The sequence below is a fragment of the Phytophthora infestans genome, genomic scaffold, assembly GCF_000142945.1.
Source record: "Phytophthora infestans T30-4 supercont1.40 genomic scaffold, whole genome shotgun sequence".
NCBI classification, from domain to species: domain Eukaryota; phylum Oomycota; class Peronosporomycetes; order Peronosporales; family Peronosporaceae; genus Phytophthora; species Phytophthora infestans.
Window position 1 is genome coordinate 272,610 of NW_003303719.1, and position 64,756 is coordinate 337,365.

The window sequence follows — 64,756 nt, forward strand, 5'->3', positions numbered from 1 at the left end:
AGTGACAAGCTTAAGGTGAGTTTTAAACTGAATGTATTTATAGGTAGGCTAAGCTTGAGTTAAAATAAACAAACTTTAAGTCACCTTAGGTAAAGGTATGGTATCAGTCTATTGGCCTCTGGCAAACGTGATACCATGTACCAGGTTTTCCGAAGTGTACTGTGTCAGACTTCATGTAACCAGGGGTATAGTTGGGGTTACGTACCCGCTAAATCCTCTCCCACTTAGGTTCGGTTTACTAACCAATCAGAACGAGGAAGTGTACGTCACAAACTCTCATTTTTAAAGTCGAAATACATCGACTTGAACATGGCGGAGGCTCACTTCCCCGTTAGAACGTCGAGCAGCACTTGAGCGCTCTTCTTCTCGGTATCCACTTCGACCTTTAGCATACTGCGAAGAGCGGTGCGAAAGCTCGCTCCTAGGCCGCTACCAGAAAGGCGCAAGCCAAGAGCACTAAGCCTCGCGGCAAGGCTCTGCACTCCAAAGTCTAGTATGCTGGCCTCGAGGCGGTCGATTTATTCGGTGACGTGGCTGCGAGCAAGAGCACAAGCAAACGCCGCAGTCCATACCCTTCGGTCATTCCAGACAGCCGACCGAGCCCGAGGTACGTTGAACGTGGGCTCGTTCACGCAGTGAGGACGAGGCCGAGTCCGGGAGCACTCACAACGGTCCTGTAGGCTTTGTGGGAGGTAACACTCCAGTGTCCAGCAAGCACGACGACAACAGCGCGCACTTGCTTGCTAGTGATCACGGTGATCACAGGCCCAGGAAGTCTATGCGCTCTGAGAGTCCTGTCGTCAGGGCTTAGGGCTCGTTGAAAGCTGGTGACGAAGAGGAAGAGAAACCTCTCAAACTCCCTTCCACTCGCCGAGGGTCTTGCGCATGTTAAGGCTGCCAAGGTCACAGCCGAGTATGCCAAGCTCTCGAAGATGCGCACGGCTTCGAAGTCTCAACTCCGTGATGAGATGGAGACTAGCTACTTTTATCGGAGCTTCTCCGGTTCCTCGGATTTAGAGAACCAAGAGGAGGAGGAGGGTGCCATCTATAAGTCCCGGGAGATCACCAACGATCTCGACCAGCCGTAGAAGGACTTCCAAGCTACCTAGATCATGCGTGGGGTCCGGTGGTGACATCTGTCAGCAAGGGATCTTCCATCAACCCAAGAGGTTATTGACCTCCCGAGGAGAGCTCTGGGGTTGACCTCTTTCTGGGGACTCTCGACGTTCCTCGTGGACGTATCGGTTGCCACATGTCAAAGGGCGTTTACGAACGTGTCATGATCCAGAAGAAGCTGTTGTTCGTAGGCAACTTGGAGGCGACCCGTTGCATACTTCTCGTGCCGCACCGAATCACACTTACGGACTTTACGACTTGTCGTAAGAAGCCCGAGAATTGGGGTGGTCTCTACCCTCTTTGGGCTGCCCCTCGGTTCTTTACGATAACTGTCCCAGCTGAGCTTGTTTTAGGACATGTTCTGGACGTGGGTCGAATGTCTCAAGTACTCACCCTCGGAGTTACGGGATCTCCATATAGATCAGCTGCTGTCCCGAATCCTGGACCAGCGTGATCGTCGTGTCCGGTTCGTCCACTTGGTCAGCAAGCGCATGCAGCCAAGGGTCCTTCTGAAACGCGCGAGTTTTAGAGCTCACGATGAGCGCGGGTATGAAGTATTTTCAACGTCCGTACCTCGCTCGCACAAGACGCCTCGGGCTACTTACGAAGCTGCCGTCGCTCCTGCTCCCAGATTATGACAGCCTTCGAGTAGTCAATCAGGAGCCGTTCGATCGGCTACAACGAGCTCTCGGCGTGGGCATAACCTCTCCACTTCACGACAATCTGGCGTGTTATGAGAAGCCGCTCCACGTGGTAGTGGACTTCTCCGCTCCGGTCAAGCAGGGGCGGAGCTGTTCTCGTACGAGAACAAGCACTAGGCGCCTCCAGAGCGCTACCCTCGTCTGATTGCTCTGCCTGTGGGTCCGACGCAGGACCCGGATGATGACCGCCTCCGTCGTGATTGAGATTGCACTTGGCCTTGGGACTGACAGTGATGCTGCCGCCCAGGCTGGGAATCAAGAAGGGCTCGAGCCTGCATCAGCGGGGCCCCCTTCATCCGATCTTGATGAGGCCTTTTGCATGATCCGACGTGTTGAGGCTCTGCTGCAACGTCCGAAGCCGACTTTGGCGCACTCCCAGCCGTGCGCGTATGCTGTGTATCCGACGTACCCTCCGTATGGCTCTGGTGTCCGTTCGTACGGGGCCCCACCGGCGTACGAATCGACCGCTCTGGGTCTGCGAGTCGGCAACCCCAGCGGGTATCGCTTAAGACGTCCAACGTAGAACGTCGGGTGCGTCGTCATTGACTTAAACAGATCGATGGTCTACGACGCACCATACCAAGCCAGGACTGCGAGCGGTCCAACGAAGCGGTGCTTGAGCTTGTTGCTGCGGACAGAGATGACAGTGTCTAGCGGTAGGTTCCGCGTGTCAAATAACACTAATTCACCTATCTTAAACATAGTTAAGGTTCTTCTTTCATGTTTGTCAGAGTACTCCTTCTGTCTGTTCTGAGCCCCTGCCATGGCATCGTGGACCCAGAAGATCTGTCTCAGCTTGGTATCCGCAAAGGACCCCACTTGTTTCAGCAGCGAACCAGGTTTTACATTTGAGACCTGGGACGAAAGAGCTTTCCGAGCCCCCCCCCACCCCCCCCCCCCACCCACCCACCCCACCCACTTAGAATAGAGAAGGAAGCGTCTCCTTGAAGAGTGAGAGGCACTCTGGGGTGACGGAAGCCATTCAAGTAGAGCGGCGGAAACCCTGTGGACACGTGCACCGCGTTGTTGAGCGCAAAATCAACAGCTGGAAGATGCGTCGACCACGTGCGTGGGGCTCCCGCTCACACACTGCATAGAGTGGCCTCGAGCACTCAATTGACGCCCTCCATCTGGCCGTCCGTCTGCGGATGGTCCGCAGTAGACATCTGCAAACGAGTTCAGAGTTAAAGGAACAGTGTCTTCCAGAGCACAGCCGAGAAGTGCGGGTCTCGATCCGAGACAATCGTCTCCGGGATACCGTGAGAGCAGAACACGCCATCGATGAACAATCTCGCGATCTGTTCACCTGTGGTGGTAACGGGCACTGGAGCAAGATGTACCATCTCGCTCAGCCGACGAATGAACACCAAATTCTGGGTCTTGCCGTGTCCGTCGGCGGGAAGCCCAATCATGAAGTCAAGACTCATCGACTTTCAACCGTCAGCCGGTGCGGGCAGGCTCTATAACGGTGCCGAAGCTAGCCCTTCGGGTTAAGCTCACAAACATGTTTCGCATGTCTTTACATACCGGGCGACACACTTGTACGTGTAAGTCCCCCAGAAGGCCTCCAAAACCGACAGGGAGGTCTTCTGGTCCACCAATTATACCCTTTTTACTTTATTCAAGTGAACGAAAGGCGCCTCACTTTGTGTCTTTCACGGATAGCTTCTACGTGGCTAACAATTGAAAAAGAGCGGTGAACAGAAACTCAAATTGTTTTACTGAGTTAAGTATAGTATTGGAAAGTATTAATAACGTATAATAGCGAATATAGCTTCCCTAGCGAATAAAATGCCCTCTTGATGTACATGTAATTGAGCGCTCTCTCTGGTAGCGTTTTATATAAATAGAAAGCCATTGAATACAACGTGTCGTCTTAGACATTCTATATTTTCTTTAGAATCCTTTGATTATTGAAGTCGAAAAGTACCCTAGAATTCTAAAATTTCTTGGAATCAGTTCAGCCAGTAGCACGCTAGCATTTAACTACGAGCATTCTCAATGTTTCTATCTTGCCGCCACAACGCAAGAGATTCGAGATAAGTTTAAATCAGCGTGCTCGACTGGATAGAGATTGAAGGTGGTGGCCAGGGATTAGTAGTAGCGTAAAAAAACCGGTAGTAGTATTACCGGGACTATTGGGTCTCCACGAAAGGATAAATATTAGAAATAGTAGCGCTTCTACAAAGTGGTAGTAGTAGTAGTAGTAGTCATATTAGTATACTATTTTGACTACTTCTATTTTTGACTTACGATTCGTTCGACTTGCGAGCGTCCAGCTTCATCTTCATGATTTCACCCCTATTGTTCCCCAGTAGTAGCTGCCTTTCCGCTCGCCTGCTATCCGTCTTTGGCCTCAGAGGTCCCATAACTATCCCTCCAGTGGAAAACACCCTCTCTTGGAGCGCTGAAGACGAGATTATGCCAAGATATATACGTGCCAGTAGCGCAATAGAGGGGAACTGAGCTTCACTTTCATCTCGAAATCACTTTAGCACATCTACATGTTTGTAGAGGCCCAACAGAGCGTAGTGCATCCCGCTCTGTGTGTCAATCGACATGTCCTTCGACAAGTCCTCAATCTTGATCTTGGGGCTCTGGCGTTGGGTGACCTCGAGTCACTCTGAATGAGATCCCAGATATCGTCTGTAGTGCCCGCTTTCCTCGCGTGCTTAACGGTAAGTGGCACGCCAAGATCTGACATCGGAGGTGCAGGCAGCGGTACCGGTGTGGCCGTGAAAAGACTGTCGGCAGCTTCTGAAGACGGAGCTGCCTTCTTCTTCCCAGCCTTGGTCTGCGTAGACAGAGGTGTCTTCTTCTTCGATGCCTTTACGGCAGGGCTTGGAGCAGTTCTCTGCCGCTTTACTACGCTATCGTCATCCTTGACCCCAGACAGATCTGGAGATGGGGTAAAGTCCGAGTCGGTACCCTCCCAAAAATATTTCAATCCACCAGACGTGGCTGTTCGTTTTCCAGTGGCGGAAGCTGGTGGGCTGACCTCTAAATATACGACACGCACACAAGAAGGACTGCAAAACCTAGACACCACTTTAAATTAATATACGCCCGGTTAGAATCAGACAAGCTGGCTGGAATACCTTTCATTTAGTGCCGAATCGCTGCCTTAGTAGACGCCAATAGCACACATGTGATGGATAAGCCTTCCACACACAGTACACGGGTCCTTTTTACGGCCATCGTCTTCTCTCTCTACAAAGCACGCCATAGTTGTCTCCTGAGATGTTACCTCGATGAACTGGCGATCTTCCTGTCTGTTCGCAAATGGTGAGCGTCTCGCGCTGCAGAACGAGAGCCACTCAGTCAAAAATTGTCAAATGAGGGGTGGCTTTGCTGGTTCAGGGTTCTGGTGAAAATAGTTCTTTAAGAGTACTATAGTACTGGGATTTGAGAGTGATACTAATACCAAAAATGAAAACATTAGGATTTCATAAGACTAATATGTAAATAGTAGCAGTAGTAGTATTACTCCAGAATCATATTTTTGTTCTACTACCAATCTCTGGTGGTTATCCGGGATAACTTTTATCCCATCACGTGCCGAAAAGCACTTTCGTCAGTTGGGTTGGTGTATAAGCGCATCATGCATCCGGCAATGGTGGTGGGAATTCGCGCCGAAGCTTTCATCTTGCTGTCGCATCATCAATAAACCAGGTGTCTTAACCACCTGAGTTGTCAGTGCTTACCAAAAACTACAACGCCATCGAATACAGCGCTGTAATTCACAAAGACCGCGCTCTATATTCATAGTAGACGGCGTATTATTCTGCACTATACGTTACTTGCTTGAAGTTTTTACGTTGCTCATTTTTTCGTGCACCATATTGCATCTTTCATGCAACATAGGAATCAAATCACTGGTGATGCATTATTTGGGTCAGCAGCTTCACATGTCAGTCCATCACTTCCATCCCGCCCACGATGGCTTGGCTGGAAATTGCGAAAGACCTGAACGCCGGCACCATCGGCGGCGTGGCGGGGATCATCGCTGGCCATCCCTTAGACACCGTCAAGGTGCAGCTCCAGACCAGCAGCGGGGCGAGCACCGGCGTGTTGCGCAGTCTCCGTCGTGTCATCAGCTCAGACGGCGCTGCTGGCCTGTACCGCGGTCTGCTGTCCCCCATCCTGTCCAACGCACCCATCAACGCCGCCATCTTCGGAGTCCAGGGACACGCTGTGCGTATGATGCAGACAAAAGAGAACGCTGTGCTATCCAATACCCAGCACTTTATAGCGGGGAGCGCCGCTGGACTCGTCCAGGTGGTGTTCGCGGCGCCATCGGAGCACGTTAAAATCCAGCTACAGACAGGAGCAATGGGCCAGGAGCACAGCTCGTTGAACGCTGCTAAGATCATGTACAGGAGATACGGGATGAAGACGTTGTTTAAGGGATGGGAGGCCTGTTTGCTGAGAGATGCTCCGTCCTTCGGAGTCTACTTTTGCTGCTACGAAGCGACTAAACGCGCGCTGACGGGAGGCAAAACGGAGAATGAGACGGACTGGAAACTCATGACGGCGGGGGGCGTTGCTGGGATGGTCTCGTGGGCGATGTGTATGCCGTTCGACGTGGTCAAGAGCTGCATACAAGGGCAGAAGTTGGGAGGGAAGCAGCTGTCCATGATAGAGATCGCAAGGTCGGGGGTCAAGCAGGAAGGGCCTGGATTCTTTTTTAAAGGGTTTGGAGCGACCATGGTTCGCGCGTTTCCAGTTTGTGGAGTGACGTTCCTTGTTTACGAAAAGACAATTTTGTTAATGTCTTGAGAGGGATGAGTTAGGGGTCGACTGTTTTGCGAGGAGCCTTCTTAAACGGAGCTGTGGCCAGACCGGTGGCTGAGTGTCTTCGGTGGTGGAGCTGAGCTTCTCTAGAGTTGTCCTAGGTCGACGCAGGGTCGCTGGGTCTGACACTTGAAGACGCGAATCAAATGTAAAAAAAAGAAGGTGTACGCCATTGAGCTAGCCCCACATAATACGTGGAATTCCGTCAATCAAAATGTTCATTCGGACCCTTTTATCTGAATTGTTGTCCATTATATTGTGAAAGGTCTAAACCAACCTGTAAAATGAGACGGCGTCAAACAAAATGATGCTTACGAACCATTTAGAGTTGCCGGTATCGATTACTTAACCGAAACTGTGGCATCTATTGTAAACTACCATCGAAAAAGAAATATCCGTACCCTTATTCAATTGCTTTTAACAAGGGCTTTTAAATAACACCTGAATCTCTTAAGTTAAAAAATATTGAGCTCACAACACTCCTAAATGAATCGTCATTTCGAGGGCCCATACTGGAGATAATATTTTTGAGCGACCACAACTTCTTCAATTTTAAACATTCTGTAGCTTATAAGGGCTCAAGGGATAGAGGCTTTCGTTTAGAGTGCCTAAATCGCGATTCGTACTTAGGTTCGTAAGCATCATTTTGTTTGACGCCGTCTCAAACTTTGATGGCGTACAGACCGAATAAAACACTCGCCTCCATAGTCCAATTCAATGTTGGGAGTTGAAGAGACTTATCTGGATTTTGATTCCATATCTTGTGTTTGTGAAGGCAATGGACTGCATATCATCGCCAGGCAAATGTCGGACACCCCTGCTAATACACAAATCATTGGATCTCTTCAAGAACTTTTGGATATTTGGACCCCGCCTATTATCCAAATGTGTGTCATCCTGGCAAATGTGAAATTGACTTAATGTGGAGACAGCAAGATGTGGTTATATTTGCAGAATACCTAAAAGTGACAGCAACTCGCAGTAGGGTAACATTTTATCCGGATATAATGGCGGTAGTCACTCGGACTATGGCGTCAACATTTTCGGTATGCATTGATGGTGGCCACGATGATGATTTAGCTGAAGCGAGTATGTTGGAATCGCTTCAATCCACAACCAACGCTGGGGTTTCGCTAAGCTCACTGTTTTGTGGCCGCTCGCTGTGCAAAGTTTTGTGGGGGAAATGCCGCCCGGTTGTCTACAGAGCGAAGTTCAGCGAGATAGAGCTATCGTGCCGTTCAGTGTTCAATCGCTTGTTTAGCGCGACTTGTTCGGCGATAGCGGAGGTGTCGTTGGGAATACGTTTAAATACGATTTCAATGCCGTTGACGAGCCCGAAGCGGTGGCTGTGGATGGTGTATGCGCTCTGTTGTGGGGGGGGGTCTGGCGTTTTTACTTCAAGACTGAGCTTGGGCCGATATCGTCCTGACAGCAGCCGATATACACGTCATTCAGATGGTATTGGAGACTCGTTACCCAAAAATTGATACGAGCACACACGTTCAGTACGGATTTGTCGTTATCCTTGAAGGGACTTCGATGAGACCTGGCGGTGGTGATGAGAGCTCTACCCTTATCGCATCGAGCTCATATCGCTGTCGAGCTTGCTGCAATCCTTCAGCCAGCGGCTTTGTGGATGTAATTGCTCCTGGGTATGGACTTTGCAAGACACGACTGAGAGGCCCCATTCAATTTATCCCAGATCCACGGAGGGCGAAATTTGAGCCGACGGCAGTTTAATCTTGCAATTTAATGCAATCGAGAGCATTGGGCCGGTGATGACTCTACTACCGCTGCTGTTTAGTGATTTGAGTCAGAGGTCGGAAAATAAAATATGTTATTATATTTTCGTTTTCAAGCTTTGTACTGTACAAGTACAGTAGTGTATACATTGCAATACAGGACTACAGACAACGACGGTGAAACTCAACCCCCCACAAAAACTCGACCCCCCCTTACAGTGCAACTTTAAGCTCAAGTAACAATGTTATTTGTAATTTTAGCCAATAATATACTTTTAAATATATTGCTGGACAGCACGCCATGCTGGCGCCGTTTAAACAATCACGCTATTGCTGTTTCTGCGAAGTGATGGACGAACGTCGTCGGCAGAACAGCTACACCGTCAAGCAGAGACGGGAAGCACTCGAGCGGGTGGCTCTTGAGGGATGTAAGCCTACCGCTCGGGCGCTTAATATTCTATTAGGTACGTTGAAGGGCTGGAGAAAGAAGGCAAAGCTGCTGTTTGAGTTTAAGGGACCTCAAACTAGCAGAACGACAAAAGGACAAGGCGTAAAGACTAAAATCACATTTGAGCACGAATTGGTCACCTTCATGAAAGGTAAATTTGTTTTGTTAATATTATTTGAGACGGCGCGAAACGAAAAGACGCTTACAAACCTAAGTACGAATCGCGTCTTAGGCACACCATTCGAAAGAGGAGGATCTCCTCTTTCAAATGATGCCTTCAGACTTCTAAACGGTTTGGAGCTCGAGTCCACCAAAAAAGTTGCCTCCCAGAAAGACGAACATAAGAATTTGTTTCTTACTCTTCTTGTGTAGTTTACGTATACGCATCGTTTGAGCCTATTCCCGCGTCCTAATTCGACTTCCTTCTGCTTCAAATGAAGGTCTTTACCAGTTGGGGCCCAAATTTGAGGGTATATTTTTATGTGTTCTGGGTACTTACAGCCTGTTTTAAAAACAAATGGGTACGGGCTAGAAGGATCATATCATTTTGCTGCTAACATTTAGTGCCTTTGTGGGCCTACGTTTCTTTCCTGGCACGCTTGCGTGTTTGTTTGCAGGTTTTAGGCTGGGATGTGCTGTCCGTAGTTACATCCATGCAAGCCTTTCTGGTACTCTAACCTATATAAAAGTTCATAGTAAATCAGAATGATCTTAGAATCCTTGGTGAAGCAGAATGATTCTTGTGTACAAACCTCATAGCTTTAGCTGCGGCGGTGTGAACACCAAGCTCTTCGCTGAGTTCTGCAGTGACCTGAGAGCGCATACGTACGTACAATATAGAACAGAAGTCGCACACGTTGCTGCGAAGAGATCGGATTCGAATGAGGGCACAATGTTTCTGTAAAAGCTGTCGGAAAGTTGATGGTCGAGGTTCCCTCACCTCCAAGTCGTTCTCCACCACGTAGAAACCAGCTCACCAACCAACGGATGTCTATCGTAGCGGCGATAATGTTGAGCTGACCCGGTGTGTGTTGACGGAGAAAGCACCTCTCTTTATCTGTCGGTAGCGCGTGATTGTTGCCGTGGAAATCCCATACACGGCGCACCATGAATCCCGACACACACGCCCTATTAGTGGTAAATAAAAGGAGAAGACTTGCCGTTCACCACTCCCACGACGACGTACTGCGTTGTCTGTCTTCATCAACATCGCCAGCGAGGTCAGGATGCTCTGCTTCTTTTCATGCGTAGTCATTTGCTTCAAAGAGCACAGAAAGTTTTCAAGATCAGCTGCTTTGCCTTGAAGGCACTTCTCCGTGTAATGATCTTGCTGAATCAAACTCGTAACGTGCTCAGAAGTTGGTCATCAGACCAAAAGATCCTACCCTTCACTGAGAAGTCCTCAACAGACTCTACGTCGGAATGATCCTGTAAGGCGTCCTTTAAGGCATCTTCAACGTCTTCAGCACTCGAAACGCCACGTGATTCGCCTGATATTGGCTCCCACACACTGTCATCTGATCCTTCACCGCCGGTTGCGTCCGGGTCAGGTAGAAGAGAGCCCAGTAGATTCCTGTCATAATGCCGAAGCGCAGTGTTTGCCCTGGTACTGGCGTCGCTGGCCACAACCGAAGTGCTGGAAGAGTTTGTGCTGGTGTTCATCGTGCTCGTTCTAAAATATACACCACCAAAAAATGGGTTCGTTTAGAAAAACGCCTCTACTGAAAATTCGTTTAATTACGTTTTTGAGTGGTCAATCTTTAAAGCCGTTTATCTCATTAACTCTAAATGGCTCGTAAGGATCAGTTTGTTTCGCGCCGTCTCATTTATTGCAGATTCTAACGTGTATATATAGTATTTGTGTACTGGAGGCATGATCGAGTATATGAAGATGGAGCAGGGGGCTTGGCTGGAGCAGTATTTAGCCGATAAATCATCTCCTGAGCGCGCATTGAGCGCGTTGGTGCGTATGTGCCAGCGGTTTGCAGCTCGGTAAGCATCTCGTTTTCCAATATGTTGGTTTAATCAAACGTTTTAGCAATTTATCCTATTTTATTTGTGTTTTTAATCAATATTTATTGCTTACATATTTTTCTTAATGTTATAGCCATGGTTTCTCGGTTCAGAAACCGCAATTTACTAAAAAGGATGGAGATGCACTACAAGAAATCCATTTGAACTTTGCCATAGAGTTTTGGAAACAGCATTCTCACTTCCAGCAATCCGCCATATACAATGTCGACGAGACAGCAATATATTTTGACACCCCACCCCACAAGATTTGGGCCCTCAAAGACCGTCGTGGCTCCGCTAAAGTGAAGCACACGCAGAAAAACTCTGGTAGACTCACTGCAGTTCTCACCATTAGAGCGGATGGTAAGTTTTGTTTAATGATTTAATGATTTTATCATGTTTAAACTAACTTATTTATCTTTTAGGGAAAAAACTACCAATACTGTTTATACTACGAGGAATGCCGGGCGGGACTGTGGAGACGGATGAACTTCCGACGTATCCTGCAGGCCACGTGTACATCGTCCAAGAAAATGGCTGGATGGACGCCACAGTGTGGCAAACGTACGTTTTGAACTTGCTAAAGTACGAGATTGATGCCCCGTCAATCCTCTTGCTGGACAATTTTGACTCGCATATTTCCGAAGCCGGTCAGAGCGTTGTGGTGGAAGAGACCTCTGCAATTGTGGTCCCCGTGCCTGCTAACAGCACCTCTGTGAGTCAGGCCCTTGACGTGGGCGTTATGGGGCCACTCAATAAAAAGTTGACAGCTGATTGGTTACGAGAGAAGGTGGCAGCTACAAGAACCGCGAAGGAAAAGCGTCTGGCTGCCGTAACACGCACAATTAGAGCGTGGGAAAACATATCTACGGAATGTGTTATTAAAAGCTTTGAAAAAGCAATCCCAAAACACCCTGTCGTGATGGTGTAGAGCAAAATAAAACATGTGTTTGCTTTTTTACGGTGTTTGTTTAAATTGTTTTTTCTACTTTTAATAAACTGTTGGGTCGGTTTAATTTTGACTAATCGCAGGTGATACCATGGAAGGGGGCGAGTTTTTTTGTCTTGTTGGCCTTTCTAAAAATGACTTGAAAATGCATGTCTACGGGGGGTTGAGTTTCACCGTCGTTGTCTGTAAACCAATAATATGGCATTTTGACGAATTATTGCAATAAATTATTAGCCCCACTTTGATTATTCTTAAAGCGTGTAGGTCATTAAGTATTGCAGAACATCTTACATGTTTATAAAGTATTATAAGGAAGAAGGAGCAAGAACTTCAGCAGAATCCCTCACATCCTAAGCTGCTCCAGCGATCGGCACGGTCATTGTATTTTTTTTTACAGGACGATAGTCGACTGTCATTCGGAAATCACCTGGTGACTTGGGTTTTGCCACAGGCACCGCCGCACACGCCCTTTTGGTTGTTTTGTCGAATAAAACCCATCAGCTCAAACGGCCTCGTGTATTCCTGAAGGAAGGTGCGTTGTGCTTTGGTATACCGACGTGAACGCTCTCTAAAAGGTATAGCTCCGTTCACCAACTGAATTCGCAGTGGTTCAATGTCGGTAGTGAGATCAGCACCCAGGTCAATCTGGAAAATACCCTCATACTCCAGCACGGATCGCGAAGGAAAGAGAGATAGTCGGGGTCAAAACCATTATTCCCAGCATATCTTCCAATTTACTGCGAACTTCCAAACAGAAAGCTCGAGATCTGCATGTTCATCGTCTTCAAATGGGCAAACATCTTCACTAAGTGCATCTCCAGCCAGCCCACCAAGTTGCTGGATTACATCAATTCCGAGTGAGACGAGCGTGCCGTTCTCAAGAAGAAAATTGGTATCTTCACCCTCCATAACCAAGCAGGTCACATTGGGGAGCTTCACAGTACTTGCTGCCGTTTGTAGCACGACATACACCGTAACAGAGTCAAAACAGATAACTGTAGAGCCTCCAGCAGCGATAGCCTCAATTGGAGAGGGTAGAACACGCCTTGCCACACCGCTACCAAGTGAAACTAGCTCGTCGATCACTGCACGAGGGATAACAGTTGAGTCGGATCCTGAGTCAGCACGATACGGCAAGACCACGAGCGCATTGATCATCAATGTTCCAGGTTGAGGCAAAGTCCTAACCAGCTTGACTCGTGACCAATCCTTATTTCCTTCATCTTGTCGACAGGATGTCTCCTGTCTTCAACGTCGCTGTCGGACAGTCACGAAGCCAATGAGAGCCTTGACAGACCCAGCATCCGGTCTTAGGTGGCTTTGACTCCTTTCTCTGAGGCTGAGACCCGGTGTGGTGTAGCGAGATCAGCAAAATCTGCGGGATTGCTGGATCCAACTTACCAACTGCGCCCAGACACCGACTAACGGAGGGGATCCTCCGATGATCCGTGTTCTGTTTAGCTTTCCTCACCGAGTGTACCCGCGGGATCTTGCTCTCTCGGTAACTTCCGAAGAGTTCAAGTGGTGAAGCTTGAGTGTCTTGGCGAGACGTGGGGATGGGGTGGAGCAGCAGTGGAAAACCTTCACTCTGCGTCCGTAGATAGTTTCGAATCCTAAGCGATTATTCGAGCTTATGGATCCAGGGCCTAGATCGTGGATCTGGCCGTAGGGTTGCCTTGCGGGTGTGTCCCTTGCCTTTGCGTTTCCTTTACGTCGTACTTGCCGCCTCCTGTGACGGGATCTTGAGAGTTGAGACCTTCTAGGGTGTAACCGACCAAGTAGTAAATTCGGTTAACCTGTCGGATCTGCACGTGTATAGGAAAAACTCACTAGGTCGTAGGATCTGGACAATGTTATCCAGTTATCACTACCAACACTAGATTCGCAATTCCCAACCTTCTCCTAGCTCGGACGGCCAATGTAGTTCCGATTCTTGAGGGCAGGAAGGCACTTGCGTGTTACTGTGCAAATTGAAGACTGTATTGATTTTTAAGCCTATACCTGCCTGGATTTCTACCTTCTATGTCTTTTACTTGTTAAATTCCTTACCAGGCTCGGCTGCATGTCCTTTCTTTCCTTGAACCATCATATCAGCTGTATTATCCTCATATCCACCGGATCCATGGCGTAATCAATATGGTCATCCTACTATAGTACACTCATCCGAATCCAGGTTGCTTGGATCCGCTTCACGGTAAGTGTACACTCGTCATGGATCTGAGCTCTCCAATCATCCAGCATCATCTTGCAACCGTCTGTGATCTCCATTGTCCCACGAAAATTCGAGATCCACTGTATCCATCATTCCTGTATCCTGGATCCAGGTCCCTCTATGCGGGATCCTCACCTCCTTGGATCCGAACTCGGAAGTATAGGATCCGGGACACCTCGCGGTGGATCTTGACTTCTCGTTAGTCGTGGATACGAGATCCACCTTCAGACCACACCTACCATCTTTCCTTCATAGGATCCACACTCGATCCACCCGTATATAGTATATCCCATATCCATCTAAGTGAGTTTAGGTAAGGGTGGATCCGAGATAAGTCTTGGTGGATCTTGCCTTCCCGTACATCACTCATACCAGATCCATCGTCGTTTCATACGGGATGCTGCTCGTCATGGCTAATCCACCTCAGGCAACTTGCATAGCGCCGGACGATCCGAATCCTCTCTAATCACTTGAAATTGTCACTGATTCGGGATAGTGACCCCGCGTTAGGTCCATTCTCTTATTTCTGAGAAAGCACCTCACCACACCGGTATTATTCGTTGGTGAACTCCGCTGAGCTCCATATCTACGGGCTTCCACAGCAGTATGCTGTTCTCCACTACCGGTTTTAGTCTTCGCTTCGTGATGTCTAGACCTTCGGTGAGGTGCAGATTTCGTTTTTGCTCTATCGACAGCAAGTGATACTTGTGCTGAGCCAATGCCTTCTCCTTAATGATATTGAAGAGCATGACATCGTTTTGTCTTTGCCTCTCTGCACTCATACTTACAATGTCGCTTGACATCATCACGTACCATACGAGGCTCGAGATTATCGATCAAGATGGTGCATCGTAGCTTCATGCGATCAGCAAACCCCTCTGCATCGGGGTCTCCGACACCGAGTATTTTCCCTAAACCATGGTTTTCAATAATAGAGGAGAAATCACGGTAGTACCGTAGCACATGAGCATGGATATCATCTTCTGCCAAGGTGATCTTTAACTTCTTCTCGAACAACTCGTCCAAGTCAGGGGTCTGCTCGCTCTTTATGGTGCCAATACGCTGCTTAATCAGCATGAGAAGCTCATCACTACCAACGTTATCCACAGCCTTCCGTAACTCATAGAGACATACGACCTTCAGCAGCTTTCGGTCGATTGAGGACCTCACTGGTTTCATCACGGTCTCGCTCGAAACAGCGCTGTCGAATAGTTTCTTCATACTGGTCGCGTGCTTGGTTCCATTTGACCAATGCATCATGACTCCAGTCGTTCAACCATGTTTCCTTGATGAGCTCGAACACCGGTTGGCTAACAGACTTCATCACTGCGTCACCATCAGCTTCGTACTGATGTGACTTGGTTACCATGCTGCGGTCCCTTAGGACTAAAGTATACTTTGTGGTAGTTTCCGCTTTGCGTTGCTGAAATGCTGATGCTTGTTGGTTGCAAATTTAGAAGTGATCTTCCTTGCGACTAACTCCTGCTCCTGCGCTCTACTCGGCTGCTCCTACTCCTATCGAGGCCACAGGTTTCACCCTGGGCACAGCCTTGAGAGTCGAGCACCAGGGTTGCAGTAAAACCGCAGCTTCACGTTGATATACGACGCTATAGTTTGGTATGGCTTGGTTCAGGGTAGCCCCCTTGCCGTTGAGGAAAGACTCTTTGCTGTGCCACACACTACAAAGGCCACTTGAAGCGCATTTATCAGGAAAATAGTTACTGTAGACCATGTGTACATCCGGACACCCCAAAATTATATACAAACAAAAAACCGTGTCAGAAAAAGAGGATTTTTTTCTCGTATACAAAGTGCAAATCTTTCTGCTTGGTTCATTACTGCTCTTGCCCGTCAAGAAAATGCTGAACGACATCATCTGCGTCGCTGACGGTCTCTTCAACCGCGTGAAGACGCTTTAACTGTTGAATTACGATATTCTGAGGGACGTCAGCCGCTGGCTCAGCCATTTGACGCTTAAATCCACTTCTGATAACCTGTGTACCTAACTCACGCCACGCTGTCGTAGCCCAATGAATAGCATCGTTTCTAGACGGAGGTGAGAGCACAAACTTAGCGCTAGACTCGCTTGACGAATACGTACGCAGTTGCTGCGCAATGTAATCCACCCAACGCTTTCTCAAACGCTGCTTGAGTGGTCGAAACCAAGAGATATCTGCCGGTTGACACACAGATGTCAAGCCTGGTGGCACCTTCACTAAGTGAATGTTCAAAATTTCAGCGTGCTGTGCTGCTTCCTTTGTCCAGTGTGCTGAGAAATCGTCCCAAAGCAGGAGAACTGGAGATGCCTCGTCTCTATCGGCAAAATGGTAGTCTAAAAATGCGATAGACAAATCCGAATTCCACCAAGCGGAACTGTTACCATAGATTTGAACTTGAAGATCAGTCTGGATACTCTTCATTTGGCGCCATAATGTATCACCGAAACCGTGTTGAGCTACATAGTTGTAGGCAGCTCTCTCGGGGATTTTCGATGGGTCTGTTTTAACAACGTAGAATGGATCATATTGCTTACCTGTTGAGTCTGCCAGAAACATTCCTGTTAAACGGTCCTTGTCCTTTTCTCCGCAGCGAACCCATACGGTTTTTGCCCCCTTTTTATTGATCGTCTGTTTGGGCAGATATTCAAAACAGATCCCACTTTGGTCTGCATTGTATATCTTGTCAACTCCAAGTTCCAACTTGGTTCGTTCAACTTCACACCAAAATGCTCGTGCAGCTTCTTCCATGGCTTCTGGTGATTTCTGTCCTTGGCGAGTTTTAGCACGTAGAGATAATCATGCCGCGACAAAAAAGCTTGCTGCCAGCACCAGCTACCCTCAAATACGCCCTCAGGAATACCTTCAGTGTGTGCGATATCTACAGCCTGAAGCTGCAACATCAACCGGGATATCGGTACGCCCTCATCACGTAGAGTATTAACCCACTCGACTAGGCCTTCTTCCGCTATCGCCGATAGAGTCGTTGCAGTGCCCTTCTTTCTGTCAGCTTTGAGGTGCGCTGTAGCCGAGGAAGATGCCTTGGACTCTATTTTCTCTCTATCCTTGATCCAGTCGTAAATTCTCTTCCTCTTCGACTCTCGTTTGGGCTTGGTGAGATGGCTATAGAACTTATTTAGAGTAGCAGGCATGCCGTGATCTCGAACGTAGTTTATTATGTCGAGCTTTTTACTAAAACTTTCACAGTCACGTGTATGACCATTGTCACGGCGTCCACTGCTGCCAGGTGCTCGCTTCCGCCCTCGTGCCATGCTGGAAAAACTCGCTGTGAGTGCCCGACAAGACGCTTTTCTGTGCTAAAATCGTACTATCCGTTACGATGGGTTGGGTAAAAATAAGTCTGTCCGGTTGAACAAATGCACTTCAGTGTGATGAATACATTGCTGTGATTGGTCAGAGGGTGTGTCCGGATGAACAAAACGTCCGGATGTACACATGGTCTACAGTAGAAAAATCAAATTCGAAAAATGATGGATTACCGTATTTAAGTACTTATAATCTCAAGAAAAACAGCCAATCGCGTGTCTTATCCCTATGATTCGCTGAAAATCGGTCCAATTGAACGCCACCCATCGGTTGGCTGAAGCGCTTTTCGCCTTGCAGGACAATTGCTCAATAGCTAGACAGCAGAGTACCATGTCCTTTCGGGGTGGACGCGGAGGCGCTCGTGGAGGACGCGGTGGACGTGAAGGTGGCCGAGGTGGTGGCCGTGGCGGTGGTCGTGGCGGTGGTCGTGGCGGCTTCCGCGAGCCCGAGGGACCTCCAGCTTTTGTTGTTGGTGAGTCGCACCCTTGAAAAAAAAATGCCCAGAGACGTTTGACTAACTTTGATTGATCAACTACAGAGCTGGGCTCCTTCATGCACGCTTGCGAGAACGAGATGGTGTACAAGAGCACGAACGACAAAGTGCCTTACTTCAACGCCGGTGCCTTCCTGGAGAACAAGACGCGCATCGGTAAGGTGGACGAGATCCTCGGCTCCATCAACGAGGTCATGTTCACGGTCAAGCCCGACACGGGCGTGTCTGCCTCTTCCTTCCAGAATGGTGACAAGGTTTTCATCAGCCCTGATAAGCTGCTTCCGCTTAGCCGATTCACGGAAAAGCCTGGCAAGAAGCCCGCAGGTGCCGGCGGACGCGGTGGTCGTGGCGGTGCCCGTGGTGGACGCGGCGGAGGTCGCGGTGAAGGGCGTGGAGGATTCGGTGGACGCGGAGGCGGCCGCGGTGGTTTCGGCGGACGTGGTGGTGGCCGCGGAGGGGGCTTTGGTGGACGTGGAGGCGGTCGTGGCGGAGGCAGAGGGGGCTTCGGCGGCCGTGGCCGCTATTAGACGTGGCAATTTTTTTAAGCAACGAAAATGTGTACTCCTGTTTATTGATCTCTATAGTTCGATCTTTCAGTGCCCACGGCCGATTGGTGCACTTCGCAGCTACTTCGTCACTCATTCATCTTCATGTTATTTGGCAGTGTTATCGCTAGTTGCCGCAGAAACAGATAGGGTGTGATGTTGTTGCAGATCTGTGTCTATCATCGACAGGACGCAACACTGATTGGATCCAGACACATCGCTGTACGAAACACAGAACGCAACACTTTCAGGAGGTCAAAACGAAATCTACTACCATCAGCTTGCTCCTTGTGGGCTCAGCCACTGTGGAATGAAGTTACAAGTTTAAATCCGCTCGAGACACTCGAACTGCACGATGCTGTTGCCTCGAATCACCTGTCAGCACGCACAGCAGCATTTCATTGCGTCAGATCCGCACTTTATCCCCACAATACCTCGAGCGATTTTCCGTCTTACCACCATGCCGATGCGGTTGGACTCAGTGGCCGAAACCTCCTCGACCGTCTCGTCCAGTGTCACGTTCATGAACTGATCGAAGCCACGCAGCACGCCCGACACCTTGCGGTTGCCGTTGAGCTTGAGGCTCAGCCTCTTGTCCATGTATCGCTTGAGGTCGGGGCCCGCCGTCTTCACCATGTTGCTCGTCCACTTGATCTGTGCGCGACATCTGGCGAGCCACACGAGTCATACACGACATTAGTGTGTTGCACTCGATTCCGAGTACATCTTGCTTTCAGTATGCTTCGTAAGCCTTCTCGAACGTCAGAGTGAAGGTCGCACCCCCTTGTGCGTAACCGCTCTCATTTAGAAAAACTCCACAAGCCACCTAAGCATAAAAGGCAACGGGATACAATGAGCAAGTCAAGCGGATACTCACAGGGACAGGACTGGGAATCGGCCGGCTGGGGAAGCCGTGCACCCCCTCGTGGCGCTGCTAAGCAGGCGGCTCTCAACAGTGCTCGTCGTACCGGCAACGTCGTCACTGAGACCAAACGTACGTCCTAGGTATTTATAAAATTGTTCTCGGTCAGAACTGACGCTTGTGTCGGATCTCAATGTTTGCAGACAACGCCGGTACCAACAAGGGCGCGCACAGTGCTGCCAATGTCAACATGCGCAAGCTGGAGGAGGACACGGACAACTTTAAGCACGACGCCGTGGACCGCAGTTTGTCTCAGGCGCTGATGAAGGCTCGAATGGCCAAGAAGATGAACCAGAAGCAGCTGGGCACACTTATCAATGAGAAGCCGCAGGTCATCGCAGAATACGAGTCAGGTCGTGCCATCCCTAACGGCCAGATCATCTCCAAGCTGAACCGTGCGCTGGGTGTGCAGCTCCCGCGTGGACCCCAGAAGAAAAAGGCTGCGGCCAACTAATTGAACCATTTGGTATTGATGCGGTTGGTTGGCGAATATCTAGCTAGGCAGCGAGACGAGCAGACTTCAGCGTCCTGTGTCTCCAGTAGCTCGAGTCCATTAGAGAATCAGGCTGCCAAGGCTTCGTGTTTTTGTAGATTGATCAACAACAAAAAATTGAATGCCCCTGGAATGCTGTAAAATGACGACTGAAAGCGTCACTTACTGTAATGAAACTCGTGTTCATATCTGCCAATAGCGGCGCTGTCTTCGGTGGAAATGGGTACACAAACTTCAACTTCCATCCGTAACGGTTTCTTTAGTCTGAAGTTTTAGTGATCGAGGCTGCCAGTGTCCTTGAGCACAGACTTAAAACAGTAAATCCGTTTGCTGGTCAAGAGCTCCGCCGAGGCTCCAGTGCCGTGTAAATATACCCAGCCAGTCATGCGCAGCAAGAACGAGCACTGTCCCATGCGTGTCTAGCAGTTGTACACTTCGATGGGAACACGCTTTTATTACAGTCTCCTATAGAACTTCAGCCACCAAGCAATCGAGCAGCTACTCCGATTAAAAGACCTGCTACAGCGTCGCATCGAAACGCGCTGCAACTTTGCAAGCTTCAATTGTTCATTTCGCGCCTTGCCGGTCGAGTTCGGCATGGCGAGTAACAACCCCAGCTCCAGCCGTGTAGCGCATCGAAGCGGGCCCCCTTCGCCTCCTGCACTGGGGAAGGCGCAGAGTCCAGCGTACGACAGCGATGGACTCGAGAGCGATGACGATACTCTTCTCGCTTTGTCGTCTCTCGCCAGGATGGAGACGTACTGCGCGCCACATCAGAATGAAGCTGGGGCCTCACAGCAGGAGAAGGCTATACTCTCCTCCAACGCCGTCTTTGAGAGTTCCACGGACTCAATTGATGTCGTTCAACAAGCTATTGACGCTGTAGAAAATGCTCTTGCACGCTGTCCCAAGTATGAACGTCGTGAGGCGCTTACCGAGCTGCTTATGCACGCCAAACTCGAACAGGCAAAGAAAGCCACTGTGTATAGCTCGGATTGCCTCCAACACGCCAACATTTGGGCTGCTATGTTGATGCAGGTCCAGGAACTGGGTCGCAACTATCCCAAGGAGTACGAAAAGCCCACGAGTTGCATTCGACGAAAGTACCTATTGGTCTCACAGTGCTTCTTGTCATGCGCAGTCCACAGGTCCACCAGCTTGTGCATCTGATTCAACAATGCGTAACTAGAGGCGGGAAGCACGAAGTTCCTGAACTGAATAACTACAGTTACAGTCACCCCATTGGTGACCAGCCAGAACAGAGTCATAACGCTAAAGAGGAGGAAACCCGGCAGCAGGAGCTAGCAGATGAAACCGAGTTGTGTGGTAGACTTGGAGAGGCAACTGTAGATGTCGACGTTAGTGAGGAAGAAGGAGAAGACAGTATTGGCTATAGAATCACTGAAGATATCATTGGGGTAGTGTCCAACCAAGCGGAAGAAGATAGGGATGAGGCAGGTATTACGCAACACAATGAACGAGATACCGACTCGCATCGAGACGAAGCTGAGATCGAAGACGTCGATAAAACTTTCCACGAGGAGATACAGAGTGTAGCATCCCCACCCTCAACTCGATTACGCGAGCTTCTTCCGATCTTGACAGGCAACGTCGTTCTCAAAGGTGTCCAGGTCCCCCAGCTTCCACGTGGTAGCGACGGGTACAGTAGCAGTGACTCTGACAAGACGAGCTCCTCTACCAGCAAGTCATCGTCGAAAAGTGTAGGAAAGAACTCGCGTCAGAAGTTCAAATTTCCTGAAAAGGAATTACTGCAGCTCCTAGAGGACGAAGAAGTCAATCCTCCAGCTCCCAGTCCAGGTTTACTGAGGCGCTTTAGTCAAAACTCCAAGATCACGTGCACAGTGCCACTGCGTCGTAAGTCGTTCTCCATGAAGCGGAGTCCACTCAAAAGTTCTCCGTTTGTTGGGTTCGCTCCGTTGATTTCAAGCGTGAGCGTTGCCGCGTCTGATCTACGTAGAGCGTCGATAACAACGCCGGGCTCTACCAAGCCAAGCAAGCGCTCGAGCATTACCGTGTCTGATCTGGGTAGAGCGGTGCTACCTTCGCCCCGTTCTACCAAGTCTAATAAACATTCGGCAGCGCGTCGTAAATCCATGAGCGCATATCACGTCACAGCTCCTAACATGACATCCAGTCGTCGCAACAGTAGGAGTTTTTCCGCTACAAAGCAGCAGATCCTGGCCTTCAACAGCAGGAGAAAGTCGACCAGTTTTACCACCAGACCTCCGACCGCATCACCGCGATCGTCCTCGCCATCGTCGCCGCCTTCTCCAGTGCCTTCCACTCACACGCAAATGGTGCTACGTGTGCGTGAACGATCGAGCGATGGTGTTCCAGAGCTCGTGATTGCCAAGAAGCCCGTGCGTTTTGTAGTGTGGCACTGGAACGACCGCTGCGTTCGCGTGCCCTTCATGAGCGCTGCCAACTTCATGGAACTTGGACCAGCGCAACACGGCATCATGTTACGACAATTACGCTACGTCAAGTCGATGATGCACGAGCTTCCGTGGGCTAAAGCTCACTTACGCTCACTATTGTCAAAGTACACTGCGAAAGAAGTGACGAAGGAAGAGCTGTACCCTCAACTCAACGCTTTGGGACAGCAAGTGCAGCACGAAATCAGCTCCCGCGCTAAGCAGCATCGACTTTTAACTGCTCGTAAACAGCGTCTCACTGTCACGTTGACGCTAGCGACGAGTGTGGTGAACGATACGCTCGTGACAAAGTTCGGAAGACGCGGTCGCCCTCACGCCTCGCGTTTACTTTACGACCCGACTACACCACTTCAACTGCGTTGGAGACGTAAACACGGCGAGCGTAGCGTCGAGTCTTTAATTGCTGACGAGATCGAAGTCATAGAAGCACCCGATATCTCGAGATTGAGTGGAGGGGCAGGCACTTTTGGTCGTGGCAACAAGAAAGCTGCTGCAGCTGTTGCAGTCGACCCCGAGTCGTGTTTGTCGCTCGTGACACCGACGCGGTCCCTGGATCTACAAGTAGCGAGTGCACTGCACCGAGAGTGGCTCGCTAATGCTGTGCGCGACATCGTGGTCTTTGCGAAGCAGTATAAGGCGGCCAAGTCCCACGGTGCGACCCTGAGCGACGACGGCAATTCCAGTGACTCGATACCCAGCTCTACTGCTATCAGACGGCGATCTCGCCAGTCTTCGTCGATGGGGAGCGCCCAACTGTATTAAGTAAAGCCGCTCAACGTCGCAGTAGGGGGGTTTCTGCTCTGGTAAGTATGCTTCGGGTAGGTTCCATACACAAAGTAAGATAGCAGCAGCACAAACTACTGAAAGATGAACTAGCTGACCGCAAAAATCACTGAATTGACTGGTAGTTAAATGCGCCTCGTCCTTATGCTTTCTTCTTGTACTGCGGCTTGCTCTTCTTGGTGAGAATCCAGACATAGAAAATAGTCATGCCGGCGCTGTAGGCGGATACGAAGCCCGACGGGAAGAAGGCGTTTGTCTTGTTGTAGCGGTTGGCCATGACGACTGTGAGCGGAGCCGATACGGCGAGTGAGATGGCGGGCCACAGCTTGGAAGTCACGGGGCTCTGCGTGTACTCATTGTAGCTGCAGTAGCCCACGAAGCTCAGGAAGGCGCCCGATACACCACCGGCCGCCAGGGACATCGTGCTTCCAGAGTTCACGAAACCGATGAGGCCGCCTAAGCCCAGTAGCATGCCATACTGCAAGTACACACCACCGGAATGCAGATACAAGACGATAGCGTAAGTTTTAGAGCGCGTTTGAAGACCAGATATGTGTAGATGAGTAAAGACGACGGAGATAAAGAGAGGGGTGTGCGTGGTGGTAGCTGGAGAGCGCATGAACGTACCGGAATTGTCAGGCAGAAGTCGTACATGGCTAAAGACTACCGGTATGCTTTGCGTGGCCTTCTTCGAGCTGGAATACGAATTGACAGTACAGTAGATGAGCAGGGATTGGATAAAATATCGATGGGCTTAAGCTTCATAATTATGTGTTTTTCTACGTCCTGAATAAAGGGCCGTATCTTTTGTCAAGCTCTCCCACACACACCTAACTTGCATAGAATGTTGACACGCTACCGCAAGTAGTGAACCACTTATTCTAGTACGTAGGACATCTACCAATCCCTCTTCAATACTCTGAAGTATCTACCAATCACTACACGATGTAAAAACGTCTCCTCTTCCACCTACCGTACTCAGATCCGTTCAAGCACCTCCGCGGCCACATTGCAGCTTCTTGGCGTCCCAGCACTCGACCGCGGGCCTTTCGTCAATTTCAACTTCTATACTAACCACCACACCCACGCGCAATGACCAATAAGATCTTCTGTACGCTGTCGCAATGGATTTCACTCCCCCGTCTCCCCGGTCTAATCTCTCGTTGTCATCCACAGGGGCGTTGTCATGTTCGATGTTGTCACTGTGTGGCTGCCTGTTCCTATTATCAGTGGGCATCCTGGTCAAGGTGCAACCCCAGTACATGAAGATTAGCAAGAGCGTCGAGAGCCCCGCTCCCATCTTCGAGTCGGCCGCTCTGTACGGGGCGCTCTTCCTGGCGTCCTGGGTCATCTACTACAAGGAGACGAAGAAGAACGAGATCGCGAGCTACGACCTCAGCAGCTCCACGTCCGAAGAGCGACAGGGTCTGCTGGACAAGTAAGTGCTATCTGTTTGAAGAGGTGGAACTGGTGGAAATCTGACCGATTGATGACGATGTTGCAGGCCGATGGTGAGCTACAGCTGAAGACTGGGAAGTCTTGAGCTTTTGGCTGGTGTTTTACTACTGTAGTCTGAGCTACTACGTGAAAGCGTCCAACTGTTCTTTTAATGCGAATACAATCACAAGTTCGCTTGTCGCCAGGGTCTTTTACACTGTACTAGACAACAGAATTGGTTCGCTTAAAATATCAGTAAATTATCCGATCATGTTTAAGTTCATTCATGTGAGTACGCAATTTACCTACCTCTACTATCTGCGCAACTTCAGTGTAATAACATGTTTTGAGCTCACCAGCATGGTTGAGTTCTGAGGAACGGAGGAGAATTCTCACATTTAGGAAGAAAAAAAAGTAGAACCGTAGCACGGTGAGTAGTGGGAGGTCTTGGAGCCTTCGTGCGTGCAAATATGATAAGCGACAGGCCTACCGATTTCTACGAGTACTCTGCAAAGATCACTGACGAATTCATTTTCAAGGAGAAGAACAAGTCACGAGACTGTAAATTTTTTGCCTTACTGTTTTATCTACTACCGTCTCGAAATACTATTAAATTAAATAAACGTTAGAATAATCGAGCTGTTATCCTGGAGAACCACGAGCTCCGAGAGGCTACATATATATTGAGTTTTCACTATTCTTTTCAGAATGCACTTGTGAGAATTGTGGGTGGAGCTATTTGGTGAAACGACAACAAAAGCAACGTATGCCGTTTGAGGGGATGGGCCTGGAAAGGGCCGAGCGGATAAATGAATTTCAGACTTACGTTGGGCAATTGCGCTTCCTGTAGCTTTGGTTTACGGAGAGCTCAAGCTCCAAGAGCCGTGAAGAACAACGCAGTTACAAATTCTTTTTAAATCACAGATACGATTATCGCTAAGTTGCGCTCATTATTGGGCGAAATTGGACAAAAATGGTTCGTAAGCATCATTTTGTTTGACGCCGTCTCAAGTCAAATCTGACAATCTGCAAAAAACAGGTCATACGTCTGGCCAATTATTATCTGTCTACACGATTCGATGAGCAAATGGGGGTTCTTGGAGCTTTGGCTCGCAGCTGTGCGTGAGAATATGACAATCGACCAATCTGCTGACGCTACTGATCCGTCAGTTCTTCGAGTTTCACTTGCGAGTTCATTCCGAGACTGCAGAAAGAAGGCGCATGACTATATCATTCGGTTGGAGTACTCGGTACACCTGGAGGATCACGAACGGCGACAAAACTCCGAGAGGCTTTAGAGCTGCTAACAATTTTTTCGATGGTTGACAACAATGCATTCGTGGATCTTATGCGCGAGAAGTTTGGCGATATTCACGCCACAACGAATTGTCTGTACGCATCAAATGCGTGTACCTATGCGCACAATGCTCACTGGCAGTTTTGGATCACGGGGACTCTGCCAACTCTCGCCCAAGTTCGCACTCAAATGTCGTGGTGTACTCTACTTGGACTTCCAAACGACACGTCGACGCTCTCCGCTCCGTATTCGCGTGCCAGACAAAAGATTGAAGCAATGGGTCTGCAAAAGACTGAGCGGGTGTTCAAATTGCTGATAGACTGGAGAATTAATCTGCCGGCTGCGACCATTATTGGAAAACTAGACACTGAAGAACTCTGGAGAATTGGGCTCGGTCAAGTTCCAAAAACTGCTTGACACTGGCGCCCCGTATGTTGTCCAGAGAGTTGCTGTTCAAGGCGTCGCGGCTTTTACCGAAACAAACAGAGAGCTTGCTCCCAGACGTGAGTTTCCCAATACCGGTACGTCGTTGGAGCAACTGAAAGGAGATGTGGTTCTCTCGCATTGCGATTTCGCTGCATCGGATATTGCAGGACTTTGTGAAGCTGTAGCAAAAACAACCACGACGCGTCTTGTGCTAGACCTCAACAACTGGGATACCTCGTCACAATATGTGAGGCATGCTGGCTCCGCACTGAGCTAAATGCTTAGTGGCAGTGCATTTTGTAAGCAAACGGATGAAGCTCGCAGATTCCCAAGAGATGTTCATCGCGATCGAAGCTCCCCACTCGCCGTAGCTTGCTGTAACATACCTTACTCGACGATCGGTCCCGTATGCTCCGCGATTGCAAACATCAAGTCGGTGTGTGACATAACGTTAGCGCTACAGACTCTACCGAGCGAGCCAATATCCCAATGAAGCTGGCTTGTGTACGCGATGTGTTGTGGCCCCCCACACAATAACGTACAGGAAGTCGCGATCGTCGAGGTTTCCTTGACGCAAACAGATTTGGATGTGATTGACGAGGTGCTGGAAACTGAATTCCCCGTACCTGCGATCGGGCTGGAGATGCCCGAGTATGGCTATGTTGAGGTGCAAGAAGGAGCAAAACTATTTTACGCGGTTGAAAGTGTCACTCTTGATATTACTGCAACATGTCGCTTCCGAGCAGTTCGTGATACCGGTTCAGGTTTTCTGGCAAACACGGCACGCGTCGTCGCTCCTGGGTATGGGCGATATATAGTGAAAATTGGTGAAGGAGCAGTTTTCATTCCTACTAGTTCGCCACAGAATGCTTCTCGTGGATTTCAGACACGTCGCATTCGTGCTCTCACACTTCAAACTTTAGTGGTGGAGGATGATTCGCTCGTGGTCGAGCTATTGTCAAAAATCGGGAGAGGACTGCAGAAGTTATGGATTGCCAAGCTGGAGAACTCCCCACGTCGTCAGAACACTAAAGGTCTGGATCTGAGTGTTTTGGCTGCTATTTGCCCTGAGCTGGAGGAGCTCAGTCTAGTGGCATGTGACGTGCTGGTGTCTGAGTACAATGAATCGCTACGCCGCTGGCCAGTAAAGAAAATGGGTCTTTGCGAGACCTCACGCTTCCCTTTAATAGCCCAGTGCTTATCGGATGACACATTTCTCATGGCAACCAATCTCACTCAGCTTTGCGTCACGTCGTCGGTTGGTTCTTCTTTCAGCGAAAATGAGACCAGGGAACTTAGATTTCATAACGGCGAGTTCTTGCCTCTCTTAAAAGAGAAGCTCCCTATCCAGATGAAAGTGGCCCTGCTGAGTGTTGTGGCTGGATTTCGGGAATGCACCTCTCTTCGCTCTCTCGATGCTTACATTTTGGGCTTAATTTTTCATTTCGCCTCAACGCCGGTTCGACGGTGTGTTATGTGCGAGTGACACGGGTCTGGTTGATGGCATTTCGTCCACATTTTAGTGACGAAAGCTTTGGGAATATGATCCGTTTAGTCTAAGCTTTAGGGGTTCTAAAAGTGGCTAGATGATTTCTACCACGGGTCTAGTGGCGATGTACGGAGCCTGTTAACTGCAACAGTTTCGAGGTCTTAGCGTAGCTAGCGATCAGTCATGGACGGCAGTTATTGAAGTACTTTTGCTCTATCGTTTAGTAACAAAGCGATAAGGCGCGACAGCTCTGGATTTTGCCCACGAAAACTGATGCGCTCTTTTTTTATATAATACGAAGTACAGTACAATACAATATAGTATAATAGTGTCCGGATTGATGTGAAAGACCTCTCGAGTAGGAAAAAAAGACAGCATACGCGTATTCTTAACTCGGGTGCGTAATTAAGATTGTTTCTACAACGTGTAAAGCTGTACATGTATCGATTGTCCGACCACGTGAGTGGATGTATTAATGGTCCTCGAAAGTTTTGCGCGAGGGTGGTATATTAATCTAAACAGTGCAAAGAGCAATTTTCCGGCTACAAGAGCAGCGCTAGAAAGCACAGTCACAACGAGCCAAATCAGAGTTGTGATTCTGATAATATTAGAGGAACCATAAAACCACAGAACCTCGTCTATTCTGAAATGAACCGAGCCCGAGCGAGCCATAACTTAACTGAAGAGCTTTTTTGTTCGGAGACTGGCTGGGTCTCACTCTGTTCTGCGTCTCACCCGGTTCGATGTCAATACAATTTAAAATGGACCCATTTATTGACAATAGATTTACCCGAGCAGAAATTAAAGAATGCGTTGAATTTTGTTTTGTCTCCGCGTGCGGTCTACCATGCACAGTAAGGCGCCTACTGTAGTTAGCCCAGTCTTGTAATATCGAGGCTAGGAAAATTAGCAAAAAAACAGAGAGTGTTTTCTTCTTAGGTTTTGAAATTGTAATAGTGATATTATCCCAACCGCGATTTAAGAACCGAAACATGGCACAGAGCTGTTGATTACTTAAGTACCTATTGAATTGCTTGTCCTTTTATGACAACTTTGCTGCCCCCAACTAGGAAGGTATCGGATTGTTTGTGCCTTTTTATGGCAATTTTGCTGCCCCACCCAGAAACAACTGAGTATTGTATTCTTCATGCATGCGGTCTCACCGATCGCACCCACTAGGTAAACTGTCAATTAGGGGCCACAAAACAAGCATCTGATCCCCAAGCGTGTAGTTTGCTGTAACGGGGTACGTAGCCCTAAGTGTACCCTGGCTACATGAAGTGTGACACGTCACACTTCAGAAGTATGACACGTCATACTTCGGGATATTTGGTACAAAGTACCAAGGTCGTCCAAAGCCAACCATGGGTTGATGACATTGCATTTCTATATGTGACTTAAAGTTTGTATTAAACCCAAGCTTAACCTACCTATAAATATACTCAGTTTACATTCTACCTGAATGAGGTCCCTTCGCTCTCTTTTGAATAAAGAGAGGACCTGTGAGCTGCCGTTCACTGAGAGTTTGTATACTCTCGGAAGCTAACTTCCTCTAGCGCAAGGTGCTGTGTGACCCCGTCACACTTGGTAGCACTTGTAGTCAATCCACGCCACCGCGGGTAGACTACCTGAACCTCTCCGAAGTTCGTTGCCATGGACAGGAACGACTTCTCCCATATGAACGACTCTCAGTTCGAGTCGGTTCGGAAGATGGCAGGCATCTTCGGGATGGAGGCCCCGGAGAGCCTGGTGGTGTCAACACCGGCCGAGCAGCCGAGCGCGTCAATGCGTTTGACGCGTACGAGCAGGGCCTCATCGCGCATGTGCGGGAGAACGTGCAGGTTCCGGCGGCGGAAGCAAATCTTCCTCACCCGAAGCCAATACGGCTGAAGGTTAAGCCGTATGAAGGGAAGGAAGGCAAGAACCTTCACTTCTGGGTCCGAGAAGTAGAGCTCGCGATGGACGCGGCTCTGATCTCAACCGAGCAACTTCGTGCTGCTTTTGCACTCTCCAACCTTAGCGGCCGTGCTAAGAGTTGGGTGTACACACGGGAAGCAACATCCCCTGGATGTTTCACATCCTGGGCTCAGCTGTGTGAACAGCTCCGAGCCGTGTTCCTCCCGGCAAACTACGAGTACCGCCATCGTTCGCGCTTCCTCTCGTACAAACCAGGGAGGCGTGAGCTGCACGAGTATGTGCAAGAGATACGGGAGCTCACGGCGTCCCTAGTGGGAAACCTACTCAACGAACACATCAAGATGACGGTGTTCATGGACGGCCTTCGAGTAGGCCCCGCACGCACTCAGCTGTCCCGGGTGCAGTCAAACACCCTTGAAGAGGCGATTCAAGAAGCTCTTCAAGAAGCGTACAGCCATCGCCAGGCGCGTACGTCGGCCTCAGCGTGGCCTGGGAGCTCCATGTCGACTCCCAGTCGAACGAGCTCTAACGGACCAGTCCCCATGGAGCTCGGGTCCGCCGAACAGCATGACATCCGCTGCTTCGGCTGCGGGAAGATGGGCCACTTCAAGCGCGACTGTCCCGCGGAAAGACTCCGCAGACGGTCTTTCCCCAAAGCCCGTCCTCAAGGGTCGCTGGCAGAAGCCAGGATCCCGGGGACAGGGGAACGCCGGAAACCAGTAGGGGCGGGGCGCCCTACTGGGAAAGAACTAAGTCTTCGTGATGGGTGCGCGGGAGGCGCGTACCATGGGGACTTAGCCCCTGAGAGTCTTCGCACTCTCGAATCGGCGAAGAGCAGCGGCGGGTTGCTCGTAGTAGACGGTCGTGTACGGGGATACGATCATCCCTTTAGAATCTTGATCGATTCTGGGGCGTCGAAGAATTTTGCACGCCGCCAGACGGTTGCTCGTAACAGCAACAAGCTGTCCGATGCTTTGAGAAAAAGCAAGGACAACGGGACGGTATCAGTGCGACTGGCCGACGGGAAGGTCGTCACTGTTCCCAACGTCCAAGTGGATCTGGCCGTCAAGTTTGAAGACTTTGACAGCCTCGAACAGTTCACTGTTCTCGATATGGATTCATATGATATGATCCTAGGCATGCCCTGGCTTGAGAAGCACGAACCCTGGATCGACTGGCGAGGCAAGGCAATCGGTGCCAGCCGCCCTGCGCAGTCCGACAGAGCATTGGTGAGTCATGTTCCCACCTCTGTCAGGACCCGGGGCGCCCGCGAGGGCTGCCAGGGTACCAAAGCATCCGGCAGATGCTTGGGAGTCGTCGGCGTATATGACGACTCCGAGGAAGTTTTGATGGTGGCTGCGCCCAGAAGAGGCGCCGGCCAAGTGGGTAACTTAGGTCCACAGGCGGGTAACTTAGTTCCGCAGACAGCTGCAGCTGTCATGAACACTGAGAACAGCGTGTTCAGAGTGGGTAACAGAGTTCCACTCACGGTCGCCCAGACCATAACTGAAGAGGAAGGCGTTGAACACGCTTCCTGGGTGGGTAACACAGTGTCACACGCGGTCGCCCAGACCTTAGCTGAAGAGGAAGGCGTTGAACACGCTTCCTGTGTGGGTAACACAGTGCCACACGCGGTCGCCCAGACCTTAACTGAAGAGGAAGGCGTTGAACACGCTTCCTGTGTGGGTACAACAGTACCACACGAGGCCACGAGTGCCTCGGATGTCGTAGCGACGACATCCCTAGACGTGGGCAGCAAAGCTCCCCGTCACAGACGCCGCCGCCGCCTCAAGTCGGATCCGAACTTCGTTCCGATCGACGTCGCTTCAAGCGACTCGGAGTCCAGGGCCCGGGCTCCTCCGACAAGGCCGGTGGAAGAGTGTTATCACGTCTTCGATGGCGAGACAGGTTTACCCGTCAGGGCATCTGGTGTCCACTTGGAGCCGTTGCCAGAGGTTGCAGAGATACTGCACCTCGAGGAAATGACGGCTAAGTCTTTCCTGACCAATCTCAAGGCTAGAGATTGCTGAGATGGTACTCATGAGACCTGAGACCACTCAGGAGGAGCTGAACTCCTCCTCTGTCTTGGACGAGAACGTCCTGGAAGACATGAACAAGCAGCGTCAGGCGCGCTTGGGTTCTGAGATTCTCAAGAGCCCCAAGGATCCGGTGTATCCTTTGGTGACGGAGTATGCGGACGTGGTGAACAAACACCCACCGACCTAACTCCCACCGGATCGAGGTGTACGGCACGAGATTGATCTCGTGCCCGGCACAAAGTATTGTGTCACGAGGCAATGGCCTCTCCCGCGCGAACAGTGCGAGGTCATCTTCGCCGCGAAAGCGAAGGCAGGCATGGTGCGGGCGGCGAAATCCCCACAATCGACGCCGACTTTCTGCGTTCGGAAGCCGAACGGAAAGTGGCGTCTAGCTCATGCTTATAACAAGCCGAACAACGCGACGGTGCCGGCCCAAACACCTATCCCACGAAAGATGTGTTGTAAAACACCGTGGCCGGGAGCGTACTGTACAGTGCGCTGGATTTGGTAGACGAATACTATCAGATCCTGATGCGAGAGAGTGACATCCCGCTCACCGCGGTGAGCACTCCAAGCGGCATGCTTTGGGAGTGGCTCGTCATACCGCAGGGCCTGTCTAACGTCCCGGCGACGTTCAATCGCCTGGTGACGCAATTGTTTCGCCCTATGCGTACCTTCGTACAGACGTACTTCGACGACATATTCGTCCTTAGCCGTGCCGAGGGAGGCAAGACGGCCATGGAGGTGCATCTGGGGAACCTCCGTCGAGTGTTGGACGTAATGTGATCAAACAAGCTCTATGCCAACATCGACAAGTGCGTTTTCGCGTCACCAGAGATTAAAGTTCTCGGTTGCTTCGTAAGCAACGTGGGCGTTTGGGCTGACCCAGACAAGGTCAAGGCCATAGCAGCATGGCCAACGCCCCGATCCCAAAAGGATCTTCGAAAGTGGTTGGGCTTGACCAACTACCTTCACAAGTACAGCGCAGGGTACACGGGCTTTGCTAAGCCCTTGTCGGGCCTCCTTCAGAAGGACATCGACTGGCGCTGGGAGCAAGAGCACCAGGATGCTTTTGATACCATCAAGTCCAGCCTCCAAGAGGCCTCTGTCCTGGCCCTGCCGGACGAGACGAAACCGTTTAGCGTCGTCTGCGATGCCTCCGATTATGCCATCGGATGTGCATTGCTGCAGGCCGACACGGCTGGACACGAACGAGTCATCTCGTTCCAGTCCAGGCAGCTCAAAGCCGTCGAGCGGAACTACCCTGTCCACGACAAGGAGCTCCTGGTGATGAAATATGCCCTTGTGAAGTTTCGTGTTCACCTTCTGGGCTCCCGGCCCTTCGTGATCTACACAGACCACACGCCCTTTAGGACGGCGACTAACTCGCCTCACCTCTCCCAAAGGATGGCGAGGTGGCTGTCCTTCTTCGCGGAGCTTAACTTCCGCGTCGAATACAAACCGGGCAAGCTCAACGTGCTTGCGGACGCCCTCTCCCGGCGTCCTGACTATGAGTTGGCCCACATCACACGGGTGACAACGGATCTATATGATCGGATACGCATGGCGTATCGGGACGATGAGGCTGTCGCGCCTATCGTCAAGTTCCTCACGACAGGAACGAGCGCGAAGTCCGACTGGCTCTCGTCGCGACAGCGCTCACGGCTCCACCGATATGAGCTGAAGGATGGCCTCCTCTATTACCGAGTGGAGCCCAATGAACTTCCACGGGTGGTCGTACCCAACGACGAGGATCTGAAGTTCGATATCCTCGCGGAAGCGCACGAAGCGCCCTCCAGCGGCCACTTTGGCCGCGAGAAGACCTTTCTGTCGGGCTCTCAGGCCTTCTGGTGGACCCACATGTACAAGTGGGTCGCCCGATATGTGAAGACATGTGAAACATGTCAGCGGGTCAAACCCGCAGGGCACTCTTCGGCTCCACTACAGAGTCTGCCCGTACCGGCTGACTGTTGGAAGTCAATGGGTCTTGACTTCATCTTTGGGCTTCCCACCGACGAACACGGCAACACCGGAATTTTTGTGCTCGTGTGTCGGCTGAGCAAGATGGTACATCTTGCTCCGGTTCCCGTCACTGTTACGGGCGAGCAAACCGCAAGGTTGTTCGTCGATGGCGTGTTCCGCTATCACGGTCTCCCGGAGATGATTGTCTCGGACCGAGACCCGCGGTTCCCGGCTGCGTTTTGGAAAACGCTGTTCCCTTTACTAGGAACTCGTCTGCAGATGTCCACTGCGGACCATCCGCAGACAGACGGCCAGACAGAGCGCGTCAATCGAGTGCTCGAGAACATGTGTTCGCGGCAGCACCACGTACGTAGTCGACGTACCTTCCAGTTGTTGCGTTTGCGCTCAACAACGCGGTGCACGCGTCCATGGGGCTCACGCCGTTCTACTTGAACGGCTTCCGTCGCCCCAGAGTGCCTCTCACTCTTCGAGGAGACACTGACTCCTCTATTATAAGTGGGGGAGAGGCTCGGAAAGCCCTTTCCTTGCAGGTCTCGGATGTGAGACCAGTTTTGCTGCGGAAACAAGTGGACTCCTTTATGGATACCAAGCTGAGCGTTGTCAGCAGGGTCCGCGATGCCATGGCAGCGGCCCAAGATAAACAAAATGAGTACTCCGACAAACATGGAAGACGAAACTTAAGTGTATTTAAAGTGGGGGACTTAGTGTTACTAGACACGAGGAACCTACCTCTTGACACTGTCAGCTCTGTCGGCAGCAACAAGCTGAAGCACCGCTTCATCGGACCATTTGCAGTCCTGGCCAGACATGGTGCGTCGTATACCATCGACCTGCCAAAGTCAATGACGACGCACCCGACGTTCTATGTTGGACGTCTTAAGCGGTACTTTGATCCGCAGGGGGTTGCTGACTTGCAGACCCACCTTCAACCAGCTCCTCGAAGCGAGGGCCGGTCACAGACGTCGCCGAGGGCGTCGGAGCAGGTACCCAAGCCTCAGTCGGAACGGCAAAACTGCGGTCAAGACCCTACGCCGGAGGGGCTCCGTACGAACGGACCCCGGAGCCATACGCCGAGTACGCTGAGTACGTCGGGTACGCACCATACGCGTACGTCTGGGAGTGTGCCGCAGGCGGCTCCGGACGTGGCAGCAGAGCCTCGATCCGTCGGATCATGCGAAAGGCCTTGTCCAGATCAGACGAAGAGGCCCGGCGATCCACCCGCAGATACAGGCTCGCGACCTCTCGCTCCAACAGGTCAGGCGACCCGCAGGACGAGCGAGCTCGCCCTGATTCCCGGCCTGGGCGGCAGCATCACCGCCAGTCCCAAGGCCAAGTGCAATCTCAAGCACGAGGACATGTTGACGGAGGAGGTCAACCTCAGGGCCCTGTGTCGGACCCGCAGCCGGAGCACTCGGACGAGAGTAGCGCTCGGGAGGTGCTGAGTACTCGTACTCGTACGAGGGCACCTCCGCCCCTGCTTGACCGGAATGGAGAAATCCACCTCCACGTGGAGCGGATCCTCCAGGAGCAACGGCGTCGCGGTAAGCGACAGCTCCTCGTGAAGTGGAGGGGTTATGCCCACTCCGAGAACTTGTGGGAGCCGATTGAACGGCTCCTGATTGACGGCTCGAAGGCTGTCGCAATCTGGGAACAGAAGCGGCGGCAGCTTCATAAGTAGTCCGGGGCTTCTTGCCCGAACGGGGTACGGACGATGAATGCACTCCGTACCCGCACTCATCGTGAGCGCTGGAAGCCGCACACTTCAGGATGTCTCTTGGCAGCATGCGCTTGCTGACCAAGTAGGCAAACCGAACACGAAGATCACGCTGGTCCAGGATGCGGGACAGCTGCTGATCTTCATGGAGTTCCCGTAACTCCGTGGGTGATTACTTGAGAGACTCTACCCACCCAGAACATGTCCTCACAAGAACCCCAGGTGGGACAGTTCTCGGGCATAACCCAGGGATATCCCCAAGAGGATAGAGACCACCCCGGGTCTCGGGCTTCTTACGACAAGTCGTGAAGTCCTTAAGAAGGATGCGGTGTGGCGCGAGAAGCACACACCGAGCAGCCTCCAAGTTGTCAACGAACAAGTGTTCCTTCTGAACAAGGGCACGCTCGTAAATGCCCCTAGAAGTGTGGTCGCCCACAAGGTTACGAGGAGCGACGAGAATCTCTAGGAAGAGGTCAGCCCCAGAGCTCTCCTCGGGAGGCCAATACCCTCTTGCGTTTATGGCAGCTCCCTGGCTGACGGGTGCCACCACCGAACCCCCACGCACACGCTAAGCAGCTTGGAACTCCTCCTGCTGCTGGTCGAGGTCATTCGAGACCTCCCGGGTCTCAACGATAGCACCCTCCTCTTCCTCTTCTTCCTCCTTCTCATCCTCATCATCCGAGGAGTCGAAGATGTCCCGATGGGAGTGCCGAGTCTCCTTCTCCTCACGGAGTGGAGACCTAGAGGTTGTACGCTTCTTTGAGGGCTTGGCGCCTTCGGTTTTAGAGGCCTTAGCACGCGCAAGACCCTCGGCAAGCGAGAGACGTTTGCGAGGATTCTCTTCCTCAACGCCACCAGCTTTGGGAGTGCCCTTGGCCTTGACGGCCGGACGCTCAGAGCGCACAGACGTTCTGGGGCTGTGACCATCTTGGTCACTAGCGAGTGACTGCACGTTGTCATCCTTGTGCTCACTGGGCACTGGGCTGTGCCCTTCCGCAGAGCCCGCAGGAGCATCGTGCGTGCTCTCGGACTCGGCTTCGTCCTCACTGCCAGAGTTGAACTCACGCTCTACGAGCCGAGGGTTCGGACGTGTGGTGTAGTGATTTCTCCGTAGTTGCGGATTATCACCCGTCGACAAAGACGTGACACCGCCCAAGATGTTCAAGCGACGAACCCTCGGTCAGGATGTACGGAGACGCCAAGGTGCAAGGGACTCGACGGCGTCACCTCCGAGTTTTCAGCAAGTATCGGATACGGCCCTATGTCACTGAATCCAGGCTGTCCTTATTTTTAATAATGGACTGGCCGGATTCGCATTCAGCGGACCATCTACGGTACGAACCCTCAGTGGCGGTTGGGATTAGTTCGCAGAGGTCTCCGCGACCCTTGGAAGGCACTTTCACCGTCTGGGACAGGGCGCGGACCGTTAAAGATGCTCATGCGACGGTGCAGACGACGCTTGGCATGCAAGAAGATCCATAACGGATCATTGTTCACTTGATATTTGTATACTTGATTAGGACTTCTTATTAGGAATAGACCCGAAAGGGTAAGCTTAAATACAGAACAGAATTTCCACTCAAGCACACAGAGCGACGTCCGGCTTCAAGGTAAGCGTCAGGTCAAGCTTGTTTGAGTGTGTTATGCCTGTCGGTGAGCTCGAAGCTCTGTAGCGAGGGGTAATCCGGCAAGGCCAAGAGACTTTGTGTATTGGCCGATTATTATCGGGAGGTTTTACGTGACGGCTTATAGTTGCCTATTTGCACGACTGGGAGTGCTTTAATTGCCTCCCCTTTATTTCTTCCAGCCGAGTGTTGAACACTCGGTGATCTCGTAAAAGGCTTACCCGTGCCTGGTACCCTTCCGCTGTTGGGACCTCGAGGATTCAAAACACCTGCTAGCTTTGCTCGTGCTAGTAGCGTGTTCTTATTTTACTGGTTGGCCTATATAAGTAGTTTACAAGGTCCAGCTTGTCCCGGTGCAAGGGCAGAACTGGGGTCTTCAGGTCCGCCCGAACGATCGTTTACTATCCTAGTAGGCGTATTGTTGTAGGAACATCCTAACTACATTTGTAGCTAGAGTTCACGTGGGAATTCCAACACCACAGACGATTGTCTGGAGAGACCGAGAGCGACGGGGCTGCGGTGCTTGCTTGTTCGCTTGCCCACAGCCGCGTCACCTGAGAAACCGATCGCCTCGGAGGCCACCTGAGTAGCCTCCTTGAGTGCAGAGCCTTTGCCGTGAGGCTTAGTGCTCTTGGCTTGCGCCTTCTCGGCAGCAGCCTTGGAGCGTGTCTTCGCACCGCTCTTTGCAGTGCCACGAGGCATGGTAAACAGTCGAAGTGGGGACCTAGAAGAAGAGCGCACAGACTGCTGCTCGAGGCTCTAACTGTGAAGTGAGCCTCCGCCGCCCAAGTCGATGGTTTTCGACTTTGAAAATGAAAATTTGTGACGAATGCCTCTTCATTCTGATTGGTCGGTAAACCGAACGTAACTGGGGGAGGGTGTAACGGGGTACGTAGCCCTAAGTGTACCCTGGCTACATGAAGTGTGGCACGTCATACTTCGGGATATTTGGTACTAGGTACCAAGGTCGTCCATTGGTTGATGACATTGCATTTCTATAGGTGACCTATAGTTTGTATTAAACCCAAGCTTTATCTACCTATAAATATACTCAGTTTACATTCTACCTAAATTAGGTCCCTTCGCTCTCTTTTGAATAAAGAGGGGACCTGTGAACTGCCGTTCACTGAGAGTTTGTATACTCTCGGAAGCTAAGTTCCTCTAGCGCAAGGTGCTATGTGACCCCGGCACAGTACATGTAACCTCCTGGCTAATGATCAATCGCCAAAAAGATTACGAATGAGCTTTTCTCACCTCCTATCTATCCCCTTTGTACTTCCATTTTACAGTACTTCAATAAAGTGATTGAGAAAAACACCATCGCTGCCATTAAGTTTACTCAGTAAACTCTATGGACTGGCAGTAAAGTTTACTGCCAGTCCAAATCTCCTGCTCGAGGCTCATTCCTTAATTGGGCTTGAAAGTGACAGCATTCTCAGCACACACCAGCATGAAATTTGTCAAGAAGTTAATCATTACCATGGTGCTCGGCGCAGCACAAGTCAGCGCCGAAGTGAACGCAAATATGCTTCCTGCACCAAATCCTGAGTTCGACCCTAGGAGAATCGATTGCAGAGGTATTTACAATCGAAGCTGCAGTCACGATCGACTGCGGAGAGAGAAAATGCAAACATCTCTGCATGCCCACGTCGCGTAGACGACAAGGCATCGACTGGTATAGCACACCCGAGTTTGGATACATCTGTCCATTAAAAAGCTAATGCCAAGAGCCTGAAAAACAAGAACTACTTCGCGTTATTCATTTCCTCACATCACTGGTAGCTGGCTTGTGTTTATGTATACCCAAAATAAAGAAGTGTCTTTCGAGGCATTTCTAGCGGATTTTCTGCTATACTTGACCGTTTCTTCTGTACAGCCCCTTCACGGAAATGTTCTACAAGCAAAGTACTTCGTTTATGTGGTATTATAGTTCTTCAGCACTTTTTAAAAATATGTACTGCTAAAGTAGTTTTTCGCAATCATCCAATACTGTGCAAACAGTGACACGCGTTTTCATGAAGGTTCTTCTCAAAAATCAGCAATAATAAAGATATGAAATGACTACTATAATTCTTTTTAATAAATTTTAAACAAAGCTTCTGCGGTTTTGTGAATACGTAGCATCAACCCAAGTGTCGGTGCTCTGCCCAATCATCATTCACAATGAGCTTGGCGCTGATGAACGGTGTCGAGGGGGATCATTACCGTTTCTGTTGTCGTGAAAAGTACACGACCGCCTTGTCTGTAAGCCACGATGGGTACTTCTTGTCATTCAGCAGTGCTTCAAGCATGGTTTCTGCATTCCCATTCGCTCCAACGACCCGGTTGGAATACCGCTGAGTGGCAGATGCTATCACTACAGCCAATCAAAGCGAGAATGATGTTAAAAAGCGGAATGGATGCCTGCACGTTGTAGGTTGGTTGGTTACCGATTAACGAGAGCTGTAGGAGGCCATTGCTACCCAAATTGGCTTAATTGCTCAGTGTATGCAGTACCTGTGTCAAAGAGGAAAGAAAACGCGGCTGTGTACCCCATCTATAGGCTCTGCTCGGCGTACAGGTGGTTCTTTTCCACGTTCTGGACAAACTAGTCGGAAAAGTCGTAGCATTCTGACAAACTGCGATCCTGAAGTGTGGTGGCCGCAGCTTCTGTTACCAGTGCGAAACGACGAGAAGCAGCAGCTCTGCGTCTCCGATCTTAAGAGACTGAGGGAAACGCAACGACACGATCGTCTTCCACGCAACGAATTTACTATTGCGGTTAAAGTAATAATAGTCCAGAGCAAGTGTTGGCAAGAACGTCTCACCCATAATTAATACATCGCTCACTGTGGGTTTCTTCGGACCAATAGGTGCTTGCACGCCTCGACAGGAGCCCGCAGCACACTCTGCCCCGAGATCACCAACTTCCCAGTGCAATATACCCACTGTGAGTGAGAATATAAGCTTTAATCCGTTAAAATGAAAAAGAACGTCTTCATCGTTGTCACGAGGGCCGTCTCAAGTCTCCCCAACAACACGTTTGCCCGAACTTACAACCAGCATGGAAGTGTTTGATCTCTCCAGACATGATGTGGCTCCTTTTGCGTCTGTTATCGAACCAAATACCTTGCAAATAGCACTGGCATGAACCAAGGGGTGAGTGGCAGAGGACCCGTTTGAATACGATGGAGTCCGTCCATCATGGACGGAGCGCACAGCCGTCTATTCCACACATATCTTCGGCTTTTGTGATAGTGTAGTTATCCTGCGATACGTTTGTCGGAATGTCCAGCGTTAGTGCGACTGCTGGATATCAAGACCAGGACTATAGTTCCGTGTACATTGTGGTTGGATATCTTCGGAAGGTTTCAACTTCGATCGGAGAATGGTATTTAACAGCAAGTTGTTGGGTGCGTCTTCCGCGAAGGCCTTACTCCAGGTGGTCGTAAGAGAGCCATCAGATGGTCATCTATTACTTAATACTTGCTCGTCGATACGAAGATCATCAACGGTGAGTCGTCTTGTAGCTGCCCCCCCCCCTCACTAGCTGAACATTCAGTGAGGACAGTCCGTTGGTGAGCTGCATCCCACATCCAACAGCGACAACGATCGGGTTGAAGCGCTTCAAGCTCGGTTGTTTGGTGTCAGCAGACAAGTACCAGCTGCTCATATTCGTCATTAGCACGGCGGCAACGACGAGAGGCAGAAATATCTCGACTGGTTTGGTGATAATAGTAACGACTCCACCGGACCATGAATTGTACTTGTCAATATCTGTTTAGACACAAGATCGTTCATTTCGCCAGTGACGGTCTGAAGTCAATACGTTCGTCAAAGCAAATCACGTGTAGGGCGACTAAGGACGTCACAATCACGCCTGTTGAAAGGAGAAGTCGGCGGGAGCGGACACGCACTCGTAACGGGCATTCTGCTAAGTCGCTGTCGATTTCGATTGACAACGCGTTTGGAATGACTCGGTACTTATCGTCATCGCTAAAATACGCACGTGGAGATGTCAGCATGGGTACATAAGGTAGCAATGATCCGTCCACAGCCATTTTGCAGAAGCTGGTAAATATTTAATGATAGAAAAGTGTGCACCGTTTCGAGAGCTCAGTTCCACTGTGAACCCGTTCGCACACATTAAATGTAGTTTCATAAAAAAATGTTAAACGTGTACACATCGACAACGAAGCGTGTTCTTGGAAGAATAGAAGTAGCTGGTTTGGGACATCTCTGGCAGAGATTCTCTGCAGCAAGCGCTGATGGATGCCACTCTTCTTGGTACTCACCGTGGCGCTCTTGTACGGTGACTGAGGTTAGTTGTCGCAACTTCAAGATAACGCCATGTCTCGTCTTTTTCTGACTTTTTGGGGTCGAATAATCTGCCGACATCTAGCTACACTTAAACCAAGCTCATGAGTATAATAATCAACAGCTTTGCTCTAGGGCTCCGAGAACCCTGGATATAAAATTTAGAGAACTGACTGTAGAATAGAGAATCTCTGACCCACTCCGTAGCTCCATCGTACCGCCCGCTCATTAAACTGAAAATGTCCGTAAGGAGAAGCTCCGTTGGGAGGTGTCGCGTTGCCTGGGGTGTTTCCGAATAGGAAAATTTATTAATGAGGAAAATTAAGACAGGTACTTGGTCACGGAAGGCTGCCCCTTCACCGTGTCTTGAATAAGCAGTCGTGGGCGCGTGCCAACGCCCGCTGAAGTCCCGCGCAGCGTGCCACCCGTCCATCCAATACGTGCGGCGCAGGCACGGCGTCCTCGATACGTCCCTAGGCACGTGTCTGGGCTCTCCATTGGCCAGATCCAGCAAGTGTAGATCGGCGACGCGAACACAGCTTGGCTGCCTTGAACGAAAGGCCGTAATTGGCGACACTGCCCTCCAAAGTTAGGTCACAGCGGGACTTGAAACATGACTATTCCACTTGATCACGGAGTTCGTCAGCTTCGTCGGTTGTAGACACGTAATATGACCTTGGCCGGAACATCTTGCAGGAGCATAGACAGAGGCTCCCACGAGTTCTCGATAGCCGACAGTCCCATCCAGGACACGAACAGCCCCCAGCGCTCCAGTGCAGCGTTGAAGCGATGATCGACGAGCCTGTCAACACCAAGAAGCATACACCAGCTCCAGCAGCTCTGCAGCTGTATCCAGTTCTGCATCCGAGTAAAACTTCAGACGGGAAGCATGAACGTCGTACTTGTGCCCTGTCACCAAGTGCTGGATTTCAAACGAGTGCGACAGCGTAGCGACGACCTTGAACGGCCCAACCCAATGCCTCAAATGCTTGTGATTGGGCAGGCGCTTGTCGATCCTCGGCCACAGCACAAAGTCACCGACGTCAAAATTGGCAGCGGTATCACGGTGCGCAGCGATATCACGAAGCCGTTGTCGCTGGCGAACGTCAGCCACTTCCTTGTAGATAGCACGAAGCGACATACGGACCTGGTCAGCGAATTCCGCCACGTTGTTTAGGTTGACGATACGTTCACTTCTCTCGGGTGTTGTTGGCACTACGATTGCGTCAAGAGATGACGATGCGGGAATTCCCGTGAACACTTCCACGGGGGCACATCCTGCAAGCGATTGCACGCGCTTGTGGTTGAGGTTCGCCTGCACCGCAGGCAGCAAATACGGCCATTCGCTCGCGTCCAGTGCATACTCCATCAACAGGGCTCTAAAGACTTGTAACACGTCCTTGTTCAGCCTCTCAACCGGGCCATTTAGCCATGGGGGTGAATCTCAAATCCACCTTCCGTCTCGCAGCCAGGTGCTTCATCATCTCATTGCGAAAATGCGTTCCTTGGTCGGAGAGCAGTGTCTCCAGGAGGCCATACCTGGCATGCCACATCGTCAACGCCTCAGCGGCGGTGTATGCGGTCGGGGTAGTACACGGAAAAAGTTCAAAAAAAAAGAAAAATGGGATAGCCATCCTTCACTACCAGCAAGTACGACGAATCGCCAAAACCTTCACCAAGAGTAAAAAAGTCCCAATGGACGACCTCGTTTCTCCGGACAGGAGTCAGCAACGGACCATACGGACGGGGTGTTTGATGAGGCCCTTTAAATTGCTTGCACAGTAGGCACTCGCGAACGAATTTTACCACTTTGGTCTCCAGTCGTGCAATTTGAAAGCGGTCCTTCAATGCCAAAATTTTCGGTTCTTGATCACGATGCCCATGAGATCCACAGTGGGCAGCCACAAACAGTCGTGCGAGCAAGTCCTGTGCAGCAGCGGGTATCCAGATGCGGTGGATGATGATCACCACACCATCCTCCTCCTCCGAGAAACTGATCAACCGAGAACGCTCGCGTGCAGCGGCGGATTGAGCAGCCTTTACGTCTTCTCGAGATGGGAGCGCAAAGTTCTCGTCCGCGAGAGGGCGGAGAGGTGAGAGTGAGGACACTGGGGCAATTTAATTGTTGCGCGTCTGCACGGCTACGACCTGCACGGAGTCACGCGTGCTCCAGCGGGAGATGATGTCGGCCCAGACATTCTTCTCCCCTGGAGTGTGCCCGAGCGTATAGTGGATGCCACAGAAGTGCATCGCCCAACGCTGCAACCGATTACGAACATGTTATTTTAGTTCAACGTCTGGGGCAGAAATGTACGCCAAGTTGGCATGGTCGCAGAATAAGCGAAACCCTTTCGGCCGGAGTAGGAGGTTTTCGAGATCCTGGCAGGCTTTGACGATCGGAAAAGCCTCTTTTTCCACGACCGACCATTTGAGCTCGGAGTGCTTGAAAGTGCTACCTTTGCACACTACGGGTTCATGGTGCTGCTGATCCACCGGCAACGAGGAATCCCAATCACGAACTTGAGTATTAACAATGCCATATCCCGTGGCAGAGGCATCCGTGAAAAGTAGCCGTTCGGCGCTGGCATCCCGGAAAGTCATGAGAGAAGTATTCGCCACTAAGGCAACGACCGCGTCGTACGCAGCTCGTTCCTCGCTAGACCACGCTGTAGCCATATTAAAAACATTCCGGTTGCGCTTTCCAATCCGACTACGTTCTGCATTTAATTTGTCTTGTAGCGGGGCAATTACACGCGTAGTCAGGGAGAGAATCGTGCAGCCAATTAGTAGCGCAGACAAAATATTGCAGATCCGCCACTGTAGCAGGCAATGGCAAGTTGGCGAGAGCATCGACACGGGCGGGGTCGTGACGAACGCCCTCACCCGAATTCAGACGACCGCACCACAACATTCCCACCGCGAACAGTGATGACTTCGACATGTTGAGCTTGAAACCAGCGTCGGGCACGATCTCAAAAAATATGCAGAGCGTTTGCAAGAATTCCATCATTGTCGGCGCAAAGAGCAGCACGTTGTCGACCCAGAAGATCGCCGAGTGTGGTATCAGAGGGGCTAATTTTGCTTGCACTTGGTTCTGGAAATGCAGATCGGAGTCCATCGCTCCTTGCGGTACTCGGTGGATGTGAAGATACCATCAGGAGTAGCAAACGAGAACATTTCGCAACTGTCTTCGTGCAGAGGAATCTGCCATCAATCTTGCGAAAAGTCCACTCGGCCAAATACCTTCTTATTCCGGAAGTTCTTCGATGCATCGAGCAGAGACGCAGCGGTGGGCATATTACCTGCTATCAGGATGATGACGCTGTTTAGAGGCCTGTAGTCGATAGTGAGACGAAATTGGTCCTTCGTGCCTGGCCTGCGCACCACCGCGCAGGCCCATCGTGCGGCATTGTTTGGCTCCACCAGATTATTCGCAACGAGAGACTTCACATATTCGCTGATGAATTGGGCTTGTAGCTGTGCGTACTTCCGTGAAGGGGTGCGGTAAAGCACTGCATCTTGCCGCAGCGTCACATGGAGTGGCTCGACGTCAGCCGGTGGATCGGGACCGACAGCGTCACGCCAAATATCAGGAAATGCAGTGAGCAGGTCACGGACGGCCTCGATGTGTTCAGCGGGGAGTCCATTGGTGACGGCACGCTCTAGTAGCTGGTCGACTGAGCTTATTGGCTCGACTGCATCCACAGGTGGCGGGAGTTCATCTCCCACTGGAAACTCGTCCACCTCATCCTTGAGAAGTGGGGAGTCAGCCAGCTGGGAAGGTTGCTGTTCCACGTCAATGCCGAGTCCCTTGAGCACCTCGCGACCCAGTAAAACTTCTTCACCATCTCCAGCCGGCACCAAGCATGGCACCAAGCGTAGCACCACCAACCCAGCTACAGTAGTCAGCTCCAGGTCCAAGAGCACTTCTTCGTCGGACAACTGCGTCTGTCCGGCCTCCACAGCCACTTGTAGCTGCGTCACTTGAAGGGTAGGCTGCATTGCTCGGAGCGAATTCAGCGTTTCTTTGGGCACAATGCTCTGGTCAGCAGCCGTGTCTGGAGCATAGGGGATCTCAACTAGCCCATTAATCCGGACAGTGCCTGCAACCACTGTGTACCTAGCGGCCTTGGGTCGCGTGACGCCCGACGTCTGAGCTTTAGCCTCTCGGTGCTTGCGGAGATCTTCTTCACGCTGGGCATCGGTGGCAGTAGGGCAGTCCTTGAGCCAGTGTTGCCCCTTACATACCAGGCATCCGTCGTATGGCAGCGTGCCCGTCTGTTGGCGCGTCATGCGGACAGTAGCGTTATCGGCAGTGGCCGGTCGCGTCGATGTCGCGGGGGCTGACGCTGTTGGCCCAGTCTTAGCTCCAACACTCTTTTAAAGCTTTCGCTCGCCCTTTGCGCCCTTGGTGTCGGTCCTTTCGGCATGGTCCTGAGATATCCGGTGGAACCGCTGCTGTATTTTAGTATGCTCGAGAATCAGATCGAAGAGCGCGACGTCATCAGACTTGCAATCGCGCTGCTCTAGCTCAATGAGGCGCCCAAGTTGAACCTTGAGGACCGGTGGCTGGAGATTGTCGACGAGGAGGCGGCACCGGGCCTTCATCCTATTCTTGTACTCGGGGTCGTCTTCACCTTCGAGGCCCTGGAGACCATTGTCCTCCACTATACCATTAAAATCGTCGTAGTTGCGAAAAATGCGCGCGTCACAGTCATCAATCGATAGGTTCATCCTTAGGTTCGCACAAAACAGAGACGTAACGTCTGGCACGAATTCGTTCTTGAGTGGGCGGCATCGTGCGGCATCGGTGACGGACGCAATGGGTTTCTTAAGCACATATATGACCATATTCTTCAGCGTCTGTCGCCGCACGGAGCCCTTGATAGTAGCCACTACGTTCTCGTAGGTTTCCCCCGTGATGGAGCAGCGATGCTTCATCTTCTCGACGTAGCGCTCTAACTCACGGTACCACCCGATTAGAGCGGCATGCTCCCAGCTAATCAGCTCCGGAGCCTTGATGACCTCAAAAATTGGCTGGGGGGGTTGACATTTCCACGTCCCCGTCAGAGTCGACCGTGAATCGCCCCGTCATGTTGAAGTTACCCGAACTTAGGTCGCACTTAGTGGTTCTCGCACTTAAGTGTGCACGTACTTAATCTACGTGGTACAGTAGTCAGCGACGGCCGACGACGACGAGAGGAATCTTCGCGCACTGAAGAGACGACCAACAAACGCTACGCTTCGTGAGCGCAAAGCTAGCTTTGTCGCGTTACCCGGGGTGTTTCCGAAAAAAAAAGTTTATTATAGAGAAAAAAAAAAGACAGGTACTTGGTCACGGAAGGATGCCCCTTCACCGAACCTTGCATAAGCAGCCGAGGGCGCGTGCCAGCGCCCGCTGAAGTCCCGCGCAGCGTGTCACCAGTCCATCCAATCCATGCGGCGCAGGCACAGTGTCCTCGATACGTCTCTAGACACGTGCCTGGGTTCTCCGTTGGCCAAATCCAGCAAGTGTAGATCGCCGACGCGACCACAGATTGACCGCCTTGAGCAAAAGGCCGTAATCGGCGTCAGGAGGTTTATTGGCACGCAGAGCCGCCACGTTACGGTAGCGTTCTATCTCATTCAACTTTAGTGTGAGTTGGCGTGAAACGAGATGATCGCAGATTTGTTTTTGTGCTTCACTCGTTATCAGTGGAGTTGGGTTGAATGGACACTCATTGCGATCGGGCAGAGGTTGAGTGTGACGGGGTCACACAGCACCTTGCGCTAGAGGAAGTTATCTTCCGAGAGTATACAAACTCTCAGTGAACGGCAGTTCACAGGTCCCCTCTTTAATTAAAGAGAGCGAAGTGACCTAAATAAGGTAGATTGTAAACTGAGTATATTTATAGGTAGGTTAAGTTTGTGGTTAATACAAACTATCAGTTACCTATAGAAATGCAATGTCATTTAACCAATGGTTGGTTTTGAATGACCTTGGTACCTTGTACCAAATATCCCGGAGTATGACATGTCATACTCCTGAAGTGTGAAGTGTCACACTTCATGTAACCAGGGTACACTTAGTGCTACGTACCCCGTTACATCCTCCCCCACTTAGGTTCGGTTTACCGACCAATCAGAATGAAGAGGCATTCGTCACAAATTTTCATTTTCAAAGTCGAAAACCATCGACTTGGGCGGCGGAGGCTCACTTCACAGTTAGAGCCTCGAGCAGCAACCTGTGCGCTCTTCGTCAAGGTCTCCACTTCGACCGTTAACATGCCTCGTGGCACTGCTAAGAGCGGTGCTAAGACACGCTCCAAGGCTGCAGCCGGTAAGGCGCAGGCCAAGAGCACTAAGCCTCACGGCAAAGGCTCTGCACTTAAGGAGGCTACTCAGGTGGCCTCCGAGGCGATCGGATCCTCGGGTGACGCGGCTGCGGACAAGCGCGCAAGCAGGCGCCGCAGTCCGTCGCCCTCGTCTTCAGACAATCGTCCGAACCCTCGGTTCGTAGAACGTGAGTTCAACTCGGGCAGTGAGGACGATGCCGAGTCCGAGAGCACTCATGATGCTCCTGCGGGCTCTGTGGGAGGGCACAGCCCAGTGCCCAGTGAGCACAAAGAAGACAGCGTGCAGTCGTCCGCTAGTGATCACGGTGATCACAGTCCCAGGACCTCTGTGCGCTCTGAGAGTCCGGCCGTTAAGGCTAAGGGCACTCCCAAAGCCGGTGGCGATGAGGAAGGGAGTCCTCGCAAACGTCTCTCGCTTGCCGAGGGTCTTGCGCGCGCTAAGGCCTCTAAAGCCGAAGGCGCCAAGCCCTCAAAGAAGCGTACCGCCTCTAAGTCTCCACTCCGCGAGGAGAAGGAGACTCGACGCTCCTATCAGAGTCTCTTCGGCTCCTCGGATGAAGAGGAGGAGAAGGAGGAAGAAGAGGAAGAGGAGGGTGCCATTGTTGAGCCCCGGGAGGTCTCGAATGACCTCGACCAGCAGCAGGAGGATTTCCAAGCTGCCCAGCGTGTGCGTGGGGGTTCGGTGGCGGCACCCGTCAGCCAGGGAGCTGCCATCAACTCAAGAGGGTATTGGCCTCCCGAGGAGAGCTCTGGGGCTGACCTCTTCTTAGAGCTTCTCGTCGCTCCTCGTGGCCTTGTGGGCGGCCACACTTCTAGGGGCATCTATGAACGAGCCCTTGTTCAGAAAGAACAGTTGTTCGTCGACAACGTGGAGGCTGCTCGGTGTGTGCTTCTCGCGCCACACCGCATTCCCCTTAAGGACTTCACGACTTGTCGTAAGAAGCCCGAGACCCGGGGTGGTCTCTATCCTGTTTGGGGATACCCCTGGGTTATGCCCGAGAACTGTCCCACATGGAGTTCTTGTGAGGACATGTTCTGGGCGTGGGTGGAGACTCTCAAGTACTCGCCCACGGAGTTATGGGAACTCCATGAAGATCAGCAGCTGTCCCACATCCTGGACCAGCGTGATCTTCGTGTGAGGTTTGCCCACTTGATCAGCAAGCGTATGCTGCCAAGGGACATCCTGAAGCGCGCGGCTTCTAGCGCTCACGATGAGCGCGGGTACGGTATGTATTCATCATCCGTACCCCGTTCGGGCAAGAAGCCCCGGACTACTTATGAAGCTGCCGCCGCTTCTGTTCCCAGATTGCGACAGCCTTCGGGCAGTCAATCAGGAGCCGTTCAATCGGCTCCCACGAGTTCTCGGAGTGGGCATAACCCCTCCACTTCACGAGGAGCTGTCGCTTCCCGCGACACCGTTGCTCCTGGAGGATCCGCTCCACGTGGAAGTGGACTTCTCCATTCCGGTCAAGCAGGGGCGGAGGTGCCCTCGTACGAGTACGAGTACTCGGCGCCTCCCGAGAGCCACTCTCGTTCGAGTGCTCCGACTGCGGGTCCGACACGGGACCCTGAGGTTGACCGCCTCCGTCAACGTCTCCTCGTGCTTGAGATTGCACTTGGCCTTGGGACTGGCGGTAATGCTGCCGCCCAGGCCGGGAATCAGGGCGAGCTCGCTCGTCTTGCGGGTCGCCTGGACCTGGTGGAGCGAGAGGTCGCGAGCCTGCACCTGCGGGTGGACCGCCGGGCCTCTTCGTCCGATCTGGACGAGGCCTTTCGCATGATCCGACGGATCGAGGCTTTGTTGCCACGTCCGGAGCCGCCTGCGGCACACTCCCAGACGTACGCGTATGGTGCGTACCCGGCGTACTCAGCGTACTCGGCGTATGGCGCCGGGGTCCGTTCGTATGGAGCCCCTCCGGCGTACGGTCTTGACCGCAGCCTTGCCGTCCCGACCGAGGCTTGGGTGCCTGCTCCGACGCCCTCGTCGACGACTGTGACCGGCCCTCGCTTCGAGGAGCTGGGTCAAGGGGGGTCTGCGAGTCAGCAACCCCCTGCGGGTCAAAGTACCGCTTAAGACGTCCGACATAGAACGTCGGGTGCGTCGTCATTGACTTTGGAAGGTCGATGGTGTACGACGCACCATGTCTGGCCAGGACTGCAAAAGGTCCGATGAAGCGGTGCTTCAGCTTGTTGCTGCCGACAGAGCTGACAGTGTCAAGAGGTAGGTTCCTCGTGTCTAGTAACACTAAGTCACCAATCTCAAATATACTTAAGTTTCCTTTTCCTTGTTTGTCCGAGTACTCCTTTTGTTTATCTTGGGCCGCTGCCATGGCATCGCGGACCCTGCTGACAATGTTCAGCTTGGTATCCATACAGGATTCCACCTGTTTCCGCAGCGAAACTGGCCTCACATCCGAGACCTGGGAGGAAAGGGCTTTCCGAGCCTCTCCCCCACTTAGAATAGAGGAGTCAGTGTTTCCTCGAAGAGTGAGAGGCACTCTGGGGTGGCGGAAGCCGTTCAAGTAGAACGGCGTGAACCCCGTGGACGCGTGCACCGCGTTGTTGAGCGCAAACTCAACAACTGGAAGCTGCGTCGACCACGTACGTGGCGCTGCCGCGCACACACTGCGCAGAGTGTCCTCGAGCACTCGATTGACGCGCTCTGTTTGGCCGTCTGTCTGCGGATGGTCCGCAGTGGACATCTGCAGACGAGTTCCCAGTAAAGGGGACAGCGTTTTCCAAAACGCAGCAGTGAACCGCGGGTCTCGGTCCGAGACAATCGTCTCCGGGAGACCGTGATAGCGGAACACGCCATCGACGAACAACCTTGCGGTTTGTTCGCCCGTCACAGTGACGGGAACTGGAGCAAGATGTACCATCTTGCTCAGCCGACACACGAACACCAAAATTCCGGTGTTGCCGTGTCCGTCGGCGGGAAGCCCAAAGATGAAGTCAAGACTCATCGACTTCCAACAATCAGCCGGTACGGGCAGGCTCTGTAGTGGAGCCGAAGAGTGCCCTGCGGGTTTAACCCGCTGACATGTTTCACATGTCTTGACGTACCGGGCGACCCACTTGTACATGTGGGTCCACCAGAAGGACTGAGAGACCGACAGAAAGGTCTTCTCGCGGCCCAAGTGGCCGCTGGAGGGCGCGTCATGCGCCTCCGCGAGGATGTCGAACTTCAGATCCTCGTCGTTGGGTACAACCACCCGTGGAGGATCAGTGGGCTCTACCCGATAATAGAGGAGGCCCTCCTTCAACTCATATCGGTGGAGCCGTGAGCGCTGTCGCGACGAGAGCCAGTCGGACTTCGCGCTCGTTCCGGCCTTAAGGAACTTGACGATAGGCGCGACAGCCTCATCGTCCCGATACGCCATGCGTATCCGATCATATAGATCCGTTGTCACCCGCGTGATGTGGGCCAACTCATAGTCGGGACGCCTAGAGAGGGCGTCCGCAAGCACGTTGAGCTTGCCCGGCTTGTACTCGACGCGGAAGTTATATTCCGCGAAGAAGGACAGCCACCTCGCCATCCGTTGGGAGAGGTGAGGCGAGTTAGTCGCCGTCCTCAAGGACGCGTGGTCTGTGTAGATCACAAAGGGCGTAGAGCCCAGAAGGTGAACACGGAACTTCACAAGGGCATATTTCATTGCCAGGAGCTCCTTGTCATGGACAGGGTAGTTCCGCTCGGCGGCTTTGAGCTGCCTGGACTGGAATGAGATGACTCGTTCCTGTTCAGCCGTGTCGTCCTGCAGCAATGCACACCCGATGGCGTAATCGGAGGCATCGCAGACGACGCTAAACGGCTTCGTCTCGTCCGGCAGAGCCAGGACAGGGGCCTCTTGGAGACTGGCCTTGATGCTGTCAAAAGCATCCTGGTGCTCTTGCTCCCAGCGCCAGTCGACGTCCTTCTGAAGGAGGCTCGACAAGGGCTTAGCGAAGCCCGCGTACCCAGCGCTGTACTTGTGAAGGTAGTTGGCCAAACCCAACCACTTTCGAAGATCCTTCTGGGATCGGGGCGTCGGCCATGCTGCTATGGCCTTGACCTTGTCTGGGTCAGCCCGAACGCCCACGTTGCTTACGAAGCAACCGAGAACTTTGATCTCTGGTGACGCGAAAACGCACTTGTCGATGTTGGCGTAGAGCTTGTTCGCTCGCATCACGTCCAACACTCGACGGAGGTGTCCTAGATGCACCTCCATGGCCGTCTTGCCTCCCTCGGCACGGCTATGGACGAAAATGTCGTCGAAGTACGTCTGTACGAAGGTACGCAAAGGGCGGAACAATTGCGTCACCAGGCGATTGAACGTCGCCGGGGCGTTAGACAAGCCCTGCGGCATGACGAGCCACTCCCAAAGCATGCCGCTTGGAGTGCTTACCGCGGTGAGCGGGATGTCACTCTCTCGCATCAGGATTTGGTAGTATCCGTCTACCAAATCCAGCGCACTGTACAGTACGCTCCCGGCCATGTTGTTCAACAACACATCCTTTCGTGGGATCGGTGTTTGGGCCGGCACCGTTGCGTTGTTCAGCTTGTTATAAGCGTGAACCAGACGCCACTTTCCGTTCGGCTTACGAACGCAGAAAGTCGGCGTCGAGTGCGGGGATTTCGACTCCCGCACCATGCCTGCCTTCGCTTTCGCGGCGAAGAAGGCATCAATGACCTCGCACTGTTCGCGCGGGAGAGGCCATTGCCTCGTGACACAATACTTTGTGCCGGGCACGAGATCAATCTCGTGCCGTACGCCTCGATCCGGTGGGAGCTGGGTCGGTGGGTGTTTATTCACCACGTCCGCATACTCCGTCACCAAAGGATACACCGGATCCTTGGGGTTCTTGAGAATCTCAGAACCCAAGCGCGCCTGACGCTGCTTGTTCATGTCTTCCAGGACGTTCTCGTCCAAGACAGAGGAGGAGTTCAGCTCCTCCTGAGTGGTCTCAGGTCTTATGAGTACCATCTCAGCGATCTCTCCAGCCTTGAGGTTGGCCAGGAAAGACTCAGCCGTCATTTCCTCGAGGTTCAGTATCTCTGCAACCTCTGGCAACGGTTCCAAGTGGACACCAGATGCCTTGACGGGTAAACCCGTCTCGCTATCGAAGATGTGATAGCACTCTTCCACCGGCCTTGTCGGAGGAGCCCGGGCCCTGGACTCCGAGTCGCTTGAAGCGACGTCGATCGGAACGAAGTTCGGATCCGACTTGAGGCGGCGGCGGCGTCTTTGCCGACGGCTTCTGTGACGGGGAGCTTTGCTGCCCACGTCTAGGGATGTCGTCGCTACGACATCCGAGGCACTCGTGGCCTCGTGTGGTACTGTTGTACCCACACAGGAAGCGTGTTCAACGCCTTCCTCTTCAGTTAAGGTCTGGGCGACCGCGTGTGGCACTGTGTTACCCACACAGGAAGCGTATCCGACGTCTTCCTCTTCAGTTATGGTCTGGGCGACCGTGAGTGGAACTCTGTTACCCACTCTGAACACGCTGTTCTCAGTGTTCATGACAGCTGCAGCTGTCTGCGGAACTATGTTACCCGCCTGTGGACCTAAGTTACCCACTTGGCCGGCGCCTCTTCTGGGCGCGGCCACCATCAAAACATCCTCGGAGTCGTCATATACGTCGACGACTCCCAAGCATCTGCCGGATGCTTTGGTACCCTGGCAGCCCTCGCGGGCGCCCCGGGTCCTGACAGAGGTGGGAACATGACTCACCAATGCTCTGTCGGACTGCGCAGGGCGGCTGGCACCGATTGCCTTGCCTCGCCAGTCGATCCAGGGCTCGTGCTTCTCAAGCCAGGGCATGCCCAGGATCATATCATATGGATCCATATCGAGAACAGTGAACTGTTCGAGGCTGTCAAAGTCTTCAAACTTGACGGCCAGATCCACTTGGACGTTGGGGACAGTGGCGACCTTCCCGTCGGCCAGTCGCACTGACACCGTCCCGTTGCCCTTGCTTTCTCTTAAAGCATCGGACAACTTGTTGCTGTTACGAGCAACCGTCTGGCGGCGTGCAAAATTCTTCGACGCCCCAGAGTCGATCAATATTCTAAAGGGATGATCGTATCCCCGTACACATCCGTGTACTACGAGCAACCCGCCGCTGCTCTTCGCCGATTCGAGAGTGCGAAGACTCTCAGGGGCTAAGTCCCCGTGGTACGCACCACCCGCGCACCCATCACGAAGACTTAGTTCTTCCCCAGTGGGGCGCCCCGCCCCTACTGGTTCCCGGCGTTCCCTGTCCCCAGGATCCTGGCTTCTGCCAGCGACCCTTGAGGACGGGCTTGGGGAAGGACCGTCTGCGGAGTCTTTCCGCGGGACAGTCGCGCTTGCAGTGGCCCATCTTCCCACAGCCGAAGCAGCGGATGTCACGCTGTTCGGCGGACCCGAGTTCCATGGGAGCTGGTCCGTTGGTGCTTGTTCGACCGGGGGCCGACAAGGAACAATCAGGCCATGCTGAGGCCGCCGTACGCGCCTGGCGATGGCTGTACTCTTCTTGAATAGCCACTTGAATCGCCTCTTCAAGGGTGTTTGCCTGCACCCGGAACAGCTGAGTGCGTGCGGGGCCCACTCGAAGGCCGTCCATGAACACAGTCATCTTGATGTGTTCATTGAGTGGGTTTCCCACTAGGGACGCCGTGAGCTCCCGTATCTCTTGCACATACTCGTGCAGTTCGCGTCTTCCTTGTTTACACGCGAGGAAGCGCGAACGCTGGCGGTACTCGTAGTTCGCCGGGAGGAACGCGGCTCGGAGCTGTTCGCACAGCTGAGCCCAGGATGTGAAACATCCAGGGGATGTCGCTTCCCGAGTGTACACCCAACTCTTAGCACGACCGCTAAGGTTGGAGAGTGCAAAAGCAACACGCAGTTGCTCGGTCGAGATCAGAGCCGCGTCCATCGCAAGCTCTACTTCTCGGACCCAGAAGTGAAGGTTCTCGCCTTCCTTCCCTTCATACGGCTTTACCTTCAGCCGTATTGGCTTCGGGTGAGGCGGGTTTGCTCCCGCCGCCGGAGCCTGCAGGTTCTCCCGCACATGCGCGATGAGGCCCTGCTCGTACGCGTCGAATGCATTGACGCGCTCGAGCTGCTCAGCCGGTGTTGATACCACCAGGCTCTGCAGGGCCTCCATCCCGAAGATGCCTGCCATCTTCCGAACCGACTCGAACTGAGAGTCGTTCATATGGGAGAAGTCGTTCCTATCCATGGCAACGAACTTCGGAGGTTCAGGTAGTCTACCCGCGATGGCGTGGATTGACTACAAGTGCTACCAAGTGTGACGGGGTCACACAGCACCTTGCGCTAGAGGAAGTTATCTTCCGAGAGTATACAAACTCTCAGTGAACGGCAGTTCACAGGTCCCCTCTTTAATTAAAGAGAGCGAAGTGACCTAAATAAGGTAGATTGTAAACTGAGTATATTTATAGGTAGGTTAAGTTTGTGGTTAATACAAACTATCAGTTACCTATAGAAATGCAATGTCATTTAACCAATGGTTGGTTTTGAATGACCTTGGTACCTTGTACCAAATATCCCGGAGTATGACATGTCATACTCCTGAAGTGTGAAGTGTCACACTTCATGTAACCAGGGTACACTTAGTGCTACGTACCCCGTTACATTGAGGGAGTATCAAGATCAGTATGCATCCAGCAACGTTGTTCAAACCCACCATAGTAGCTGAGCCCCTGACACGTTGGCAAGATCCTGCATTCAGGAAATTGTCCCGTGAGTCCAAGTCGTTTCCCGATCAGCGATGGTTAACAAGGTCGGTCATGTGGATGGCATGCATCATAGATGCCACATGGCGCATCTCCAACTGCGACTCTCGACAATAGATTATCTACCTTTCCTTTAGCCCCAGTCGACGGCGTCAGTGAAACAGAAACTAGCCCCAGTCAATGACGACAGCTGTCCTACTCACGCCTATACATTTCGAGGTACAAGTAGCAGATCTCCACTATCTTGTGGTGGTATCCCAGACACAATCACTCCATCCTAATTGGCGTCCAAAGAAAACGGGAAGCAACTACCCCGCCGTTCGATTTTGGCGAAGGCTCCGGTTCATCGAGCTTCGTTTGGTTAAGACGTGCACCCCTCCCGGTGTAGTGGGTGGCGGCTTGAAAGGCCAAACACGACCACACTATACAGTCGAGAGTAGCGAACAAGCTGGACAACCAACATGTGGTTGCAGTCAGCCATCAGCGTGTCAGGTTGTTGGAGTTTACAGCTGCAAGTTGCAGCTCGTCGTCTCAAACTGGTGAAGGTTCTAGTTGGGGAGTCCTTGCTAGAGGCTGAGCCATCACTGGGACGCAGAACATAGCTATGTAGAGCTTTGGATTGCATTCATGTTTCTATTGCACTTTACATTATCCCAAGATACAAGTAGTACAATCGGCTATACTTTAAGGAAGTGCCAGCTTCCTCCGACCGTCTTGTATTCGCTACTGCGACCTACTACACCCGGACAACTCGCATTTTCTCGTAGTAATTAACGCCTATCATTTTTTATGACTATCGTTAAATTTTGACGAAATGTCCGGGATGTCATAAATCATGGCTAGGACCGTGGTACTTGAGCATTTTCGCCCAGCGCATTGAAATAAAACCTCTCAAACCTTATCTCGAATGGAAGCTTAGCTGTAGAATCTACCATCAGGTAAGGGTTTGGCTTGACTCGGCTGCGTCGTCTAGCATGAGTAATGTTATGGTCCATCGTATCGTGATACACGACAGGAACAACCCTTTGGTTCTCAGTATTACCAGAAACTATTTGCTAACACCATACTTCCGAAAAAAGTACCTCTTTCTGTTATTTCTGTCAATCTAACTTCAAAATTTAAAAATATTTAACGGTATTTTCCAATTCCTTGACATAAAAAACTAACGACTTGCAAATTTCTTACGAGTTGTGAAGGATGATGCTTCGTTTTCCATTAACAAATTAAGTTCTGTTGCTTATTTGATATTTATCAAGCCCCCCCCCCCCTCCACATACCTTGGACAACCTTGTTGGATTCTTTCATTTCATATTTAACAGCAATATAACGCATAACCGTGTTTATAGTACATGTAGATAATCAGTGGACAGCTTTTGTGAAAGTATACAGTCTCCAGTAGCTGGATACTACAACATTATTGGTTGCTTGTGTCTGGAATTAAGATACACGCCATAAGTGATGTTGAAGTCTAGCTTATGTGTATAGCGATGGTAATACTGGGCACGACCACAGCGTACAATTCTGTAATCGAATGCGAATGAGAAAAAAGGCGAGTGCTGTCGTCCGTAGTGCTGCTATCAACCGTCTGTTTCAGATGACATCGAGTCAATTATACCATTGTTTGACACCAAAGTTGACCGTGAAGAGTCACGAAATAGCTTCAGTGGGTCCGGAATGAAGTAATTTAATATCCATCGGTAATTTATTCATCATTTATTCAGATATTATCCAGATGTTCGTTAATCCAGCAGCTTCTGTCTCATGGACACTGCGAAAGGTATCCGAACCCCCACCCCGGATAGAGAAAAGTTTATGACAGTAAGTCAGACAGGAATGTTGTAAATCTATGCAACATGGATGGCCAAACTGTCGTTCGAACATTTGGATCAGCGCATTTGGAATCGAATTCCTCATACAGTTCTTTCTAGCTCCTTGAAACCACTGCCGTAGTTGGAGCGACAGGTGAATTAGCCGTATCGCCCAAGCGAACATTCGTTTTACGATAAAAATGCATCGCTGGGGTTGGCAGAAGCAAAAACAGAGGATGTTATTCCAGTTGTGCTAACGTTGTTCAACGCTGGTGCTGGTACGACGCTAAGAGTCATCGATGGCGACGCCAAATGGCGCAGTTGTTGGGCTGTCTAAAGCTTTCTGGTCTGACGTTGATGTTAGCAAGGCGACAGAATTCCAGACCAAGACGGTGTGCCGCAGATTGTTTTTTTTTTTAATACAGGGGGGGGGTCGTTGTCTGCATTCCTCCTAAAGAGGACAGGGACAAGTTTGACAGCTACCATGAGTCGCACGTGTTGTAGTCGTGATTTACTTACACTGAGTGCCATGAGGGTCAACATTTACCCATTCTATGATCCGCGTTTTTAAAGTTAATAAGTACAGCACGAATCCATCATGCGTGCTTCTCTAAGTTAATAAGTACAGCATGAATCCATCACCAACGTTTGCAAAAAAAGCTGCGTTAATTTAACTCTGTTTCGCTGTGACAAGCCGGCTAGCTACATGTCAGATCGGCAATATGACTGCACTCGAGATGAGGTTCAAATCGCTGCTATTAATACTCTCCTTCAACAGAACCACAATACCACACTTTAACAAACGGGTAGAAGATATCGTAAACCGTATATAGATCTTACTAAAGAAAGCGGCTGCGCTGACGAATACTTAATTGTGCAAGCGTGTCCTCATCTCACTAACAAATGTTGCCAAATACTAACTAGCATCCCTTTGAGCACTCGTTATACCATGGGTACGAATGATCTTATAAGTAGGAAGAAGCACGCATATTTACTCTACAGCTTGTCGAGTATGTGTGCTACTTTTAGTTACCAGTACTCTGCGTCGTACCCGTTTCATCAATTAAATCGGATACGCGTAAAAATATAAAATGAGTAATCAGGCGTCGCAAGTTCGTCCTTTATCTTTATTCTTCTTTCAGCTGACACCTTGCTAGCGGTGGGTTAGCATCCAGGTCAAAGATTTACATCCACAGCATCGAGAGATATGGCCGGTACAGTATCGCATCACTTGAGCTCACGCTGATTTATGGACTTGGCTCACTTCAATTGCGGAATTCACACTTTCCTAAAACCATTTAATTTCTGAAGGTAAAAAGCTACCAGCTGACGGTACGTGCATGTTCTCTCCACCGGCAGCACTAGTTCCTATTACCACTTTGGCGGGATCGACAAAATACATACCCACCCAACTCTGCTTCAAACACCACCTACCACATATGTGTCAACCAGGCCTCCTTCATGCTATTAGATTGCCTTCCAACGACAGCAGTAACAATAGCGGCAATAGAACTACGTGCAATAATAAAATTGCCGTTACTACTGCAATATATTTGTGCTTGCCGACTGAAATTCAGGAGAGTCTATAATATAAGGGTTCCTTCTCAGCTTTAGTTAATGTTTCAGCACTCAGTAACGCTGCTCTGGACAGCCGACGGCGGAGTCGATAACTTTTCATTGTTCGCACTCTGCATAAATGGTTGCACGTGATCCCTTACGTTTATCTGCGATTTTAAGTCAAATAGTATTCTAAAAAAAATACATCCTGCTGCGGGCTCCTGGCACAATCAATACTTATGGGAACAATCGCTTAATCAAGAATATGCTGTAGTTGCACCATTAAATTTCCCTCGACATTTTTCGTTGGCGATGTAGACTACCCAAGAATGCATCTACGAAGTCTGCTACAGCCGCAAATGTGATTTTGCTTTAATTTTACGCATGCAAAAATGTTGTAATACTACACGATACGACGTCCGAGTAGCTTATACTTCGTATCTAACTTGCTTTTTGTAACCTGAATTGCAAAAATGAATTCAATATCAAAACAAATTGAAGGGCTTCAATATTACGCTTCTTAAACAAAAACTGGTTTTAGTGATACTTAAAAAATATTTAGACCCCTCGTCTATTTACTTTTGATACAAGCACAGTACTTTCAGACACACCAACACCAACGGTTCCATCGTTTTTTCAGTTGCTCTATGACTTGAAGTACCACGAGTACATGATGGCCCAGACGCCGTTGAGCCACGCCGAACGGCCGTAGACCTGAGAGCCGTAAGTTGAGCCTCGACACCCGCCCCTCGGACTACCAGAGGTTTATAGACCACCGCTGGTCTCCCCGAATTCGCTAACGGCCGGGTGAGGCACACATCCCGTCCGAATTTGAATCTGAGGTTTAAACTTGACTCCTGCCTTCTCGGAGATCGTGACCGGTTCAGGTTCCGGAAACGGCTTGACTTTGTCGTGATCGATGGTCTTCGTCACCCATGGACCAGGGTCTAGTGCCTTGGCGGTCGTTGAGGGTAGTGGTGGTGCTGGCGTCGGTGGATCTAGTTGTCGTGGATCTGGCCTCGTCGGATGTATCGTCATGTTGCGGTCAATGGTAGCAGACGGGGGGAGGGTCAACTTGCCAAAATCAATGTACTTCTTGCCTTGCTGTGTTGTATCACGAGCTTGAGTTGAAACAAGAAGCCCAAGACCAGCACCCAAAAGGGCGTAGATGTTCATATGCCTGAGTAAAATCGACTGTACGGTCGGCTAGCTCGTGGTGGCGACGAAGGTTGTGAAATGAGAATACTCTTAAGTCTTTGCTCAACAGGGACCGGTGGGTTTTATGTGCGATGCCTCTCTTGTTCATTTTTAATGCTTACTTTAGCTTTCGAAATGTGCTGTTTACGGTACGGGTGTATCGTGATTAGTTCTGGGTGTTAGTGAAAATGTGCTATTAAAAAAATAATACATGTAATGATGGGAAATAAGCAAATTTTGCGTTTTACTATGATCGGGAGCTGGCGCACCCAATGGTTTGCTCCACCATTTTCTCAAAACAATCACCCGCGCGTACTGACACCGGGGACAATTAATCGCAAAATGCGAAGCCCCTGGACTATTGTGGTGCAATTGATCGTATTTCAGCGGTGGGTGAAGGAAACAACCGCTGGCAGACAAGAGTCGCGTGCTCAAGGATTCATCTGCTGTAAATATTAAATGGACATCACTGCGGACTAGAACGCCGCGAAACGGGCTTTGGACTTCAGACCACTTACTCAGAAGGTTGTGGCTGCTAAACCTAAGAACAATGCACTGAAAAAAAGTCAAGCCCCGCTCACGTTTTCAATCTACTGCACACAAAAATGCACAACAAGGTGAGAACGAATCTCGAAAAGAACACTGCATTGCTGAACTGTACAGGTGAAATATCGGAATAAAGATATGTATTTGCGCTTACCGGAAAAGGGAAGCTCGAGCGAGCCGAGATATATCATATGGTGTCAAAAGAAAAATGCTTACTGCTAGCTCCTAAATCAAGGTTTTTCGCTGTTGTTGAAAGCAGAAGTGTCCGCTCGACAAAAGCTCGACCAAGTCGTTTTCATTTTTTGGATGCGGAACTTTTAAGATCAATGAGCGCTAGTAGCTGATAGCGAAGTTGACTCACTTTTTTCATAGGAAGGTATACTATAACATATTATGAAGCAGTCAGAGTACGTGTGGTCCCAACCGATTAAGGTTCAGCTAATTGTGACCACTATTGATTTTTATATCCCAGTCTGCCAAGTTGGCGTCGTCAGGGGCGTTCTACACCTGGACCAGGACCTTAAGAGCGGTTTTGTTGGAGGGCTTAACAGGCATTGCCGGAAGCAGTCCGTCTGCGATTAATTTTGAATTTGATATTAAATTGACCGTGGAGCTTGCGCTGTCGTATACCCCCACCTCCAAGGGTCGAGTAGTCCGCGGCTGTTCAGGGAGTACGGTCTCGTTCGATGGCTGGAACGGTATACCAGAGCACTTAAAATGAATATAAGTTTCTGTATTGACTTGGGTGCCACTTGGACGAGCTCACTTCACCTGTAATCCGCCCTCGTGGGACAGCATGGAGCTTCTGGGAAGGGCCCGATTGCGCTAGGCGCCGTAGTCCCACGTCGAACGGGTCTCAGCGTTCCTGGACCATTCTAAAGGGCAGCTTTAACAATCGCGGCCGAAAGTACGCGAACCGTCGAGTCCACCCTCCTGACGGGACGGCAAGGCGAGGAGTAGCCACAGGACCTCGAGGCATCCTCTCTTGGCGCACGCCTGGAATGCCCCCTCGTTCCCGGGTCGGGGACATTCTCCCCAGACTTATCGTTTTCCGTCCTCGGCGAACGGGATACCCAGGGGTTTATCGTTTGTTACTTCAATATGTAGGCCGGACTCGAGCGCTTTAGGGTAGTCCTCGGTACAGTCGTCTAGGAAGTCGGGGTCAGCTGCTTGAATGTTGTAAACACTTCGACGTCGTCGTCGACCCGTAGACGCTCAATGTTCCGAGCTTCAGCTAGATTGCGCTCAGAAGTATTCCGCCGGGTACTAGAAAGAGCTAGTTCAACCAACACTTTCGGGGGAGATGGGTGTTCGTAAAGCTCCTTCCTTCCCGTTCACGCGAGAGCTTTGCCGACAATTGCTGGATGCGAGGACAGTGGTCCAGCGCGTGCCAGACTCCCTTCGATCGATCGCCCACCCAATGTGGCTAATGCTCGTCTTTGTACTTAAATCCAGTAAAACAAGCGCTAGGGCTCGGTCTGTGAGCGGATTGGCCTGCTTCGAACGGTTTGGGTCAAGCGTTCCGGTGTACTCCAACAACTCCGTGATAGTAGTGAAGCCTCCCTCGTCGATGATGAACGGTTTAAGAGCGCTCCTCACTTTACGCGAGTACGCCTCCGCGTCGCGCGAATAGAGCTCGAAGGGGTTGTCAATTACCGGGCCGTTATTAGACTTGGCGTCTGGAACATTCCGACTAGGCTAACCCCCCCCATCCACATGAGACGACGTCGATGAGCGCAGTTACCGCACAATCGTAGAAAGCCAACGTAACCCCAAGTCTCGATACAGATGCTCAAGAACCAGACGCGACCGACCACCGCCGACATTTTGGCCTTGCGACGCTGAGTCTGGGCGTTGAAAGTCTTCAACGGGACATTTGTCTGCCAATCTTAGAACCTAGACCGGTTCTCATTCCAGACCCGCCAGTAAGAATAGTGCACGTGGGGAAATTTCTGCGGGTTGTACCACAAGTGGGAGCCCGGCCACGGATATGCGGCTGGCACGGTTCCTGACCCAGCTCGGACGCTCCGCAGTAGATCCTCTTAAGATGGTCGATTATTGGGGAAGGCGTCGTGTCCGCCAGCTCGAACGGTAAAGCGTGCGACGACCAAGGGTTCCTCCCTACGACGGGTTTCTTTGAACGCCTTAATTAGAGCGGCGTAAGCAGGTACCAGAGTGCCTCGAGGTCTCCAAAGGGTCTCGTAAGTAGCCAATAATACTAGGAGCTGATCTTCTCGGTTCTTCTTGCGCCTAGCGATTATGACGATCACCAGACAGGGAACCCCAGTCAAGACCGTCTCTTCTCCTCCAATCAAGAGTCTTTCCACAAAGCTAGTAGAAGGGAGATCTCCTTCCGTCAAAGGACCGTCGTCATCCGTTTCGGGACTCGTTTGTACTACTTCGGACGGGAACAGCCTACTCCATTGACCTTGGAAACGCTCTAAGCGATTGACGTTAATTGTCACGACTCGGGAAGAGTGGGTAGGAATAGCCATCCGGTAGGAGTTCTCCCCCCCCCCAGTCCCGACCACATGGTAAGAGCCATAATACGCGAAAGCGAGCTCCTTCGTGGTCTTCTCTCCGCGACGTGCTCGGAAGTACCGATAGCCCCACACATGGTCACCCTATTTGAACTGAATTAATACTTGATTACTCAGTCGTTACTCGTGTCTTCCCTGGGCCTTCAAGAGTTGGCGTTCCACCAGACGACCTGTATCGCGGAGTGACATGAATAGTTTTCGGCGGTAACTAGCGACTTCGTTACTCTTCCACTCGTTGTTCGTATTAAGGAACGCGAGGTCCAGAAGTAACACTGGGTCTTGGCCATACAAACTGAAGAACGGGGAGTCTTTGAGAGCCTCGTGGTAAGACGAACGGTACGCGAACAGTACTCGAGGTAGATACAAGTCCCAGTCGTTCTGTGCTTCTGTGACATACATCTTAAGCATTCCAATCATAGTAGCATTGAAGCGTTCGACTAGGCCCTGCGTCTGAGGGTGGTAAGCAGCGCCAAATAGTTTCTTGATTACAAGCGTTTAGTAGAAGGACCGAGCTAAACCCGATATGAAGCTGGAGCCTTGGTCGCTCAGCAGTTTCTCGGGGACTCCATGTCGCGAGATTTCTTCATTCACCATTTTTCCACAAACGTCACAGTATCGAAGCGAGCCACGGGCAACGCTTCGACCCATCGAGTAAAGTAGTCGGCGAAGACGAGTATGAACTTCTTGCCTCGCGGGGTAACTTCTAGAGGACCTATTGCATCCATCACTATAAGCGAGAAGGGTCCAGACAGTTCTTGCACCGGCATTCGCTGCATCAGACCGTTCCTCCAACGGCGATAACCTTTACCACTGACGCAAACGGTACATTCTCGAACGTATTCAGCAACATCCTTCTTCCAACCGTGCCATATGCGTGCTTGCGTACTTTGTCGAGCGTCTTTGTGATCTCCAGCATGCGCAGCGAGCACATCCTTATGACTGTGATGTAGTACTGCTGATATGAATGGCAGAAGAATCACGGGTACTTCAAGGGTTGACGCGGGCCCGGCCCGAGCCTTTAGGTGCACGCGACGCATGACACACCGTTCTTTACCGAGTAGTTAGGGGCCATCGGTAGGAGCTTAGTGCGCATTTGAGGGTCTAGAGCTAGATCTCCGTCGCCTAGGAACGCTAGCATAGCCTGGATCCAAGGAGTCCTCTTCTGTTCTTCCACAAAGCGCGTTAGTTGGAGCCCAAACACATCAACTGGGGACACCGAGAGTTGATCAGCAGTTACTTCTTCGTCGGGTGGCACTACCGAACTAGAGTCGCCAGCTTTCTCTAACAAAGATCCCGAAGGGAGTAGGGACGAGTCGAGAGGCGCAGTCTCCCCGACGTCGACAGTACTAGAGGAGGACTCGGCAGCCTCATTGAGTAGCTCCGCCATAGAGATTGCATTGATGTTTTGGGTGTAAAGCCTAGATAGGCCATTCACATGACCCATTGAAGTACCGGTCTTGTGGAACACCTTGAAGCGCAGTTGAGATAGTTCCATAACGTTACTCGTGTGGTTAGTTTCCTTGCAAACACACGTCAAGGCTTTGTGATCCGTATACTGGTCGAACCAGGTAGCAGCAAAACTTGGGCGTAGCCCAAACAAAGCCCCAACACTCAATTTCCGAAGTACCGTCCTCCTTGTGAGCCCAGTGCTTCTCAGAACCAGCTAACCGTTTGCTAGGATAGACTACGTCCCTCTCGCGCCCGTCCACGGTTTGCATCAGGCACAATCCCACGGCGAGTTTGGAAGAATCCACGTACAGGTGGAAACGCTTTAAGAAGTCAGGGTACACAAGGATAGGAGGTTCCATTAGCTTACGCTTGAGCTACAGGAAAGCTGCTTCACAGT

At 51.2% G+C, this 64,756-nt stretch overlaps 10 protein-coding genes across 10 annotated transcripts; 5 read left to right on the plus strand and 5 right to left on the minus strand.

The window, feature by feature from the left end:
• Positions 1 to 3,980: 3,980 nt before the first annotated feature.
• Positions 3,981 to 5,315, minus strand: PITG_15648 (uncharacterized protein; the record flags this gene model as incomplete). The annotated part of the gene is made up of 5 exons (XM_002897887.1): positions 3,981 to 3,998; positions 4,322 to 4,414; positions 4,543 to 4,746; positions 5,065 to 5,116; positions 5,305 to 5,315. The coding sequence occupies 5 exons, from the start codon at positions 5,313 to 5,315 to the stop codon at positions 3,981 to 3,983; spliced, it is 378 nt and encodes a 125-aa protein (XP_002897933.1).
• A 441-nt stretch (positions 5,316 to 5,756) lies between these two features.
• PITG_15649 (Mitochondrial Carrier (MC) Family) lies at positions 5,757 to 6,596 on the plus strand (the record flags this gene model as incomplete). Its single annotated transcript, XM_002897888.1, has 1 exon — positions 5,757 to 6,596. The coding sequence occupies one exon, from the start codon at positions 5,757 to 5,759 to the stop codon at positions 6,594 to 6,596; it is 840 nt and encodes a 279-aa protein (XP_002897934.1).
• Positions 6,597 to 14,660: 8,064 nt separating this feature from the next.
• Positions 14,661 to 15,154, minus strand: PITG_15651 (uncharacterized protein; the record flags this gene model as incomplete). The annotated part of the gene is made up of 2 exons (XM_002897889.1): positions 14,661 to 14,747; positions 14,789 to 15,154. The coding sequence occupies 2 exons, from the start codon at positions 15,152 to 15,154 to the stop codon at positions 14,661 to 14,663; spliced, it is 453 nt and encodes a 150-aa protein (XP_002897935.1).
• A 1,618-nt stretch (positions 15,155 to 16,772) lies between these two features.
• On the plus strand, positions 16,773 to 18,318 carry PITG_15652 (H/ACA ribonucleoprotein complex subunit, putative; the record flags this gene model as incomplete). The annotated part of the gene is made up of 4 exons (XM_002897890.1): positions 16,773 to 16,888; positions 17,179 to 17,259; positions 17,616 to 17,770; positions 17,837 to 18,318. 4 exons carry the CDS (start codon positions 16,773 to 16,775, stop codon positions 18,316 to 18,318), a joined length of 834 nt encoding a protein of 277 aa, XP_002897936.1.
• A 263-nt stretch (positions 18,319 to 18,581) lies between these two features.
• On the minus strand, positions 18,582 to 18,962 carry PITG_15653 (small nuclear ribonucleoprotein G; the record flags this gene model as incomplete). Its single annotated transcript, XM_002897891.1, has 2 exons — positions 18,582 to 18,711; positions 18,793 to 18,962. 2 exons carry the CDS (start codon positions 18,934 to 18,936, stop codon positions 18,661 to 18,663), a joined length of 195 nt encoding a protein of 64 aa, XP_002897937.1.
• Positions 18,963 to 19,151: 189 nt separating this feature from the next.
• PITG_15654 (uncharacterized protein) lies at positions 19,152 to 19,945 on the plus strand (the record flags this gene model as incomplete). Its single annotated transcript, XM_002897892.1, has 2 exons — positions 19,152 to 19,330; positions 19,402 to 19,945. The coding sequence occupies 2 exons, from the start codon at positions 19,189 to 19,191 to the stop codon at positions 19,710 to 19,712; spliced, it is 453 nt and encodes a 150-aa protein (XP_002897938.1).
• Positions 19,946 to 20,348: 403 nt separating this feature from the next.
• On the plus strand, positions 20,349 to 22,969 carry PITG_15655 (uncharacterized protein; the record flags this gene model as incomplete). The annotated part of the gene is made up of 4 exons (XM_002897893.1): positions 20,349 to 20,821; positions 20,893 to 20,956; positions 21,005 to 21,687; positions 21,907 to 22,969. The coding sequence occupies 4 exons, from the start codon at positions 20,349 to 20,351 to the stop codon at positions 22,967 to 22,969; spliced, it is 2,283 nt and encodes a 760-aa protein (XP_002897939.1).
• Positions 22,970 to 23,080: 111 nt separating this feature from the next.
• PITG_15656 (uncharacterized protein) lies at positions 23,081 to 23,678 on the minus strand (the record flags this gene model as incomplete). Its single annotated transcript, XM_002897894.1, has 2 exons — positions 23,081 to 23,468; positions 23,618 to 23,678. The coding sequence occupies 2 exons, from the start codon at positions 23,642 to 23,644 to the stop codon at positions 23,133 to 23,135; spliced, it is 363 nt and encodes a 120-aa protein (XP_002897940.1).
• A 334-nt stretch (positions 23,679 to 24,012) lies between these two features.
• On the plus strand, positions 24,013 to 24,628 carry PITG_15657 (uncharacterized protein; the record flags this gene model as incomplete). The annotated part of the gene is made up of 3 exons (XM_002897895.1): positions 24,013 to 24,101; positions 24,167 to 24,428; positions 24,495 to 24,628. 3 exons carry the CDS (start codon positions 24,083 to 24,085, stop codon positions 24,514 to 24,516), a joined length of 303 nt encoding a protein of 100 aa, XP_002897941.1.
• Positions 24,629 to 39,569: 14,941 nt separating this feature from the next.
• PITG_15658 (uncharacterized protein) lies at positions 39,570 to 41,711 on the minus strand (the record flags this gene model as incomplete). The annotated part of the gene is made up of 5 exons (XM_002897896.1): positions 39,570 to 39,844; positions 40,116 to 40,164; positions 40,814 to 40,892; positions 41,192 to 41,284; positions 41,548 to 41,711. The coding sequence occupies 5 exons, from the start codon at positions 41,709 to 41,711 to the stop codon at positions 39,570 to 39,572; spliced, it is 660 nt and encodes a 219-aa protein (XP_002897942.1).
• Between the last annotated feature and the right edge of the window lie 23,045 nt (positions 41,712 to 64,756).